The sequence below is a fragment of the Dryas octopetala genome, chromosome 9 (genome assembly GCF_963921425.1).
Source record: "Dryas octopetala chromosome 9, drDryOcto1.1, whole genome shotgun sequence".
In the NCBI taxonomy this organism is placed as follows: domain Eukaryota; kingdom Viridiplantae; phylum Streptophyta; class Magnoliopsida; order Rosales; family Rosaceae; genus Dryas; species Dryas octopetala.
Window position 1 is genome coordinate 14,092,082 of NC_141374.1, and position 68,953 is coordinate 14,161,034.

General features: G+C 36.8%; 8 protein-coding genes across 17 annotated transcripts in view; 5 read left to right on the forward strand and 3 right to left on the reverse strand.

Moving 5' to 3' along the window:
* Positions 1–882: 882 nt before the first annotated feature.
* On the forward strand, positions 883–11,380 carry LOC147274463 (ADP-ribosylation factor GTPase-activating protein AGD1-like). 2 transcript variants are annotated; one of them, XM_086256034.1, is made up of 20 exons: positions 883–1,215; positions 1,851–1,927; positions 2,420–2,520; positions 3,171–3,241; positions 3,716–3,778; positions 4,298–4,342; positions 5,163–5,228; positions 5,346–5,393; positions 5,488–5,583; positions 5,680–5,721; positions 6,461–6,676; positions 6,880–7,011; positions 7,098–7,322; positions 7,457–7,543; positions 7,630–7,962; positions 9,115–9,260; positions 9,342–9,435; positions 10,049–10,214; positions 10,292–10,541; positions 11,000–11,380. In XM_086256034.1, exons 1-20 carry the CDS (start codon positions 1,171–1,173, stop codon positions 11,136–11,138), a joined length of 2,442 nt encoding a protein of 813 aa, XP_086112160.1. In that variant the 5' UTR covers positions 883–1,170; the 3' UTR covers positions 11,139–11,380. The 2 variants fall into 2 exon arrangements, with proteins under 2 accessions (XP_086112160.1, XP_086112161.1); XM_086256035.1 differs by having other exon boundaries at positions 10,049–10,190.
* Positions 11,381–11,882: 502 nt separating this feature from the next.
* On the reverse strand, positions 11,883–16,255 carry LOC147274464 (Pentatricopeptide repeat (PPR) superfamily protein). Of its 4 annotated transcripts, XM_086257548.1 has the most exons (3): positions 12,900–16,255; positions 12,410–12,499; positions 11,883–12,309 (listed from the first exon to the last, which is right to left on the reverse strand). In XM_086257548.1, the coding sequence occupies exon 1, from the start codon at positions 16,177–16,179 to the stop codon at positions 13,093–13,095; it is 3,087 nt and encodes a 1,028-aa protein (XP_086113674.1). In that variant the 5' UTR covers positions 16,180–16,255; the 3' UTR covers positions 11,883–12,309; positions 12,410–12,499; positions 12,900–13,092. The 4 variants fall into 4 exon arrangements, with proteins under 4 accessions (XP_086113674.1, XP_086113671.1, XP_086113672.1 ...); XM_086257545.1 differs by lacking the exon at positions 12,410–12,499; XM_086257546.1 differs by having other exon boundaries at positions 11,883–12,499.
* Positions 16,256–18,332: 2,077 nt separating this feature from the next.
* On the forward strand, positions 18,333–22,037 carry LOC147274465 (cytoplasmic dynein 2 light intermediate chain). 4 transcript variants are annotated; one of them, XM_086227494.1, is made up of 4 exons: positions 18,333–18,714; positions 19,339–19,527; positions 20,637–20,760; positions 21,243–22,037. In XM_086227494.1, the coding sequence occupies exons 1-3, from the start codon at positions 18,466–18,468 to the stop codon at positions 20,718–20,720; spliced, it is 522 nt and encodes a 173-aa protein (XP_086083620.1). In that variant the 5' UTR covers positions 18,333–18,465; the 3' UTR covers positions 20,721–20,760; positions 21,243–22,037. The 4 variants fall into 4 exon arrangements, with proteins under 4 accessions (XP_086083620.1, XP_086083619.1, XP_086083618.1 ...); XM_086227493.1 differs by lacking the exon at positions 21,243–22,037 and adding an exon at positions 20,842–21,125; XM_086227492.1 differs by lacking the exon at positions 21,243–22,037 and adding an exon at positions 20,394–20,497 and having other exon boundaries at positions 20,635–20,688.
* A 12,473-nt stretch (positions 22,038–34,510) lies between these two features.
* On the forward strand, positions 34,511–40,013 carry ARF2 (auxin response factor 2). Of its 2 annotated transcripts, none has more exons than XM_086228118.1 (15): positions 34,511–35,129; positions 35,256–35,368; positions 35,664–35,759; positions 35,893–35,949; positions 36,044–36,199; positions 36,296–36,380; positions 36,571–36,661; positions 36,753–36,917; positions 37,157–37,276; positions 37,365–37,440; positions 37,517–37,688; positions 37,802–38,709; positions 38,822–39,012; positions 39,138–39,335; positions 39,568–40,013. In XM_086228118.1, the coding sequence occupies exons 1-14, from the start codon at positions 34,985–34,987 to the stop codon at positions 39,313–39,315; spliced, it is 2,553 nt and encodes an 850-aa protein (XP_086084244.1). In that variant the 5' UTR covers positions 34,511–34,984; the 3' UTR covers positions 39,316–39,335; positions 39,568–40,013. The 2 variants fall into 2 exon arrangements, with proteins under 2 accessions (XP_086084244.1, XP_086084245.1); XM_086228119.1 differs by having other exon boundaries at positions 37,805–38,709.
* An 864-nt stretch (positions 40,014–40,877) lies between these two features.
* Positions 40,878–44,068, reverse strand: LOC147274467 (transcription factor ICE1-like). The gene is made up of 4 exons (XM_086256828.1): positions 42,682–44,068; positions 41,952–42,179; positions 41,515–41,685; positions 40,878–41,242 (listed from the first exon to the last, which is right to left on the reverse strand). Exons 1-4 carry the CDS (start codon positions 43,840–43,842, stop codon positions 41,159–41,161), a joined length of 1,644 nt encoding a protein of 547 aa, XP_086112954.1. The 5' UTR covers positions 43,843–44,068; the 3' UTR covers positions 40,878–41,158.
* Positions 44,069–50,425: 6,357 nt separating this feature from the next.
* On the forward strand, positions 50,426–54,678 carry LOC147274468 (chaperone protein ClpC1, chloroplastic-like). The gene is made up of 9 exons (XM_086256414.1): positions 50,426–50,735; positions 51,151–51,266; positions 51,355–51,468; positions 51,585–51,770; positions 52,039–52,254; positions 52,497–52,714; positions 53,072–53,147; positions 53,238–53,327; positions 53,426–54,678. Exons 1-9 carry the CDS (start codon positions 50,441–50,443, stop codon positions 54,584–54,586), a joined length of 2,472 nt encoding a protein of 823 aa, XP_086112540.1. The 5' UTR covers positions 50,426–50,440; the 3' UTR covers positions 54,587–54,678.
* Positions 54,679–56,848: 2,170 nt separating this feature from the next.
* Positions 56,849–62,776, forward strand: LOC147274469 (chaperone protein ClpC, chloroplastic). The gene is made up of 10 exons (XM_086255953.1): positions 56,849–57,044; positions 57,719–58,298; positions 58,835–58,950; positions 59,039–59,161; positions 59,273–59,458; positions 59,614–59,829; positions 60,146–60,363; positions 60,811–60,886; positions 60,978–61,067; positions 61,391–62,776. The coding sequence occupies exons 2-10, from the start codon at positions 57,731–57,733 to the stop codon at positions 62,567–62,569; spliced, it is 2,772 nt and encodes a 923-aa protein (XP_086112079.1). The 5' UTR covers positions 56,849–57,044; positions 57,719–57,730; the 3' UTR covers positions 62,570–62,776.
* Positions 62,777–63,158: 382 nt separating this feature from the next.
* Positions 63,159–68,953, reverse strand: part of LOC147274470 (dual specificity protein phosphatase family protein) — a 6,496-nt gene continuing 701 nt past the window's right edge. Inside the window, exons 2-11 of one of the 2 annotated variants that reach the window (XM_086256719.1) lie at positions 68,903–68,953; positions 68,487–68,629; positions 67,879–68,083; positions 67,567–67,743; positions 67,303–67,463; positions 65,678–66,755; positions 64,924–65,070; positions 64,505–64,732; positions 64,013–64,170; positions 63,159–63,872 (exon numbers count right to left, since the gene is read on the reverse strand). The exon at positions 68,903–68,953 is cut by the window's right edge and continues 21 nt beyond it. In XM_086256719.1, coding sequence (XP_086112845.1) covers positions 63,515–63,872; positions 64,013–64,170; positions 64,505–64,732; positions 64,924–65,070; positions 65,678–66,755; positions 67,303–67,463; positions 67,567–67,743; positions 67,879–68,083; positions 68,487–68,629; positions 68,903–68,953 — 2,706 coding nt within the window. In that variant the 3' untranslated portion in view covers positions 63,159–63,514. The remainder of the gene's footprint in view (positions 63,873–64,012; positions 64,171–64,504; positions 64,733–64,923; positions 65,071–65,677; positions 66,756–67,302; positions 67,464–67,566; positions 67,744–67,878; positions 68,084–68,486; positions 68,630–68,902) is intronic. The other variant, XM_086256720.1, reaches the window with a different exon arrangement.

Sequence of the window (68,953 nt, forward strand, 5' to 3'; positions counted from 1 at the left end):
TTTTTGAAACATGTAAAAAGAGATTAAACCCATCACATTTGCTATCTACATAAGAAAATGAAGGTTTTGGAGGTCATTTCTCTCATCATATGACTATTTTCAGTTTATCATTGTTTCAAATATGATAAAACTTCAACAACCTTGTGTTCGCAATTTTCATAATCATTATGCTCTTCAAAAGAACATTGAGAGTAAGTCATTTTGTGAGATTTTTTTTTTTTTAATTTGAAGGGGCAAGGGGTTTTGGATGCAAAAGTAGAAGCAAGAAAATTATTTCAAAGTGGCAAAGTCCAAAAGCAAAAAGTTCTCATGTCCTGCCACTTGGGAACAAAAGCTATGGGGCTATGGGACCAAATAATTATGTTGGTCACTAACAAGCCGGTTTGTCAACTTTCACCTTTGAAAACAAAACGATACAGAGGCTTATGATTTCCTCACAATACAAACAAAAGGAAGATAGGTAGGAATTTTGTTGAATGCAAATCAACTTTATAAATAAAAGGAGGAACAATATCACGAAGAATCTTAGGAGACAAAAGATTAAAGAAGATTCCAAAATTTTCGATTATCCACTCTATCAATCCCATCATAAGGGAAAATTCATAAATACATTTTTTTTCATTTGAAAGAAAATTAAGATAAATTGAGGTAGATAACTAGTGTCTATTTATGGGTTTGCCATTTTAGACTTTTAGTTTATGCTATATCGAACTTTCACAACGTAACGTCAAACACTCACAAATTAATATAAAAAAATTCGCAAGAGAACACAAGCTCAAATTTTTCGTAAAAAAGGAAAAAAAAAAAAAAAGTAGATGAGTGAGTTTTAAACACTTGTAGAATTTGCAGATGCTAAAGCGTGTATGGTGGGAACTGGTCCAAAACACTTGTTATTAGTACACAGACAAACAAGGCAAAGCCACTTGTATAGGTGAGAGAGACGACGACAGTTAGAGAGTAAAAAGGAAAAAGGTGACATTCAATGACGGCCATGAAAAATCGCAGACACCTTCATCTTCAACTGCACAAACCTCCTTCACTTTCAAAATAATAATCATTTTTCAGATTCAAAAACTAACAAGCTTTTGCCTCCACATTACCGCCATAACTCTCTCTCTCTCTCTGCACCAATTCAAGACGAACAAGGCCGATCTCTGTATCGTTCCAAATATGCATTTCGCAAAGCTCGATGATTCGCCAATGTTCCGCCAGCAGGTTTTCATTTTTTTTGTTTTCGGAGAATTGTTATTGTTATTGTTATTATTTCTCTGAATTATCAGTTTTAAATGTCATAGATGGATCTAGTGTTCGATTCCGAAAAAAGAGGAGCTCAAAATTTTTTGTTTCGGTAGCTGGACGTATTGTCACAGTTTACAAATTTTACATATTTTTCTAAGTTTATGGTTAACATGGTGTGGCATTTAGATGCTATCATAGTTTTCGCATAATGTAAATCGAGGACGTTTTTGCGCCGAATTTATTGTGGTTTCTTAGAAGGAAGAGTCACCTAAATTTTGAAAAAAGATGGTTTTTGGTGGTGTGGTAACACCTGCAGCCGTGAATATCTGTTTAAGAATTGGTAGTTCATGAATCAGAGAGTTGGCAGTTTGAGTTGGTAATGCAATCTTTATATTCTAATTCTATTTGAACTCGTGTAGTTGATGGTTCGTTACTTAAGATGAAGAATGGCAATACTTTTCTTCTCGGCATTTCTAGTTTCTTTTTATTTATATATTTTTTAATTCTCAGACTGTTAATATGCATTCCATATGTGCCGCTGTGTGTGTTTGCACGCTTGGACACTTTAGACACTTGAAGTTAGCTGCTTGATGTATTCTTTTCTGAAACAGTTACAGGGAATGGAAGATAGTGCAGAGGCATTGAGGGGAAGATGCTATAAGTTTTACAAAGGATGTCGAAAGTACACGTATGTTCACCTCTCTATCTCCTTATGCTTTCCATCTGACGAGAATGCTTCTCATAGATCAGGTTTTTTTGGCATTGTGTCTTTCTTTGTGACTTGGATATATTAAATTACTATGCTTTTTAGTATTTGATTCCATTATCATTTTTGTGAATAAATGTACTTCATTAAGAATAGAGTAAAGCTAAAAAATGAACATGGAAAACTAAACCCTCTTCATCTTCTAAGTGGTCAGAGGCTCCAAGAAGTTAAAACAAAAGTTGCCCCCGCCCACTCTCCCCCTTCCAACCAAAGAATTCTGTGGAGAGTAAATGGATCTTGTGGCGGTTGTTTTTGTGTTTGTACATTAATAGCCACTGCACAAACATAAAAAAATGTGGCATGATTGACAAGTTTATTCACAGCTTTGATTATTCTACCAGAACTATCAAAAGTTTAATAATGGACCATATATTTTTGAAAGATAATATATTTTTAATCCAATTTAATTTTCAGAGAAGGGCTTGGAGAAGGGTATGATGGGGAAATTGCTTTCATAACTGCTCTTGAAACTTTTGGGGGAGGGCACAATGATCCTCTTTTTGCAGCTTCGGGAGGTATGTCTTTGTATCTCTTTTTATTCCTTGGTTGTAAAAATAATATTTTCTCCCCTATGTTCTGCTTACTTGCAAGAGAATAATACGTCAGGATACCTATTGGTTGTGATCAAACTCAGTCTTGTGCTCATTATATTTAGGAAGTGAATAACGTTATGATCTCTTTGTTAGACAACCATTAGACCCAAAAAGCTTAAGCTTTTAGAGAATGAGCCAACAATGTATTTCAAGTTAACACCAAGATGTAGAGAAATATATAGGTGCCGCCCCATTCCACACCCTGCAAATCAACAAAGTAGTAGGGAATGAGGGTTGGAGGTTTTCAAACCTAGAACTTCCTACAAACTGAGTTCTGATACCATGTTAGACAACCACTAGACCCCAAAAGCTTAACTTGTTAGGAAATAGGCTAATAATGTATATCAAGCTAACAATCTTAACTCGAGGAGCCAAAGTTGAAGGAATTGTTGAACAACGTGTAATGTGTATCTTATACCTTTTGTAGACTGCTGCTGCTTGTTTGACTTTAATTTTTTAAATTTAGAACTCTGAAAAGCATAATTTATGGTTTCATACTTGTGTGTGTGTGTGTGTGTTTGTGTTTGTGAATTTGCTGTCAATACTCATAAATTCCACAATAATTTTCTCAGGCCATGTTATGACCAAATTCACAATTGCTTTAAGAGAAATTGCAACATACAAGGAAGTTTTACGAACACAGGTAGTAATTTTTTTTGGTGTGCTGAACAAAATCATAAATTGAATGATATTTGTCTGTACCATTCTTTATTGCAATCTTATTATTTTGTACATTTGTCTTTACCAGGTTATGCTTACTGATTTTTTAAGTTTATTGAACATAAGCCATGTTGTTTTTCATTATGAGTCTTTTGTGTAAGGGTAGGTTCGTAAGAGACAAATAACTTGACAGTTGTGCCTCCATTATGTAGCTTTGAGTGAGAAATGGGTCCTATCTTTGTGGACTTCATGTCCACATGTATGCATGTTAAAATGTAAAGTGTGTTCATTATCTAAGAGATGTTTTGAGTGACCAGTCATAATTTACCACATTTATCTACCTTTAGGGTCAGGTTAGGGGTGGCAACTTTCATCACGACAGGATAACCATATATTGAGTTATAGGGAACTGTTCTGATTGATTTTTCTGTGCTGAAGTTTCTCAATTTGTTCTCAGGTAGAGCACATGCTAAATGATAGGCTGCTGCACCTTGTCAATGAAGACCTCCCTGATGTCAAGGTACAATATTGGTCTGGTGAAGCATTTAAGTGTGCTTGTTTTATATATGAAGGCAATGCCCAAATACTGTCCTTGGTAGTTGTGTTTCTGTTTCAACAGTGTACTTTGCAAATTCACGAAGCTTTTCCCTTTACTTTCTCAATTTATTGGTTGTTTGAAAGTTTTCCCATGACATCCATAATGTTTCTAGTTTTAGGAATCAATATCATTTACTATATGACATAACTAAGATAGAGGTGCTATTCTCCAGTTACACCTGTAATCTCATGGTGGATAACTACTGCTTGAGGTGTCACAACAGAAAAAATGGACTAAAATGGTGAATTCTAATCATGTGCTTGAAGTTTTTATTTGAGACTATAATGGGAGTATGTATATTTGTGTACGCACAACACTTGCAACTGTTGCTTGGTCTTCACTTTTACATGGCATTGGTTTAATATTAACAACTGTATTGCCTTTCTTCCCTCTCATTGTCTAACAAATTCCTTTTTTCGCTAAAGTATCTTATTGATGCAGGAAGCCCGAAAGCGGTTTGACAAGGCCTCACTTATATATGATCAGGTGGTTTTCAGTTCTGAAAAATTCATACATCACATTGAAGTTTGCACAATATATTATTTTTCTTCATTGACAGATATTTTCTTGGAAAAATTTTCTATTTTTTTCTTCATTCAAAATATGATTTCTTGCGCAGCAACTGTATGTATTTTTGTTAGACTTGAATATTATTTATGGTGCCTTCTTGTTCTTTCAGAGTAGCAATATCTGCACCTTTTAGACTTTTTAGTGTCAGCCACTATGTATGTGCCTTTCTCATGCTAAGTAGTTTCCTTAGAAAGATTATTCAACAACTGTAGGAATCATTTCTTTATTAATCTGTTATTGTGAGATTTAATCTAATTGATAATAAAACAAGAGTGAGAGACTGACAATACTTATATTACGGATTGCCTTGAGTATGTTAATTTATGTATTTAGTATATCAACTGACTAATTGATAGATCTATACGGATACCATTTGAAATTTGGTTATCATTTTAGCAGATATATTTGCATATCAATAGGTATTGGAGACCCTATTTGTGGAGAAAAATGAAAAGGAAGAGGGGAAAAAAGAGAGTAATACTTCTTGCGAAAAAATGGCCAAACAATGGTCCCCTTGGGGGATCAAAAGACGTAATTTCTAGGTCATTTTTACCTCAGTAAATACTGAATTCTCAATGGATGTCATACGGGGCACCTAGAAATCCTATTGAAGTTACCATTTCTAAATTAAATTAAGAGCTTACTGGTAAAGACACTTTTCTGAACTAAACACTATTAAGCTCCACCATTTCTTCTGATTGTCACTTATAAGGTTAATGCCTATTCTGGGCCACAGGCACGCGAGAAGTTTAAGTCATTGAGGAAGAGCACTAGGATGGATATAGCTGCTAGTATAGAGGAGGTATATCCAAAATGGTTTATCTCTGAATTGAAGTACTGTTGTATAAGTTGAATTAAGATAGTTTGCCATGGGTGACCATTATCCTTTTAAATCTAATTTGGTAGAGAGACATTCCAGGAATTTAACAATGCGAGGTCCTCATTTGAGCAAGCCCGCTTCAACCTGGTAAGATAAGTTTCACAAAGATATTTTGGTTCAAATAAAGATATAATACAGAAGCAATTAGGCTTTCAATAATATAGTGTACCTCTGTATCCAGGTTTCTGCTCTCTCCGAAATTGAGGCCAGAACGAGATATGAGTTTCTGGAAGCTGTTAGTGGGGTGATGGATGCTCATCTTCGTTATTTCAAACAGGTATTGACACAACCATATGTTGATTTCTGCAAAGCGAAACCATGGATATACACTGCTTCTGATATTCACCCCCCTCCCCCCCACCCCCTCTTGCAGGGATATGAGCTCCTGCACACAATGGAACCATATATTGTTCAGGTTTGTGAATATAAACTTTCTTTATAACTTGCAGTGAACGGTTCATTTCCTTGATTGTCTGGCGTTTGATTCAGTATATAATGTACTCCCATTCTTTTGACATAGTATGTAACTGGGAGACCAGTCCCCCACAATTTAGATCTAAGAAAAAAGACATGCGTTCAACCAGGCTTCTATTTGTATCTGCCATCCTCCTTTATTTAAGATATTTTTAAATTATGCCTTGCATTTTTTTCCTTCCGATGTGAATTCAAAATCAAAATCAAAATTTGAGGTGGTATGATGTTTACCTTTTTCTGGAAGAGCATTAGATATAGAATTTTCCCCTGGTCATGCAAACGAATGGAAAGTAACCGCTTGAGTTTTTGCTTAACCTGCACTGCCAATCAGCTGATTCTTATAGAATTTAACTATCAAATCATTTAACCTCTTCTTTTCTGAGACTAATTTTTCTTTCAGATATAGAAATTAAGTTTAACTTAAGAGTTGGTCTCTCAACAATGCTGTAAGCTACCTTCCTTAATGCTTGAGAGTTTGCTATTTTCTGGCCAAAGGTCGCCCTATCAAGGCTAGCAACTCTACTTGTCCTTTTCCCTTGATATTTTTCCATAAGAGGATGGGTATCATCACATATTTGGCAAGCAGCATCAATGATCTTGTTGGAGACTTTATGGTTTCCCTGTCAAATTAATCTCTCTTAAGTGTTAATTTGTAAGAGTTTAGTTCTTTTTTGTTACAGGTTTTGGATTATGCACAACAGACAAGAGAAAGTTCCAACCAGGAGCAGATATCTCTCAATGAAAGGATACTAGAGTACAGAAGGCAGGTTGATCAAGGAAGTAGGCAGTTCTTGAGTGGCGTCCATGATTCTCCTAATGGAGATGGTATGCAGCCTTTCACTAGGAAATCTCATAAAGTGATAGAGGAGGTGATGCAATCTGCTGCAAACGGGAAGGTACTTGCAATTGCAGATATGATCTTCCCTTTCCTTTTGCATGACTTTCTACTGAAACCAGGCTCTATATATTTCAGATTCTTTAGTTTTCATTGCAGTTACGAGAACGTGGAGTGTTGTTATAATTTTCCAATGTGGGACAACACTCCACATTCCCACAATAGTTTTAAGTTGCATCCCTATAAATATGAGTACATTTTCAGGTACAAACCATTCGGCAAGGATATCTCTCAAAGCGTTCCTCCAATTTGAGAGGTGACTGGAAAAGAAGGTATTTCATTCTTGATAGTCGAGGAATGCTGTACTACTATCGCAAACCGTGGAGTCGGCCATCTGTAAGTCATTAGCTGGAGGATAAGTTGTAAAGCTTATTCTATATGTCTCTCCCACTGCTTACTTGATGTTAATTATATTGTTTCAGTCTGGGTGTCAATCTTCTCCACAGAAGAATAATTCTTCTGAAAATGGCTCTGGGATTTTGAGCCGATGGCTTTCATCTCACTACCATGGTGGAGTACATGATGAAAAATCTGTTGCACGTCACACTGTGAACTTGCTGACATCAACAATAAAGGTTGATGCAGACCAGACAGACTTAAGATTCTGCTTCAGGATTATATCACCTACAAAAATCTACACTTTGCAGGTATTTTTCTCAAAATTTTGCTTGGATGTGATATGCGGGTTTATTAGTGAATTTAGTGATTGTAAGGCTAACCTTGCTTTTCTTGAACACACCAAACACAAAGCAGTAGATTCTTAACTTTGTTGGTGATGTAGGCAGAAAATGCAATCGACCAAATGGACTGGATTGAGAAAATCACTGGAGTGATTGCTTCATTATTGAGCTTCCAGGCACCTGAGAGGGTAATTGTTAAGTATGTGCATTCTTAAAAATATGCAACCTTTTATTTCCATAGTTGTTGTAATGGTTATAATCAATTATTTGGCAGCGTCTCTCTACTAGTCCTACGGGAAGCGACTATCATTTCTCTGGAAGCGAGAATAATTTATTAGAAAGTTCTGGTATTGATCAGACATCTATTCAGGAACGTTCACTTAAGAACCCTACTATTAATTATTGGCGAAACTCTAAAAGTTTGCAACCGCATAAGTCCAGTATGAAAAGTGAGAAGCCAATGGACATACTGAGAAGAGTATGTGGTAACGACAAATGTGCTGATTGTGGTGCACCTGAACCAGATTGGGCATCCTTGAACCTTGGCATTCTTATTTGCATTGAATGTTCTGGTGTTCATCGTAATCTTGGTGTACATGTATCAAAGGCAAGTTTCTAGTTTCAGATCTATATTATATAATGGTTATCGCTGTGTTAGTTTATTAACTGAAAGCTTGAGGCAGGAAATTTGGACCTTTTTATGTTTGATTGCGAGGCCAAACTACAAGCATAAAATTGTAATTGACCATCTTGTGAAATTTGTAGTCAGCAAGAAATGTTTCAATGTTCAAATTTCAGTTTTAAAAGATTTGTTCATAAGTCAGACCAAGAAAAAAAATACTCTGATCCCTTTGAGAGATGCTAGCAAATGTTTGTTTTCATGATAATGAGCTTTTTGAGAGACTTTGTTAATTAATCAACTGGTTTGTAAAGAGCTGAGCTGAACATTTTTTTTTTTTTCTCAAATTAACTAAATGATAGGATGATTTTGTTTTTTCTTCTTTTTGTGTATTAGTTACATGGATATTATGGAACTAATTCTTCCTCGCGTATTTGTATGGGGTGCATGTCTTAGACATGAGTCAGGATCTGACAATGTACTCACCTGTGAGTATGTGCCTTAGTTATATCAAGTCCCAATGCATTTTTCTTCAGCCAAATCAAGTTGCAAGCACTGCACAGTCACTTGGTTCTTTTGCATTCTACTTTCCTCCTGAGGCATTTTGGTTCATGCTGAAATTTAAGTGACCTACTAATTGAAGACAAATGGAACTTTAAGTGATAATTATAAAAAGAAAAATGCTTTCTTCATTTTAGTTCTCCTTGTGCATTTTTTATAATAATTTTGTTCTCCCATTGTGCCTTACCAAGTTTGTTTCAGTCATCTAAGGTTGAAAACGAAACCAACTTAAGAGCTATGCAACATTTTGTTTCAACTCAGAAAATCTGTATTCAAACAATTGGGCAATTGAGATGGTAATAATCGAATTTACATAATCTCTATACAAGCATTTGTATGCTTATTCTAATGAAATAGATAAGAGATAAGAGCAGGTGTATAAGCTTTTCCAATTCAGATTTGTAGGTGTGCTAGGTGCTAACCAAAAGCGTCCAGAGCAGGTATATTAAAAAGGTTGTCTTACTTTATAATTGTGTCAGGATTGTGTACTTTATGTCTATCTACAATAGTGCTAGCATAGTAGTATGCTTTCGTCAATTTTCTCATTGAGGCAATTCTTTTGTATAACCTTTAATGCAGGTTAGGTCACTGACACTTGATGTGAAAGTATGGGAACCTTCTGTCATAACCTTGTTTCAATCATTGGGCAATGCTTTTGTAAACTCAATTTGGGAGGAGATGTTGCATTCAAGAAGTACTTTGCAGGCTGATGACATGCCTAAGGGGTAACTAAGAGATGCATAATTTTATATGATTGAAATTAATACTCATGTTGTGCTAATAACTTGTCAGTTGGTGTGATGTAGCTTTTCCAAGTCTGATAGAAATGAACCACTTCTTATGATAAAGCCCTGTCAAGATGATCTTATTGCGGTAAAGGAGAGGTTTATTGTTGCAAAGGTATTCTTCCATATAATTTTCTTACTCCCTTTGGGCATTTCCTATTATAATTTCCCATTCTTAATGGAGTTGATGCTGATGGAGATAGGAGAGTGTTTTTTTCTTCTTGATTAGAAATAATAGCACAAATGGAAATGATATGCACAGGGAGAAAGAAATTTTGAGGGAAATTAAAAAAAAAAACCCTACTTACAAAGAGCCTTTACATCAAATTTCTTGGGACCTGAGGAAATAAAAATATGAAAAAGTACAGTAGCCAGCTCCCTTGAGCTGCTAGACCATCGGTGGTCCAATGCAAGGAATAGGCCCCATGGAGCCTGTACCTGGCTGCTTCCCGAGGCAAGGGCTCTGAGCCCCTGTAAAGGCTGTGCTGCTCTTTTGGCATCCATTTGAAAGGTTCTATGGGATAGTTTCGTAATTTATGCATTTCATACACGACCTTTATATGCATGTTCATCTGGCCTTCTATAATCTGCTCTGCTGTTAATGTGTTAATTTCATGATTATGTCACTCTATAGAATTTCTTTTATTGGTAGCAAAAATTTCAATGGTAATAAGCATGATAGGATTTGTTGTTTGGGACCTAGAACTGAGATGTCCCTCTAATTTCAGTATGCAGAAAAACTATTTGTTCGCCGTACAAAGAACAATTGGAAGCTCCGCTCAATGGAGCAACACTTGTGGCAAAGTGTCCGTGCTAATGACAAGAAAGGAGTTTACCGCTATATTATCAGCTTTGAAGCAGATGTCAATGGTATATGTGGGCAAGCATTACGTGGTATGCCCTTAAAATCTGGAAATGTAGTGCAGTTGGATGAGCGGAAATGAATTGATCAGAATTTGGTTGCTTTGCAGATAGTTCTATAGACAAGCCTTCATCAAGTCAATTAAATTCATCAAACAAAAGTGAAGATCAGCTCATAGAGGACATCCCCAAGGGCTGTTCCCATCTTCACCTAGCCTGCCAAACTGCTGATATTGGCATGGTAGAGCTACTTTTACAGTATGGTGCAAACATAAATGCCACAGATTTAAAAGGTCAAACACCACTGCATTATTGCGTTATCGGAGGGAAAACTGCTATTGCAAAGATGCTTCTTATGAGGTAACCTTTTGTTTGTGCATTTGGTCTACTTCCCCCATCCACCCACCCACACACACACACAAACATATTTATGTCAGTAGTATGTTTAATTTTTAGTGGAATTGGAAGCTTTTCAGTCGTTGTTGATTATTAGCATGTTTAATTTCTATGTACACGTTTGGCTTGCCATTCCATGACTGAAATTTCATCTTCCCTGCAATTGACTTTTTGAGACTAGCTTGTCCCTAGTAACAAGATCTTTAGACTAGCTTTTCCCACAGTATATATGTCAATAATATTGTTGATGGGCTATTAGAAAACCATGGCCTGGTGGGTTATCATGTTTGAAATCTGTTTTATATCATTTTAGTTTTTCACCCATTTGGTTGATATTCATTCACATCCTGTTTGTCTATGATGTTTATCTCTTTCCATAATTGTAAAAGGCCTCTCATGTTGTTCTATCTATTCAATTTCAGGGGAGCTGATCCTCAAGCCACTGACAGAGAAGGTAAAACACCATCTAAGCTTGTATCAGAATCAACCTCCAATGACAATGGGATGCTTGCTCTTTTAACAAACTCAACAGATGATGGTTTCAAATTGAAGGGGAGATAATTTTTTACCGTATTTAAGAATACAAGAACAGACTGAAAATATGGAAACTAATTTTCCTAAATGTACATCAGTATAGTTTTGTGGGTGGAGGTAAATATAGGCAATTTGATTTGCTTTGCTTTGTATCTTTCTATGTACTTTTTTCTTTCAATTTGATTTGTTTTCTTGTATAGAATTTTAGGCCATTAGCAAATTGTTTTGTTGGTGTATGTAGATCAGTTTAGTTTTGTGGGTTGAGGTAAATGGAGGCACTTTGACTTACTTTTTAACTATTAATTTACTTTTGACTTACTTTTTCGCGGTATCTGATTTCTTCTCCCTATAGAATTTTAGGTCATTAGCAAGTTATGTTGCTGGTGTATATAAGATTACAGATGCTTTCCTTGCGGAAAGAAGCTTCGTTTAAACCATGACGTGCAGATAAAATGCAAATGTAACATAAATCTGTCCATATGGCGAATCTAATTTAGTTTATTTTCTTGGTTCTTTTTAAGGGACTCACTATAACTTGCTTGTAAAAGTCATGAGGAAAGATGTGGATTGATTATTGAATTAGTAGTGATTAGGTCGTCTATGAACATAAAGGACATATTTTGAAATAATTTTAAAAAATTATTGAAAATTCTATTAATAAATCTTTCTGTAACATCTTATTTTCATTATTGAATTTAACATAAGCATTACAGGTTGAAAACTGTCACAAAATGTAGACCATGCGAAATCAGACAATTTTAACGGATGACTATTTCAATTTTACTAAACACCATCTGCCCTAGTCCGTAGTCAATTCCGCATACATTCTATAAAATACAAGATCGCTTGCTACATTATAACAGCAACTATTAGGACTTGGGAGGCATAACCTATGTCCTATGAGGTTCTAAGCAAATGAGCATTTCTTGCAGAGTTGTTGAACCATGGAAATATCAGCCAGCAAGCCAGCAAATTCACCCTAACCATGGAAAGGGCCTAAACCAAGAGGTTTCTCTCACAAGCAAAACTGCTACTGACTCAGCCACATTCGTTTAGATATGTTAACTGCACCATCACCTCTTGACATTGCTACCTGCTCTTGCTTTATCACCCATCTTCATCATTGGAATCACCGCATTCAATAAGACCACCTTGCATCCTCCCTGTTGTCCCTTCCCCATCCTCTTTGCATGGATGCCTGTTTCAAACCAAAAAGCAGTTGCATCAAATTTTCAGAAGAGGAAAACACTACATGAAAACAAACTTTTCCAAGCCAATCTGTAGTAAAATTCACAAACTTCCAGTTTATATATCACAGAAACATTCATCGGGAGCGAATTTTTGTAGATATGATATCATTTAGATCTCTTCAAACCATATCCCTCCATCTGCACCCAAGAAAAATCCCTCCATCAGGGCTAACCTTTCCTGGTGAATCAATTCAATCAGTTATACATTATAACTACTAAGAGATGTATACTAAGGGAATGACTTATTCAAATGATTCTCATTCTTGAGCATTCCACCAATGTTCTATTACAAGAAAGAAAAAAAGTTTAATATGGACATCTCATATAACTAGCAAAGTAACCATGTCCAACTAAATTATATTTAAATATACATTTTCTATGTAATGAGATTAATCTATCACTCTGTGAGTCTGTACAACACTGTATCTTAGGGCACATTATCATTTAGCAGAGACTAAAGTTATTCTTTTCTTTTTTCATGTAGCTTGGCAAATATTTAAAAAATGTTGTTTCTTAATGATATCAAGTGGAAGTTTACCTTTCTAAGCTCTGTATCAACCACTTATCTTAAGGAGTACACAATCACTGGTTCGAGATGGGGAAGCTGCACATTGCAAAAACAGAGCTTTTCCACCACCACAACTTGCTAAGCCCACCCTGCTTGGGCCAGCATTTGTATTTGGTTCATGGAGCCATAAATAGAAGAGAACCAGAAATTCCACCTTAATCAACTAGACTTGTGCCTGATAAGAAACTCCCAATGTTCCTTGCTTCAGGATATTCTCAGAGCAAGCCTCATTTTGGTCTTCATTAATTAAGTCACTTAAACTAGTGGACTCTGAAACCCATCCAAACCTGAGCATGCTCTCCAGAATCCTTTCTGCTTTCTCCGCATTCCCTGCTTTGTAAAATCCACGAACTAATGTGCTACATGTAGCAAGACTGAGCACAATACCTTGTTCTCCCATTTCATCAAGTGATTTCATCACTTCAGAAAATCCTTCCCTTTGGAATAGTGCATCTACCGCATTACTGTTCAAGATTGCACCATTGACCAAAATTTGATCCACCAGCTTTAAAGATTTTACCAAATCACCTTCTTTGCAATAAGCATCAACCATCATACCATAGGATACTTCATCAGGCTTTAGTCCCCTTGTCACCATCTCCTCAAAAAGAGCAAACATCTTACATCTGCTTCCTGTGCTGTTGTAGCCGTGTAAAAGTGAAGTGTAGGTTAAAATATTTGGCGACAGATTCCTTTTCTGCATTTCAAGAAAGAGCTCTTCTGATTCCCTCATCAATCCCCCTTTGCATAGAGAATCAATCAGAATTGTGTAGGTCACATGATTTGGTGTCACATGCTTATCGACCATATCTTCAACCAACTGGTTAGCTTCCATCACCCTCCCCAATTTGCAGAGTCCATCAATCAAGGCATTGAAAGAAGAAGTGGCAGCAAAGCCCTTCTCCACCATATCATGAAACAAAGACAGGGCCTTCTCCGAATCACCTGCCTTGCAACACCCATCAATGAGGATGCAGTAGATGAAACTATCAGTAGGAATCCTATGCAATCGCATCTCATCTAATAATTGAAATGCCTCAGTCAATTTTCCAGATTTGCTATATCCGTCCATCATTGTAGCACAAGTCACAGCGTTAGGAGTCAAACCCTTTCCTGAGATTCCATCAAACAGTTCTCTGGCTCTATCAATGTCACCTGACTTGCACAATCCATTAATCAAGGCATTATAAGTAACAATGTTTGGATCAATGCCTCTCTGACGCATCTGTTCAAGAAGTTGGAAAGCCTTCTCTACATTTCCCTGCTTACAAAAGCCAGATATGAGAGAGCTGTAAGTAAAAACATCTGGAACCAGATCCCTCTCAAGGAGCTCAGAGAAAACCTCCATTGCTTCTTCGATTTTTCCATTCCTGGAGAGACCATGAATGATGACACTGTAAGTTTTGATGTCTGGGAGCACCCCTCGTCCAAGCATACGTCTAAATGTTGAAAAGGCTTCCACTAAGTTACCCCCTTTGCAGTGTCCTTCAATCAGGGCTGTATAGATAACATCATTAGGAGCTATACCACAACCTAGCATCTCCTCAAAATACCTATTTGCAAGTTGCATTTCCCCCTCCTTACAGTATCCGTGAATAAAAGCCCCATAAGTATATGCATTAGGCCTTAATCCTCTCTCAACCATTTCCATGAAGTAAGTCCTAGCTTCGTCCATTTTTCTGGCTTTGCTCAGGCCAATTATAAGGGAATTGTAGCAAAAGACGTCAGGCGTGACCCCTTTTTCACTCATTCCTTTTAATAATTTTATTGCCTCTTCAAATTTTCTTTCCTGGACATGACCTCTAATTACATTCGTGTAGATAACAACACCTGGTTTCAAACCCACAGTAATCATTTCATTCAAAACATTATTAGCCCTTTGCAGATCACCACACCGGATTAGGCCATTGATTATCACTCCATAAGTGAAGTCATTGGGTGCCAAGTTCCCCTTCTTCATCTCATTAAGTAATTCACAAACCTTTACCATATTTTGCTTCCGACAATACGCATCAATCAAAAAGTTATATGTCTGAGTGTTAGGTTTAATGCCCATAGCATTCATCTCATTGAGGAGAGCTTCTGCCTTCTCCATTGCACCAATTCTACAGATCCCAGCAAGGATCACATTATACGTGGAATCACACAACTTAAATCCTCGAGCAACCACCTCGTCCTTGATCTTCAAGGCCTCTTCCATCTTACCTTCTTTCATGAGCCCATCAATCAAAGCAACATAGTAGCTGTGGTCAGGATTCAAACCTATATCATACATGTCTTTCAATATCAATTTTGCTTCTTCCGATCTCTTCTGTTTGCACAACCCATCAAGAAGTGCCGAATAAGTATACCTATCTGGGACCAATCCCTTCTCGACCATAGACTTCTTTACCTCAAAGGCTTGATCAACAGCCCCAGTTCTACACAACCCACCAATCACCACATTGTAGGTACTTACATTTGGACTGCAGCGCTTCTCCTCCATCTGAAAGAGGGCCCTCTTACCCAGCTCAGCATTCCCGGCCTTACAATGTGCATTGATCACATTGGTATAAGTGTAAAAATCAGGGTTTATCTTAGCCTCTAACATCCCATTATACACCTTCCAGAACAGCTCCATCCTATTACATTTCAACAAGTCGTTCAACAGAGAATTGCAGCAGTCCAATCTTGGCAAAATCCCAACACGCATAACAGTCAAAAACACATCAGCAGCCTCATTCAAGCAACCCACCATCTTAAAAACATTAATTAAAATCTCAAAAACCACTCCATCTGACTCATCACACTTTTTAAAACACCTGACAAGAGAATCCAAAACTTCCAAAGGCGGCTTACGGGTCTTAACCATTCTCTCTAATAGACCATGAACTTGCCCATACAGCTTGGAATTGCATAAAACAACAGCAAGAATCGAAAAAGAATGCAATTTTTGGGGAACACCCATCTGGGTATCAGACCAGTTAAAGAAACTGAGAAGGCGTTTGGGGTCACCAACCTGTTGGTTTTGTTGAAGAACAGCTCGGACCACATGAGGGTTTAGCTTCTTGAAAAGGTCAGAGGAGTCCAAAACGTAGTGCCAGTCGCTTTGTTTGAGAATGGTAGAGATTTCTCTCGCTGTGTCCTCGTCCTGTTTCCAGGTCTCTGACTGTGAGGTGCAATATTTCATGGAAATCACAAGTGCTTTTGCAATAGCAGTTCGATTGTTTAGCTGAAATGCAAGGAAGTTTCTATGTGAAACTAAACCCATTTTATTCTCGAATGCCTAATGGTGATTTTGGTGAGCTTACTAAGCTATGGAAGTGCAGGCATCAGAGAAATGCAAAGACAGAGGACGATGCAGCAATGGTGCTGATGTTGGGCTGGACTAGTTTGAACGTTAGCCCACAATTTTCTTAATTGAACCGGCTTCTAGATGTACCCGACCATTTTCTTTCCCTACCCATCAAATTTTTTCTCCTAAATATTCCATTTCTACCCTCAAATATAAAAAGAAGGCTCAATTACAATTTACTCCTACGAACTATAGGGGTGATTTCAAGATGGTCCATAAACAAAAAAATATTTCAAGCGCGTCCACCAGCTTTCATAAATTATGCAACGTTAGTGTTTCCGTCCAATTTTTCATTAAATGCTTACGTGTCTTTGCTGACTGGATTTTTTAATGACATGGAGTGCCATGTGGAAAACAAAATAATAAAAAATTACAAAACTTGAAAAAATCTGATTTCCTTTTCCTCTCTCCTCTTTCATCTCTCTCTCTCTCTCCCCTTCCCCCACCCAGCCCCGGCGACCCTCCCCTTCCCCCCACCCAGCCTCCCGCAGCCACCCTCTCCCCCTCAGCCCCAGCCTCACCCCGCCCTTCTCCTCTCTCTTTTCTTTCTCTATTCTCTCTCTCTTTACTCTCTTCGGCCACCCCACCCTCACCACAGCCCCTCTTGACCCACCACCCTCCCCTCCCTCTCACTGACCTTCTGCACCGGCCCACCACCACACCCGTCCACCGACCCACCTCCCCCCTCCACCCAGCCCCAGCCCCGGCGACCTTCCCCCTCCCGGTCGCAAATCTAGCTTCGTCTTCTTCCTTTGATTATGGTTGGTTTTTGAATTATCACAGTACGTTAGTTGAATTGGATCTGGAAATCTAACTTCACCATCAATTCATGGTCTGTTGGATTATGATGGGCTTTTTAGTTGGATTTTTTATTTTTTGTCTGCGGATCCAATACAATGGATTTTTTACTTGAATATTTTGTCTTTTTTCTTGCTAGGCTAGCTCGAAAGCAGGGGCTGCATAGGGGTGCGCGGCTACTATTGGCCTAGCTGGGTGGGATTGGGGGAGGGGGCTGGGTGGGGCTGGTTTGATGCAAGATGGGGGAGAGGGAAAGGGCTGGGTCGGGGAAGGGGCTGGGGGCTGGGTGGAGGGGGGAGGTGGGTCGGTGGGTCGGTGGACGGGTGTGGTGGTGGGCTGGTACAGAAGGTCAGTGAGAGGGAAGGGAGGGTGGTGGGTCAGGAGGGGCTGTGGTGAGGGTGGGGTGGCCGAAGAGAGTGAAGAGAGAAAGAAAAGAGAGAGGAGAGGGGCGGGGTGAGGCTGGGGCTGGGGGGGAGAGGGTGGCTGCGGGAGGCTGGGTGGGGGAAGGAGAGAGAGAGAGAGAGAGAGAGAGAGAGATGAAGGAGGAGAGAGGAAAAGGAAATCAGATTTTTTCAAGTTTTGTAATTTTTTATTATTTTGTTTTCCACATGGCATCCACATGGCACTCCATGTCATTAAAAAATCCAGTCAGCAAAGACACATAAGCATTTAACGAAAAATTTGACGGAAACACTAACGGTGCATAATTTATGAAAGCTGGTGGACGCGCTTGAAAGATTTTTTTGTTTGAGGACCATCTTGAAATCACCCCTATAGTTCGTAAGGGTAAATTGTAATTGAGCCTAAAAAGAACCCAAAAGGACCCACCCAATACCACCCTTCCCTCCTCCCTCCAATCCACTCACCCCGTCAGCCAGCCCCCACTACCAGATGACATATTTGATTTGGAAGTTGATAAGATCGTCAAACTCCCTTGCTTCGAGTTAGAGAGAAGAGAGAGAGTGTAAGAAAAAGAAGGGAAGAGAGAGGAAGGGGGCCGTCCAACAATGTGTGGGTGGGGAGGGAGCAGGGTAGTGTCAGGTGGGGGGGTCTATCTGGGTTTTTGATTTTTTTTTTTTTTTTCTACAATTGAGGGTAACATTGGAAGATTCAAGAAATAAAATTTTAGGGGTAGGGGAAGAAAATTGTGGGGGTACGCTTAGAAGCCCAAAGAATGAATGTGGGCTATATGGGCTATACCCATATGATATGGCCATACCCATTTTCTGCTTCAAACACTCACGTGCGATGCCCAATTGAGTTGGTTGCAGCTTTCTTCTCCCTCATTTCAACTGTACCTGAGGAAGGTGAGAGAGACCCATCTGTCCTTTATACCCTTCTGCATATTCCTCTGTCCTATAGCTCTCGTTAAGAGTTCAATTGCATTATTGTCCATTATAAGCCATGAATTGGGTGAGGCAGAGAGTGTTGGTTTCTATGGGGAGGAAGTTGCATACTTATGATGGGCCAAGTGAAAGCTTGAAGACACAGATGGCAGAGCTGGAAAAAATGAGGAAGGGAAAAAACACCAAGAAATTAAAACAACAAGTGTTCGTTGAGGTTCCAGAGCCTTTAACCTACCTAGACACAGCCACTATGCCCATGATTCTCGCTGCTGTTGGCATAGCCCTCTTCGCTAAGCTCCTCATGATGGTAAATTAACAAATTTTTTTTTTATTTTCAAAACCCCATTTGTTTATTTGCTCTCTATTTCCTAAATTTTGTTTCTTCTATCATAATCTCTGAAAATAATTTCATCTCATTAAATGTAATGATATTCATAGATGTGGTTTGGGCTAAGGACTTTAAGGTTCTCACATTATTACTTTTGGATTCTGCCTATTGGTGCTGTTTGTGTTTTGCACGAAACAATCGTTGCATGCCATGCTTGCAAAAGGGTCTCGGATTATCATGTTAACAATGGTTTTCTACTTCTTTGCACGTTATAATTGTTGTAGTTTTGAGAATGGTAATTCATTTGGTTGAATGGAGATGTAAGTGGCTCTGACTGATCGAAAATATCACATCTTTGATGTGGAGGTTCCATATGTTGTCTTCTTTAAGTAACCTGTCACTTGTCATGTTTGATTTTGGAATGGAAGGTGAAATAAATAATAGATTCCCTTGTTGAGAGGAAAGTAGAGCTTTTCATGCAAAGGTTTTATTTGATGTTTCCTGGCAATAAAGTGAATAGCTTGCCTCCTTTTATGTTAATGTTTTGGCTTCCATTGGTTTGCCTACTGAGTGAGTAATGTGACTGATCTATAATGCTGGCAGTATGATGACTCAAGATCTCAAGAATTGATTGAGCGCAAAATAAAGAATGCTCCTGCTGAGCAAGGCACTGTTAGGATGCTCAGTCGTGAGGAGTGGGAAGAAATTCGAGAAGTGAGGCCGAGGACTCCGTTTGAATCCAAGCTTGCTCGTCCAAATGCACGCCTAAGAACTGGAGAACAGTTGCGCATGGTGAGGCACAAATTAATTTATACTTGTTTCACATAGTCTTGCTGATGGTTGGATAATAGGCTAGGATCATCTTGTTTTCCCACATTACTTCATGGTGTCATTTTGGGAATATACATAGAAAATTGGTATAGCCTCTCAAGTTCTAAAACTAATTAAACCCCTTGAAACACCACACTTTTTTCCCCAAACAGCCATATACAGCATTTGAGCCATTCAGTTTTGGCAGGACATCTAGACATGCCTAAATTGTGCAGGAAAAAAAACCATGTCTTTGATTTGGTTTCTTTTCTGCTTTCCATTGGCCATTTACCATTTGGATATATACATATATAAACTTGTATTCTTGAATAATCTGCTGAATGTAGCATTACTGCTAATAATAACTAGCCTGCTGAGCTTTTGTCAAGTTTTTTTAGAACTATTTTTTTCCCCTCTTGTTCTTAGGAGTTATATCATGGTTTCCCAACCGTACTCTCTTGTTATAAATATGTAAATTATGATAGTTATTTACATGGAGTGATACATTTTTTATATGATAATCTGATCTGTCTCCCAACTATTTCTTCTCTCATTCATTTTATTGGGTTTACCATGTGTATGTTAATATGCAAATATTCCTATAAATATTGATAGCTTGGCTAATTCAGGTGCTCTATTCATAGTTTAAGGATGCATCAATTTGGTTTAATCATAATAATTTACTCTATCGGTAGTTTAAGCACCAAGCAGCTTCCAAACCGCTTAAAACTTTGTGTTATGAACTTGCTATGTGTGACTGCCGTGGCCAGTATCATGCAGTAGACGATCTCTACAATAATTTATTTTGATGCCTTCTTGTTTTCATAATTTTGTTTCATTACCTGCAGGGGAATGTCTTTACCTGGGCATCCGACAAGATAACAAATTATTCTAACTCACTAAAGCCTAATCCCCCAGTTATTAGTGGCTCTCATGCCACATATACTGTGCTAGGAAAGTTATATTCCATTGTCTTGAAAAATAAAGTTTTTGGTTTTTTCTTGTACATATGCTTTGTCCATATCTCTATGTTTCGCTTTCAAGAAGTGAAAGAAATGCTAAAGTTTATACTTGTTCACATGTTTTTGCAGGAGGATTTGAAAGATTGGACCATTGATGTGCTCACGGATGCACTTGCTCGGGTTGAAGAAAGTGTTAGACACAGTTCCAAGTGACTTGTTCGGTTGCTCCCCATCTTTTGAGTAATGCTACATGGTGAGAATTGATTTTTTTGAAATATTGATATCTATAATATCAGCAATCGTATACAATGATTGCTTAGGCAAAACTCTACAGATGGAATGCCATGGCATCAAACTACTTACCGACCAACTATGAGGAGCTTCTGAAAGAATATCTTTCAACCATGTGGTTTGATTTACTTTTATATTCTTGATACCATAGGTTTGTGATGGCTGCCACGAAAGGATGATCAAATTGCCGTAATATCTAAAACTTTGTGTATTTGCATATAATCTTGCTCTGTTTTAACATGGAATGTACTTTTAAAACCATCACAAAGCATTGGTTGCACATAATTCATTGAGTCCGGCTAATGTGAGGGACAACACATCCAAGGGTTGGATTTAACACGATTGTAAAACCAATACAAGATAGAAGTAAATCCAACCCTTAGATGTGTTGTCCTTCATATTTTGTCCCTCATATTAGTCCTGTACTGATAGTTCATTATGCAGATAGTAAAGTGCAGTCAGCTTGCATTGCATGTGATGCTAGCCAGACACCAGAGAGTGACAGAACCCGTGTACAAGTTTGTTCAATTGTTGGGCCTACACGATATTATGATGTTGGCTTTCCAATGGCAAACTGTGACATCTTGGGCTGCAGCTGGTGAAGTATTATTACCTCATTTGCTATCTTCTGGGTCAAAAAACCTTGTTCCACCCTTCAAGTTAGATCTGCTTCTGACCCTTTTTGAATTGTTGGCTACCACCAAGTTTTTATCATCAGGGTTATAATACAGCCTTCCTAACTTGCTATTTGCTAACCTGGATAATCGGACTGGTCCAATCTTGCCCGATTATTAAACAGGTCCAAAACTCAAATGGGTCGGTTTAAACCGGCTGAACCGTTCTGGATCGGTTTGAGCTTGGGTGATAATTGGGGCTAGATTTACATAACAAACAACTAAACCATGAAAGCTAAGGATTTCACAGCCAACACACAGCAAATCTCAAACTAATCCACAACCTTGAGCTTCTCCTATAGAAGACCCCACTAATATCCACCATGACCAGTAACTCAAAAAGCTCACTTCCCCATGAGGTTTTGGCCCATGCAAGAGGTGTTAAAAAGCCTGACTTTAAAACTTGATGTGTGCCAGCTTGATTTATTCAGCTGCCAATGGTGTGTAAGAAATAGGAGAAGGAGGTCTAGCCGGCGCCTAACTCCATTTTTAATGTGTAATCTGACATAACACAGCCGGTGGTGGATAATAATACTTTTTCATGTAACAAAATATGTGATGTTTCAGCGTGGCCGAAAAAAAATATATATATATATATATGTGTGTGATGTTTCTGGTACCATTTTCTTTGTGTTGTTGCTTACACAGACATTTACTTCTGCTGCCTCTGGCTTTAGCTCATAAGATAATTTGAGTACATTCGTAATACCATGTGATGTTATTATCACGCACAACAATTTTTCATCTATACATTGGATTAATTAATGACAAATGAGGGTGACCAAAAAAAAAATTCATAGGTAAGCATAAAAATACCTTGTTTCAAAAGAAATATGTCCTTGGTTCGTAATGCATACGGTTGAATGACGTTCAACTCATCTCTCTAAATACAAGAACATTATTTTGCGGTATTGGGTGCAATTAATAACTCTAATTGAATCTTAAATTCTTAATCATTGGTGTGTATACTCGAAATATTAAATTAAATTATATGTCTCTCAAAGTATTGCAAATAAATTATGATAGAATAGCTAGGACGGTTGCCTTTGAGAATGTCATTCCAACTCTTGTGGAATGCAATTTTTCATACAAAATTATCATTATTGGCAGTATTTAAGCTTTTAATAATCAAAATTTATTATAATGAATATATTAGGCTGGCATAATGAAACCATTACATAAGGACAATATATTAAAAATGTACTGATATAGAAATTAATGTGACTAGTTGGACAAACACGAACACGACTATAATATTTAATTTGTGTTTCTTAATGGCAAATTTAATTCAATGTCGGCAGAAACGGTGCCGTATGAGCTCACTGGTGACTGCAAATAAGCAATCTCATCACAAAATTTCAGACACCTAGCCTGGATGTGGTCTCTGGGGTTTTTGTTTTTTTTTAAATAAAAAATGGGATGACATATGGGATTGTGTTCCATATTCTTAAAACTTATCCTGCGCCAAAAATATTGATATTTTTTGCTTGCCCATGATTCCATTGATGAATATAATCTCGTATATCTGATTTGTGGCCTTTTGTGTAAACTACAAGGAAGCATGACATGACTGAGTAAAATTATATATATTTGGTTAAGTGATGCGATTCTTTGTTCTTTCATTATCATTCAATATTCAAGTCTAAAGGGTGAAGTTATTCAACCACCAGGCCTAGCTAATAAGTAATTAACATGTGGGAGAAAATATATAAATAGATAATAAACACATGAAAAATGTGACTGTATGTGTTGGTTGGGTTGGAATGGTTCATGAACTTGCCAAATGAAAAATAGTTGATTGTACAAACTTTTTTACACAAAAATTTTGACACCATGGAACCTTAATTTTGCTTATTTATAATTGGTACGGTTTATAAAATGAATTTGAATTCTTAAATGTCAAACAAAAACAAGCAGATCATTGATTTAATTAGACGTATGGTAACCGCTCAAAATTTGTAGCTAAATTCTTGTTAGAATAAGATAGCTTTAAATCACTAGGACAACCAGAAAGTTGATCCATAAATGGTGGCATTGATTCAAAGTTAGGAAGCCTTTATTATTTAATGTATGGAGTATCAAATTCAATGCAGTATGCCCCCATGTAGTAAGAAAGGTCAGGCACGTAAAACACACTTCAAATATGAACAAACAAAAGCCTGCAATACAATTAATTTATGCTTTCTTTGACTTGCAGGCCCCCATGTTCAACTATGAATGGAGCTTAATATTGTGAAGAATAATTCTCAGTTATTATATTTGTTTTCTTTTTAATTAATTTATTCTCGATCGATCAGGAATGCTTATGTGCAAAAATAAGAAAAAAATAGTTTAATTACTTGCCCAGCATATATATGCATGCATCTAGCTAGCTAGCTAGTATATACATTGTTAATGTTGTTTTTTAATGGGTCCAAGTTCAGTATATACATATGTGTGCACGTAACATATATATAAAATCTTATTATTTTTTTTTATCATTTGAATGACGGAACAAATTTTTAAACCACGCACTCAATGATGGAAAATTTTTAGAGTGAATCGTCCTTAATTATACGTCTTCTTCTTTCTAATAATGTATTAGGGTCTATCTTAGAATTGGCAAATAATACAATTGTCTTGGAACTCTAAATGTTTATAATTTTAAATTTTAAATTGCTTATATATTAGGATGACTTTTATGAGTACTTATTAAAAAATAAAATTACATAAATGTATATGAATGGTCGAGAGCTTCAATTTTATAGTTTGTTTTGAATCCCAGAATCTCAAGCCCGACCTTACAACTTACACGTATTTATGTTCTTATGTTCTATTGCTCGCATACATACGATGAGTATTTTGCTGTACAGGGAATATGTTCATCAACAGTTAAGGACTCAGACCAAATAAAATTACAGTTAAGGACTTAATAAAACATTGGGTATCAAAAATTTGCATGTCTGCAGCCATACGTGCAGCCAAAGAAATATGATGCTTCAAGTGTAAGTGAGCAGCAGCTAGCAAACGTGCTATACGTCAAGGATTATTGGACCTCTTGCAACCTTATTTTGTATTAGATTATTAATTTCTAATTAATTATGTTAATCCCAAAGTTGACTGTTCAAATATCTATTTCCACAATATACGTACTCTCGTAATTTTAAATTACTTGCTTCAAGTTTATAACGTACTGGATAATGATGGTTTGTTACAATAAGTACAATCGTGTAGGTGGTCCAGGAGGACCAAGACACCTTAATTATGAAAGTTATAACATGCTTTCTTTTTTTTGTTTTTTTATGTGTGTATTTAATTACTGGGGGTCTTGTGCCACTAATCACAGACCATTTATTTAATAATAGGGTTTAAAGACTAATAATAATAATAAATAATAATAAAACTAAACTAATAATGCCGAGACAAAACCAGCACCTCAGTTTCCCTTGCTAGGAGGTAGCATGGATGCCCCCTTAGCTACCTGCTTTCATGGCCGGTGATATTTTTATTGCATTTGTCCAAAACCTCAAAAGTTAGCTTCATTTTGTTTTAATTAATCATTTAATTCCCCAAACTCAACATTATGTGTGATGAACAAATGACTGAATTTCATAGAGTATTTTTCTCTATTTGACCATTTCTCTAATTTGACAATCACCCATAACGATAGTTTATGAATTAATTAGTAAATAAAATTATTTGAACTACATCTACAAATGTAAAGTCTTATAATTTTATCTTTCACCGAAATATAATTAATTTATTTGTAATTCACTCATTTATACATAGAATATGAATAAATAGGTATGATTGTTACATACAAGAGATAAAATTTGTAAATATAATACGTGTATTATCTTGGACTAATGATATTAAGCCATCCTAACACTTACTTGATGGTGACCCAAGACAAAACTGAGTCACAATTACAACATACATAGTGTAAAAGATGGAATATGAACATCATAAAGTTGAATTCATCTTTGTTTTAAGCTTAGGCCTCAGGGGTCCATGGCATGTAGAATTTTCTCAATCTTTATGACATGGTCTTTGTTTCCCCACTAGTCCACCCACTAAAAGAGAAAGGATATGCATCAGGTCGGTTTCATTTTATTAACCTAAAACTTAAACTAGACTAGTGGACGTGCAAGTTTCCATTTTTAATTAGTTAATTAATTCTATGTTGGTTAATGCTTATCTGGTGATTAATCAGAAGAACCCATATAATAAAATTAGGATCATTATCAAACCCCTATCGAGAGAAATCCCATATTGAAAATGTGAAGGTCTTACTAGTGGCTTATAAGGGTTTGGGCTACTTTTCCTATTACCAGTTGGTTTTGGGATGAATGGCTGGATTTCTTCATGCTATCAGAGCAGGTTATTCACGTGATGCGTCTAACGGCCACATGTTCTCTCACGTCACTCAATTAAATTGTTCACATGTTAAGCTTAAATGATGTCATACGTGCGGGGCGTGTTGAGAAAAATCTCACATTGAAAATGTGAGAGCCTTGCTAGTGGCTTATAAGGGTTTGGTCTACTCCTTCCATTGCCAATTAGTTTTGAGATAGATGCCTACATTTCTTCACCCCCACCATGGCACCTCCCTCTAGGCATCTTCTTTATTTTTGTTAATTTTCATCGCACCAATAAGGATTGAGTCGATTTGTCTACATTCTAAACTTACTCCTATCAATTTGTTTGAATCTAGTAAGTATCTAGTAAATTTTAAACTTAAATAGTCCTTAACAGCTTTAATATAAACAATGTGTATATAAATCAATGGCTACCATGACAATACATAATTAATATTTAACAAATAAGTAGATCTCTGAAATAATATGGATGAGCCGGTCAAAACTTATGAAAGAAGATTTTCCAAATGTATTGGTTGAGACCCGTCGATCTATAACATATGATTAGGTTGGTCATGACTCATGACCTACAAATATGGTTGGGAATCGATTGCGGCCATATTCACAAAACAAAAAATTTATATGATTATAGCACCAAGTAATATATTGATACAATGTTATTAATATACTCAAATTATAATACGAATACATTCATTATAAAATAAAACCTTAAACCTCATGTACTATATTTATAAATTTAAATGTTTATTATAATTTGAGTCGACTGTTATACTACATCAGCAATTCAGCATGGTAACACACTAATTTTTTTTCTTCATATTTACTGTTTACAATTTAGAAATAAGTTTTAAATTTTTAATGCAAATAAAAAAACAAAAAGTCGCATTGAAATTTGAAACTTTATTTATAATGCGTTTTGCATTTGATTTATGCCGTCATCCCGTAACGTTCCATCCCCCACCTAACCATAGTCACGCAACCCCCGTGGTGGGATTAGGACGCGACCAAATTTCTGAGAAATCGTGGAAAAACACTCGCGACTTGTGGCATTTATCTTCGAGATCCACGTGTCCCCAGAAACTGATTTCTCCGCCACGTGGCGATACGCTACTGGCAACTCAAAAGGGATCAGTTTTCCCCATAAAGTTCCTCAACTGAAATGCAATACCCATTTGAAGTCTGCAAAACCACAATTTAATCCCGTTTCAAGTCCGTAACCGTTATTGGGTTCGTGATCCGTAATGGTGACGTTGGCGGTGATAAAGCCGGTGGGCCCCCCCGGTGAGATTAGCATGCTAATCAAAAGAAAAGGAATAATAAAGAAAATGTTCAAGGTTAAGTTGGGATGAGAGAGAAAGACATGACGGGGTTCGGTCTGTGGGTTAGGTGTCAGGGAAGAGGGATTAGGGATTAGGGGATTGTCCAAATTGCTGAGGGGAGAGGAGGCAGAGGACGCCCGGCCCACAACTCGGGTTAATTGTAAGCTAATTAGGGGACACCCTGTGGAGCGGGACCCACCCGATTTACAGAGAGAAAAGAGAGGCGGATTCGGGTCTTTATTTTCTCCAGCTTCACCCGCCAGTCAGACTATCTTTCCCTCTCTTTTTGGTGAAGGACCATCTCGTGAAATACTCGTTTTGCGGGATATGTATCATCTCTCCAAATTAGCTTATGACACATTTACCTTAATAGGAAATTTGAGAAGCATTGTGTAGAGTCTGTAGACCCTTGAGTTTCGAAGTAATTTCAATATCATTTCATTACTTTTGAAAACCATCGAACCTTCCCTTTTAATTGCTTTGGCTACAAGTTTCAACTACCCAATTTACCTTAGGATCTTGATTTTTCATAGTTTCTATAATTATTTTTTAGACCTTTTTTTCTTTGTTTTCCTAACATCCAAATTTTTACTTAAAACTGTTACTGAAAGTCAATAATTAATTAAACTAAATGCCATTGATTTGCTTTTTTGTTTTTTAGACGAACATTTTTTTCCAAAAAATATAGTGGATCAGGAAAGAATCTGAATCCTTTTTTTTTCTAGTGTTCTCACTCGTCATTTAATTTAATTTAATTTTTTTAAGAAGAATCTATAAATAATTTAAGAATTATTTTAACTAATCATCTTATATCATCTCTTAAGTAAACGTGGAGATTATTTGAGTGAGTCCTACATAAATACCTCTATATGAAAAATAGTACATAAAATAATTAATTAAGATAATTTAAATAGCAGTACTAGTACTCATTTAATAATTACATTTCACATATGTGAGTATGTGACCACACAACGACATATTAACATACTCAATAAAAGTTTTTTGTTTTATTTACTTTAAAAAAATTTATTTTCTCTTATCAAATTTTCATGTTGGAGTGTCGACTTGTGAAACTTAAATCATCGAAGATTCACTCTTATTTTTTTATTGACAAATTTCATCTCTATGATTCATAATGATAACACATCGGACAGTATGAAAATTGTGTAGACCCAATTATACGGTGTACCCTACATAATTTTTGATTGAAGACTCAGATCATCAAGGGTTAGGTAATGGATAGAAACTTTGAAAACTCATTGTACTATGGTGGTGAGTGGTGACGGTAGGGAAATAATATTACATCAATTAGCAAAACTGTACCACTTCACTTTAATATGTTTGCCTGAAAATAGTTGCAGTGTTGCACTGCTTGTTAGCTAGAAGACGAAAGCTTGTTTGGTTTGGGCGTGTGACCAAATTACGCACGTTTTATTTAATCTTCTTGCTTCGTATTTATATTGATGTGTTGTTAAAGTTCTCGGTCTTCTCACCACATTAATAAAAGGTTTTCTATAAAATATATATATAATAATAATAATAAAAGGTACATTGATTTTAATTACTAAATTTTAATAAATTTTTAATTTAGATACTAAAATTAAATAGTATTTTAAATTAGCTACTAATTGAAAAGTTAAACAAAATAATAAAATAAAAGGTATTAGAATTTACAAATATTACATTATATATTACTATAATAAAAAAAATTACATCACAAAAATTACATTAATTTATATTATATTATATTAAAAAAAAAATCAATCCAGTCACAACTTAACTGTCTTGGTAAATTGAAAGAGACAACTCACACCACTATACTATGTATTATTTTGAGTAAAAATATTGTTTTGACCTCCATTTATATTATATTGTAGTATAATTTCTCTAAAAAAAATTTAATTAAGTTACAACTTAAGTGTGATTGTTTCACAACTTAGATGTGATTGTCGTTCAGTCATAACTAAATTTGATGTGAAGTTGAGACTACATTAGCAAATTTTCAAGATAATATAAAAGTCTCAAGGACAATTTTGTCAAAACCTTATAAATTTTAACTAACACCCATCATATGTGTGCCAAAAGACACAAATCTCAAATGAAAAAAGCTCAAATCAAAGGGGTTAACATATTTGTGACCTAATCTAAAAAATTATATTTAAATTTAGTAATTCAATTGAAATATTATATGGTTTTCATGCTGTATCAAAAACTTATTAAAATTTAGTATTTAATCATAATTTTATAAATAATAAAATATAATTAGGCTTAAATCCTAAAAAAAAACAGTTTTTAAATGAAAAGTAGAAGTGTTTTAAAATTTATAAAAAAATACTTTTAATTCATAATAATTTATAAGAAAATCATTTTAATTTATAATAAAGTCCTTTTAATTTATAAGAAAAAATCTTTTTAATTCATAATAAAGTCATTCCCCTATTTGAAAAGTATTTTTCCTCCTAGGGTGTAAAGTGAGCTTTGCAGAGGCTACATATTAGGTTTTAACTCCGAGATTTTGGATTTCAAAATCTTGGTTAAAACCTAACATAAAGTCGTCAAATAAGAAAAATAAAATGACTTAATTAAAAACCCTAAATCACTACTGGTTTTAGCCTAAAAAATACTTATAAAATGGACTAAATTCTAAGTTTCGTTAATAATAATAATACAAGGTTCGATCTAAGATACGGACGTTGGTGTCCAATATTTTGGTGGTATCTACATGCATAATGCAATTGCAATATAGGGAAATGTTAACAAATACCCCTCCTTTTTTTTTTTTTTAAATGCTCCCCGTTTTCAATTTTTTTGTTTTCAAGTTAGTGAATACTAATTTTGTTTTTGGTCATTGTAATTAAGTGGCTCTTATTTTAGCCAAGAACAATATTAGAGGAATTCTTCTAATTCCCTCTCACATAAAAAATTAATCCATATATTAATGAAAAAAATAAAAAAGAACATGCTTTTGTGAATGAGGGTTGGAAGAGCTCCTCCAACAAGGGTATTGATAACATATCTTGTCCATATTATTGTTTGAATGGAAGAGAGCCTACAATGGCTCTCTTGTGTTCTTGAAGCCGATACAACTTTTGGTTGAGTCTTTTAATCATAAGATATATATGTATATGACTTAATTTCATTTTTGGTCTTAGTAGTTTGGCCAAGTTTCACTTTTGTTTCTATGGTTTTATTCAATTATTTTAATATTGGTTATGTATTTTATAAATCGTTGCAATTTAATGATATATTAGCATTTTCATCCATTAATTCGTTCATTTTATTATTGAATCGCTAACATTATAAATCAAATGACTAAAATTATAATGTTTTATAATGTACATGACCAAAATCGTAACGATTTAGAATGTATATGACCCATAAAGCAATAAATTTGATTATTTGCTAAACAGAAATGTTAACGTGTACTTTAAATTTCAACGGTTTGTAAAGTACATGTCAAAATCATAACAATAGAAACTATACGAACCAAAGTTTACTTTATCTACACAACATGAACCAACAGTGAAATGTGACATATATATAGAGAGCTTACATTTATGAATTATTTGAATATACTTAAGAGATTTCTTGTAGGTTAATAATTTGAATCGTTTTTTTTTAATCAATTTTCATTCAATGATCATCAATTAAAAAAAACAAATCTAAAGATAAACACAATATTTTTAATAAACAATAAAATAATCACTATTTAATCAAATGATTAACTGAGAGTCTGAGATACAATTGTATATTATTTTTCCATCGAACAATACGGAGAAAATGAGGATTCGCGAAAACACACGGACCACACCTATGGAAACGCCTAAATAGCCCAAAATATCCGACCCATAAAAAGGTGAAGGGAGCGTGAAGAATATATAACACTATAACCTTTGCTGCTGATGCGGTGACCCGCTTCCCTTTGCCCCTTTGCTTTGTGAGTTTGTGTAGGATGGAAACGAACAGTTTGAAAAGGAAGAGTCAAGAGACTGTTAAGCAAGATGTTTTTTTTTTTTTTTAATTATTATTTTATTATTACCATGTGGAATATCACCTTTTTTCCGGACAAAGATTCCTCCATTTGTTGCTTTAGACCATACACACCTGCTATTGGACAATACACGTGGGCCCCCACTCACTTTCTTTACCTATGCTACGCCCTCCACTGCAACCTTCCGCCAGCACGTGACTTGCCTCTTCTTATCTCGCGAGATATTCAGTCATTTTGGATATATCGATAAAAGAAATTTTAATGAATTAAAATTGACTTGTATTACTAATTTTAACTTTTAAAATGGTTTAGCAACTATAAATTTATTTTTATTCTTAAATGGATAATAGAATTATAAATTAATCAGATGATTTTAATATTTTTGTTTAATTATTAGTACAATAAAAATTCACACTCAAAATGGAATAAGCACGTTTAAAGAAGGTGGCTCGTAGCCCTTTCATTTTCTTTTTCTTTTTTTGGTTCCAATCAAAATATCTTTTAGGCGTTCTCATTGAGAGCAACATGGTTTGCATGAATTTATTGCAACAATAACTTAGAAGATTGTGCCATTAAAAAAAGTTAAATGCATATAAAAGTAAAAACTATAAATTTAAGAGGACCTTGGCTTGAAAGCAACATGGTTTGCATGAATTTATTGCAACAAGCAAATATAGATGAATGTATAGTAAACTTCGTGTTGTAGATAGTATATACATTATGGGAATGTTAGTAGCACATGATGTGACAACAATAAGGGTTACCTCTAAATTAAGGTGGCCGGCCATTTTGAAATGCAACTTGTAGAGTTGTAAGTGAGGGTTGTGTTATGCAAACCAAGTATATAATAATTTAATTGTTCATTTTTTTTTTCTTATTTTACTATGCAAATTTAAGAAAAATTAAGGGGTTTGTAAATTGTTAAGTCGAGAATTTAACTTGAAATTTTGCAAGTTAACTCAAATTATACATGAACAATTTGATGAAAATTATAGCATACAACCCAAAACTAATTGGTTATGAGAAGAGAAGTCCAAAACCATTATAATCACTTATACAATATTATTATTTTTTAATGTGAAACAACACACTTTTGAATAAAATTAAAACATCTAACCCAAACCCATTACATCACTCGCCCTCAGCTCTTGAACTAACCCCAAGAACTATATAACTCACTCATTTTCATTTGCAATACATCTCAACAATTTGTATTTAATAACAACTTTTATGCAAATTCTCAATTTGAGTTTTTAACTTATAAAACAAAAAATTGAGTTTTTAACTTATAAAACAAAAAATTGAGCTTTTAACTTTTAAAACAAAAAATTGAGTTTTTACCTTGGTACGCCATCTAATATATATTACGCCTAATATGTTTAAAAGTTTACATTCATCATTAATAATCTCGAGCGCACCAAGTTTTTTATCCCACATGACAGAGTCCACAATAAATGTGGAGATCCTAATCCATATGTTCTAACCTAAAGGATAGGTCCCTTAAACAAGGAAACGACCATAAATCTTATACCAAGGCAATGTAGGAAGGGTAATTCCATTAACTAACCAAATTAATTTTATTGCACAAGACTAATTCAGGGTGTAATTTTCTTAAATATTGATAAAATACACAAGGTTTTTATGCCAAATATACTAGTGGTCGTCTTATATTAAGGAAAGAAGAGACGAAAGTCAAACTATTGCCGTGTAATAACAAATTCCTAATTAAATATTGAAGTCTTAGGATCATTAAACGTAATAGTTATTCATGATAATAAACAATTATCATCAGCTACATACAACCAAATTATGATATCATCTTCTAAACTATTGATAAAACGACTAAGGTTTTTATGCTAATTGTATATTAAGGAAAGAATAGGACGAGAGTCAAACTCTTGCCATTTAAGAACAAATTCGTAATTATATATTGAAGTCTTAGGAATCGGTGAAAGTGGGAGTTATTCATGATAATGGACAATTGTCATAAGTTGCATACGACCAAACTATGATATCATCTTCTTAATTATTGATAAAATGCGTAAGGTTTTTATGCCAAATGTACTAGTGATCGTCTTATATTAAGGAAATATGACCTAGAGAGGCAAACTCTTGATGTGTAAGAACATATTCCTATTTAAATATTAAAGTATTAAAAATTAGTTGAAGTAATTGTTTTTTGATGATAATAAATAATTGTTGTTAGAAAATAAAAAGTGAATAATTGTCATGATAATAATTTAACATGGTAAGACTCATACATTAATAATGAATTTATCCTTACTACAAAACATCATTCGAGTAAAAAATAAAAATTCTTAGTTAATTACATATATATTTGCCAATTCTATGTGTATATAAAATATAGAAGTCCATTTACTAACTAAAACATTTTTCTCAACCATTCATTTTACGGGGAAAAAGAAGAATTCATTTTTCCTAACATTTTTTGTAGGCTCGGCAACAAGTCGTTTTTTGGGTTCAGTGTGAAAAATGGTACAATTTGAACATGACCTGTTAAGGTAACAAGTGAAAAAAATTCAAACATAAACACAATACTAAAAATAATTGGTGAACACAATATGACTCGTTTTACCTATTAAGACTATTACTTATAGGAATTTACATATTGAATGTTGATTGACTCATTTTAACCCATTATACGATTCATACCCTTATTCTCAATAGATCTAAATAAAGCTAACGAGTTCATACAATTTTAACATGACATAATAAATATAAACCCGAACACTAAATTTTTTGTGCGAAATCATATTGTATTAACGGGTTGTTTATAATTTTGAGAAGAAAAAAGTTTTTATAACCGATTAGCATAGGATACAAAGCAAAAAAGAAAAAAAGAAAAAAAGAAAAAAAGAAAAAAAGAAAAAAAGAAAAAAAGAAAAAAAGAAAAAAATAAAAAAAGAAAAAAAGAAAAAAAGAAAAAGAAGTCATGCGCACACTCGAAAAGGGTGTGTATTAAGTACGCTCACTCCTCCCTCCATCCACATCCATCCAAGCCTGCCCGTTAATAGCACGACAATGCCATTTCCCAATAAAAACACAACAACTTTTCCCACTAAACGCCGTTACCTGCCGCTCACTCCAATGCCCAATGAAGCTCCGACACCTGGGAACGGCGAGGTTAAACGCCGTTTGTACTGTCCCCAAGCCGCCTTTATTAATGAACACCTAATAAGGTGTCGCTGTATGGGGCTTGGTGACCCGGTCCACGGGCTATAGCCGGTTGCAAAGGGCTCGGTCACCGGTGATTTCGGGTTGCTTGCTCAGACCACTGGGTTAGAAATTGACTGCGGTTGAAATCATTGCACGCTGTTTTGACCCACCCAGGTTAAGTCCCCATTTTCAGACACTCGGAGACTCACACAGAGAGAGAGAGAGAGAGAGAGAGAGAGAGAGAGTTTGGAGCTACTTTGGTGCATGAAGAGCTGTGGTGAAGAGAGAGAACGAGAGGCCGTGAGTTGCAGAGCGAGATAGAGAAGAGGGAGAGGCAGCCATTGACGGTTGAATCGAGGGAATTGGTTGAGAATTGAGAGAAAGCTTTGCTTTGAGTTCTGAAACTAGGGGGTATTTAACTATTCATCGAGCTACGGGTTTGATAGGTGAGAACTGTGAGGTTTTTTATAGAGACAACTTCTGGTTCGAGCTCTGAGCTAGGGTTTCGATTGAGGTCTGAGAGAGAGAGATAGAGGTGGATATACAGATGCCTATGGTGGATTAAGGACTATAAAGACTAGTTTGGATCATAGGCTGTTTCCGAGAGCCGAGAAATTGCTGTGTTTTAGAGTTTCAGATGAGAGATCTGTGCTGAGCTCTTGAAGAAATGACGTCATCGGAGGTTTCGATAAAGGACAATTGCGGAAACCAGAGGGGAGAGAGCTTCTCTTCGGGTTTCAGCGACCACAACGATGCTAGGAATACTGCTGAGGGGCATAAAGGTCAATTCAAAGCTTCCGCCGCCGGCAGAGGTAAATTCCGGTGAATTTGGTTTCGTTTCCGGGGACATATTGTGGTTTTTGGAGTATTATTACATGTGATACGGTCTCTGATTGTTGTGGTTTTTTTCTCTGATTTTGATGTTTTCTTTTTTGTAGATGCTGAAACTGCACTCTACACGGAGCTTTGGCACGCATGCGCTGGGCCGCTAGTGACTGTGCCCCGTGAACGGGAACGTGTCTTTTATTTCCCTCAGGGACACATCGAGCAGGTTTGGCTTTTCAAAAGTCATTCTGCTACTGTGCTATCTACCCATATTTGGGCTTGACTTGAATTGTTTCAATTGCCTTCATTTTCTTTCATTTTTGACGAAATTGAAGGGCATTCAATTATTGTGTTTTTGGGTCAATACATGTCAATTGATTTTGATGGTTGATTGGTGTGAATTTGAGGGGTTTGAGTTGTACTTCATTTATTTGTTTGTTAACATCCTTGGGTGTGTGCGTTTTTGGGTTTTTGTTCATTTACTAATTATCAATGGTTTTGTTTTCTGGGCATTCAATTAGGTGGAGGCTTCGACTAATCAGGTGGCTGACCAACAGATGCCGGTGTATAATCTTCCGTCAAAGATCCTTTGTCGGGTGATCAATGTACAATTGAAGGTAGTGGTTGTTCAATCTTGTGAAGAAATTAAGGAATTAGGTTTCGGGGTTTATTAGCAGTAATTAATTTGCAGCTTCTATGTACTTAAGGACCTATTACATTGGAAATGAATTAATTAATTTCTTTTTGTAGGCTGAACCTGACACTGATGAGGTGTTTGCACAAGTCACTTTACTTCCTGAGCCAAGTGTAAGTTCTCTCTCTCATATTCTGGGTTATTAAGATTTGAGTGCAATTGATGAGGGTTGAGATTTTGACACTTTGATGTTCTTTGGTATTCCAGCAAGATGAGAAAGCGGTGGAGAAGGAACCTCCCCCACCTCTGCCACCAAGATTTCAAGTACATTCATTTTGTAAGACCTTAACTGCCTCGGATACAAGCACTCATGGTGGATTTTCAGTGCTAAGGCGGCATGCAGATGAATGCCTTCCACCACTGGTTGGTTTCTGTTACCTTATAGTTTGTTGCGTTCCTTTAATTTTGTCTGGGAAATTGGATTTGATGTGGGCTGTTTTTTGGCTTGTTCTTTTGCAGGACATGTCTCGCCAGCCTCCGACCCAGGAGTTGGTTGCCAAAGATTTGCATGGAAATGAGTGGCGCTTTCGCCATATCTTCCGAGGTAATTGCTATGTATCTAACATTAATTGCATGCCGGTGGACTTGTGTTATCCAGTCCTTCTCTTGGGACCATTGTTACTGATGCTAGTGAAATAAGGTTGATGGTTGACTTTTGGTAATGTAATTGTAGAATTTACATCTTGTTTAGCTTTCTATTGTTTAATTAACATGACGAATGATGGTAATGACAGGTCAACCACGGAGGCATTTGCTTCAAAGTGGTTGGAGTGTTTTTGTTAGCTCCAAGAGGCTTGTTGCAGGGGATGCGTTTATATTTCTAAGGTTAGTTGATTTCTTACATATCTGAGATTCCATATGCTTGCTTGCTTGGTTTATTTTTTTTTTATTAATGGGACTATCTTCTGACTTATAGGGGTGAAAATGGGGAGCTTCGTGTTGGTGTTAGACGTGCAATGAGGCAGCAGGGCAGTGTTCCATCTTCAGTGATATCTAGTCACAGCATGCATCTTGGTGTCCTTGCAACTGCATGGCATGCCATATTAACAGGAACCATGTTCACTGTCTACTACAAGCCAAGGTGTGGTTTATTTATTTATATTTCTCAAAAATTAGTATAAACTTGCTCAAATTATTTGTCTCAGCTTTTGACTTAATCTCGTCGATGCTAAGTATGCAACTGTTAGTTTTGGTTTTCTATTTTCTTAATATTTTTTTATGTTGTAATTGCATCTTTATGACGGCGATAGTCGCGAAAGGGAATATGGCTTTCAAATAGATTTAAATTTTTTGAAATGCTCTTGTAAATGTTTGTTACAGGACAAGCCCTGCTGAGTTCATTGTTCCATTTGATCAATACATGGAGTCTTTTAAAAACAACTATTCTATAGGGATGAGGTTCAAGATGAGGTTTGAAGGTGAAGAAGCTCCAGAGCAGAGGTATGTTTGATGGATGCTTATTTTTATTCTGTGCTTCTTCTTTGTTCTGTCTAAACTGCCAGAAAATGTATAATATATTTTATTGTAGGTTTACTGGTACAATAATTGGAATCGAAGATGCTGACCCCAAAAGATGGCGGGATTCCAAATGGAGATGCCTTAAGGTAATATAAATTCCTTGAGAAAACATGTGATTCTTTTTTTCTCATGCTAAAACTAACATTCTTATGTTTCTTGTAGGTGAGATGGGACGAAACTTCTACCATACCTCGTCCAGAGAGAGTTTCACCTTGGAAAATAGAGCCTGCTCTTGCTCCTCCTGCATTGAATCCCCTTCCAATGCCCAGGCAGAAAAGGCCTCGGTCAAACATGGTACCCTCATCCCCAGACTCCTCTGTTCTCACAAGAGAAGGTACAGAATTACCGACTTTGTTATTCTTTTAGATACCTTAAATATCGTTATCCAGAAGATTTGTAGTTTTCTTGCTACTCAAAAGGATATATAATTTTTCTTTGTTAATTTAGTAGGTTCATCGAAAGTGACTGTAGACCCTGCACAACCAAGTGGGTTTTCAAGGGTCTTGCAAGGTCAAGAATTCTCGACCTTGAGAGGCCATTTTGTGGAGAGCGAGTCTGATACTGCTGAAAAGTCTGTTGTGTGGCCACCTTCACTGGATGATGAGAAGTTGGGTGCGGGTTCTGCTTCAAGAAGATATGGTTCAGAGAACTGGATGCCCACAGGGAGGCATGAACCAACTTACACAGATTTGCTATCAGGCTTTGGTGCTAACGTTGATTCCTCGCATGGTATTTGTCCACCCTTTGTTGATCAAGCTGCAGTATCTGCTAATTTGATGAGAAAACATTCACTGGATCAGGAAGGCAAGTTTAACTTGCATCCATGGTCCATGCTGCCATCATCTCTGTCACTTAGCTTAGACTCTAATCTGAAGGGTCCTGTTGGCAATATATCTTACCAAGCACAAGGGAATGTTAGATTTGGTGGGTTTAGTGACTATTCTATTCTGCATGGTCATAGAGTTGAGCAACCACATGGAAATTGGTTGATGCCTCCACCACCCCCATCTCATTATGAGAATCATGCAAATGCAAGGGAGGTCATGCCAAAACATTTATCACCACAGAAACATGAGGTTGTGAAACCTAAAGATGGGAACCACAAGCTCTTTGGCATTCCGCTCATAACACCAGAGCCCACATTGTTTCACACAAGTTTGATGACTGAGTCAGCCCGTCATAACCAAGCTCATACATTTGAGTCTGACCAGAAGTCTGAAAAATCAAGGGGATCAAAACCAGCGGATAATCCCTTAGCTGTTAGTGAGCCAGAGAAACTGCTACAAACTTCTCAGCAACATGGCAGAGACGTTCAGGGTAAAGCACAGGGTGGTTCAACTAGGAGTTGTACGAAGGTATTGTATATCTTCTTCCTGACTTTGTATATTTTTAGACTTCCTTTAGATCTCTGTAGACAATATGACGGCCTATCTGAAGCAGGACTTAATAAATTGCTATTGGTTCCAGGTTCACAAGCAAGGTATTGCACTCGGTAGGTCTGTTGATCTTACCAAGTTCAACGACTACAAAGAACTGATTACTGAATTGGACCAATTGTTTGAATTTGGTGGTGAACTTATGGACCCGAAAAAGAATTGGCTGATTGTATATACTGATGATGAGGGTGATATGATGCTTGTTGGTGATGATCCCTGGCAGTAAGTATTTATCTTGCATCGATCTGAAAGTACATCATTTGTTGCTTTTTAAGTCAATTAATTGTATCTGTTATATCTTTCTTTGTGACGTTATTGAGGAGTGCTTTTATATGTGTGTGATGTAGGGAATTTTGTGGCATAGTCCGGAAGATTTTCATCTACACCAGAGAGGAGGTCCAAAAGATGAACCCTGGGACCCTAAATTCACAGGGGGAGGAGAATCCATCCTTGGCTGCTGAGGGTGTGGACACAAGAGAGGGAAAGTATCAGCCACCTTCAGCATCTACTCCTGAGAACTGTTAGGCCTACCTCAAGATTTGTAGGTAATATGACTTTGCACATCATCATTATTCAATTAGAGATGCTCTTGTTTTGACTGTTGGCTACACCTCCACCCCAAAGGAAAAAGGCAGTGGCTACACCCCCACTCCAAAAGAGTTGAATGTGTTGGGATGGCTTTTTATTTTGTAGTCTAGTTTCTCTGCCAAGTTGCTTTGTTTGAGCATTTTATGTCCTGTGCCATTTTTCTCATAGTTTCTTACTGATGTTTTGTAGATTTGGGGGAAAGATGATATTCACCGTTCGTTGGTGAGAGTGCTATTAAACTATTCGGATATATGAACTACTCGAGATGGATGTTAGCCCGTTTCTCTATTGGACTTCAAATTCATACGATAAGTCCCAGATAGATGTGCATGTGATTTATCCAGTTTTGGACATATGTTCTGGAGGTAGTTTATTTTGAAGTGCACGGTTATGTAGATATAGATAAATATGTATACCTGGGTTTGAGTAAAGGTGATGTGGCCTTCCTTTGTCAAACAATTCCACCTTGTACATATAGCTGTTTTACCTCTTTTTCCCAACCTTGTAATGTAAGTAAAGTAAGTGCACAGATTGTCTAATGTTATGCTTTTTGGGTTAAGGAAGAAATTACCTAATGTAGTCAGTTTTGCTGGTTTCTTATCTTAAAATACTGTGCTTTTCTGCCATTGTTGAAATTCTGTTTAGGGGTTATATTATGCAAGATATTTGGCTATTTGCACTGTACAGCTGTAATTTGTAAGTAACCAGGGCAGGGGTGGAACGTAGAAGGGACTAAGAAGGGCCATGACCCTTGCGAAGTTTTGAAAAAAAAAAAAAAGTCGATATAAGTTTAGAATACCGTTTTATTCTTCTAAAAATTGTGTGTTGTTGTTGAGCATACGTGCCCCTTGTTTTTTGTTGTATTCAAGTGATTAATATTGCTTTTGTTTTATTGTTAAGAGCGGGTTTGCTTGAATTGTTAATTTATGTGATGTCTAACACAGTACCATTATCATGGTTTTTCCCTCGTGCTTTTATTTTACTTTTTAAAATTTCATTAGGTCATACTGTTTTAAGGCATGAAATTAAATTATTTATTTTTTCTGGTCCAAAAATTGAAAAAGTTGAACTGAACACATTGTTCAAGCCACCGACACCCATATAAAAAGGGGACGGTCCAGTGTACGAAATTCTTATCAAAAGAGAGTAAAGGATAAGATGTAAAGCCATAGGATACGTGAAATAGAAGTCATATAATTGGTTGGAATATTCAGGATGCGATATTGAGATGAGATGAGAGGCCAAAATCCGAAAGTATATGCCAACACAAAACACCACCTCATACCCCCTCAATTTTATGATCTGGAGATTTGGGACCATTCTCATTCTGCTTTCATGATCTCATCCTCATCATCACAACCGCATTACGTCACAGGTCACTTCTTGGATTAGACCGAACCCCAATATTGACCAAGCCCAAGTGAAGCCCAATTATTTTTGGAGTACGTTCATAGATAATTTCAAGTTTCAGCCCCCACAAGAGTAAAACACAAACACAATGGTCCTAAAGAGACAATTTATTTAACAACTTAAAAAGGAAAATGCTGAGAATTACAACTTTTCAGTCAATTCAGGTCTGACCAGCGCTGAACTTTCTGCTAAAACAAAGCTTAAGAACTTGAAAAGGAAAAAGGCTGAGAACTACAGAGTTTCTTCAAAAGCTGCTAATTAAAACTTTGATGGATGGGACAATTGAGCTTATGGCAAAGCAAAACATATACAGATTGCATGACTCCTATCATGGTAAAGCAACTTCTTAAGTCAGTTGTTTTGCTGCAACCTATATCATGCCATGGAACCCAGCTGAGTCCAAAAGTACTGCTTTCACATGATCAGGGTGGACGTCTTGACCTTCCTTGCATTGCTGAAAATAGAGAGAAGTTATCTATTGCACTAGCATTTAGTAATAGTATAAGAAAAATGTTCTTTTGGCGGACTGGCATGTTATGTAATTGTCAATCTAAATCATTAGTTAAATGAATTCTTGTTTGAATGTGTAGTCCGAATTGACAGTTTGATGATATAACATGTCAGATTGTTGATAAGAGAACATTGTCTGCCTCAACCATATTGTGCAGTGGTAATATTAGTGGTGCGGTGTGTATATAAAGAACTCACAACTGGAAGAAATAATACCTCAGCACGGAAAATATCCATGGCAAAACCATTGAAACAGCTAATCACAGCTTGCTGGATGTCTAACCCAAGGTTATCTAAAGCTCTCATAGTGGAGAGCAAGAGACCAGGCCTTCGGCCGCAAAACATGTGGATGTTCACTGCTCTTCCTTCTCGGACCCTAACTTCAACCTATATAATCATCAACATCAGAACACCATAATGATATATTTTCTATGATAGTGGCACCATGTTCTAGGATAAATAAAGATCTTAATGAAAAGAGTGGCTCATTCCTTTTGGATTTTTGTCAAAAAGTAAAATCACCTGAAGTGGAAGAGTAGAATGCACCAACCATTTATTCCTCACCAGAAAAGTTTGAGATTAAAAGAGGAAAATCTAATTATACTATTGGGTTGAAGAAATTCAAAAGGACTTTTCAAGCATAGAGGGTTTACCCTTGTAGGTTGGCCATTTGGGCTAGGCAATGAGCTAGGGCAAAGTTCTTCCTTAATACGACTTGGCAGAGTAGACGGAGTGGGTGTCAAAGGGTGGAAAGTACTTGCAGTTGGTGCCAATGAAGACCCAGGAGGGATTGACTCCAATTCGTTATGGAGGTTGTTGATCCTCTGCAGAAGTTCATTCAAGTACTCAATTGCATCTCCAAGGATTGAAGCCCTATCCATCTGATAGAACAATACAGAATATGTCATTTGGATCATACAATAGTCATGAAGCACAAGAAAAAAACTTTAAAAGCCTCTTTTGTAGCCTCTTTAAATAGTGACTTACTGACTTATCTTTCATTTAAGTTGGCCTAAAAGTTTGAATAAGTATTCATTGAAGGTTTGCACTACAGGCACCTTCATGGAGTCTGTTTAGAACAACAAATATGACTTGTGTTTCACTCTGCATTTTTACTTTCTGGACGTGTTAAACAACACAATTGTAATTTGAAAAATTCTGTTGAAAATTTAAGAACTTCTGCCAGAGGCCATGTGAGAGAAATTAATGCTATCATAAACTGAACTGAAGCATTTTGGAACCTTGTAAAAGATGCTACTTGTTCAACAATGCAAAGGCTAAAAACAAATTGCTTGTGAATCTTGAGGACCTAATCACCTAAAACAAAATATTAGTGCATACTCAAATTCACGAGAAAACTGTAAATGGAAAATAAATTCTTACTTTGCTGATCTTTGGAACAACAGATCTCAGCATGTACAGCCTATCATTGAGCTTCTTCCGGCGGCGCCTCTCAGCCATCAAATTCTTAGCAGGCAACCCTTTCTTCTTCCCCTTAGGATCCCCACCAGCAGTAACAGTACTATTCGCATTCGAGCTATTCCCACCATTCTTGGCACTCTCATCCACCTTAGTGTTCTCAGTAAACTCATCTGAATCATAGTTCAAACCCGAACCATCGATACTCACATCTTCAAGATCATCTCCACCACTCATTTTCCTCTTCTTCTCATTATCTTCACCCATTTCCCTCCTTCCCTTATCCCCTTCAAGAGTACTCAAAACCAGGCCGCCTTCCGAGCCCAAAACCCCCAAATTGCCTCCATTATCAGCCAAATTTTTCTGAAGTCTTTTCTGAAAAAGAGTGGGCTGTCCTCCCTGTGGGAAGGAATCAAGGGGTCTCAATAATTTAGACCTGTTGGGAAACAAAGCATTGGCTGGATTCTCGTCAAAACCCCGAAAACCCGAAAAATTTGAAGTGTTTTCAAGCAATTGAGGCAGACGGGTGGCTGAAAACTGTAAATTTGAACACAAATTTTGAGCATTCATCTGGTTGTTTGAGCTCATATCATTGAGCCCAGTTACAACCCCACCTCCCCTGTTCATCAAACTTGAGCCACCTGAGGCTTGAGCGTCAAGAAACCCAATTTCACAGCCCAAATCGAAGCCATGATCTAAAGGGTTGTTATTTGGAACAACATTAAGGAGTGAAGACAAGGAGGGGTTTGGAGGCGGCAAATAGTAGTGAACCTGAGATGGGTCAAGATTGTTGAAAACGGAGGAAGATGGTGAGCAAGAAGAGGAAGAGTCCACCTGGTGGAGCAACAAGCTTTCTGGGTCAACGAAGCTCGGCGAGAAGGTTAAGTCTCTGACATCAGAGTGGTTTTGAATGCCATTATTCGGCATGTACCAGTCGTCTTCAACCTCGAGCATGGATTTGAAGGTAGACAGCGAACCCATCTCGTCTTTGTTCTCCACAACACCGCAATTGTTGTTGTTGTTGCCGTTGTTAGCGGCGGTGTTGGTGGTGGTTCGAGCCCATGAACCAGAGTCACCCCCTTCCCTATCCTCCATCCAAACGACGCCGTTCATTCTGGGCAGCATTCTGAGACCGGAGAACCTTTTCTCTTGCTGGGTTTTCTCGGGAAACTCAAGAGGAAAGTGACAGACTCAGAAAGAACTGAAATTGCTCATCGAGAAATGAGGGAAAAGTGAGTGAGAGAGAGAGAGAGAGGGAGACTGAGTTTTTAAGGAAGGAGGAAATGGACGTTGCAGAGGGAAAAGGGCATTGGCTTTATGGCCAATGTTTGACACGCTAGCCTTTGGAACGTTACACTAATCACTACACCTTATCAGCAATTTGTACTTATATGATGATGATTACGGTTAGCAACTCAGGATAAGCATCATAACACCACTCAGCCTTTCACACTACCACAGCCAATCTGCATTTCTGTAATTGCAGAAATCCCAACTGCTAGTTTTTTTTTTTTTTTTTTTCTTTCAATGTGAGTTCTTCTTCCTATAATTAACCCATGAAGTATGAAGTAAGTATGAAGTATGAACAGAGGAAAGGAGTTCTCTTTATTACAGAAATTAGTGAATCCTAATTACAAATTACTGGTAATAGGTTTGCCCCACCCACTGTATCGATACCGTGCGCTGCGGGTTAAGTTTAAAAGTTAAGGGTAATATGGTAATTTTGTATCATCCGCTTTTAACTAATTCGTTTGTTTCACTTACTTTTTTTAGCAAGTCGTTACGCGCAGATTACTTTCTTTCTTTTTACGTAACTTTTATTGGATTTTGCGCCGGTCACATGTAAAGTATTTGTAATAATTATTAGAAAAGCGTTTAGTATATCTCACCATTTTTTAAGTAATTTTAATAATAATTTAAAAACCTAAGAATTATGCACGGTATCCCACTAGTTTAGTGAATTCGTTTTTTGCATTTCGCGTTCACGTGTATGGTGTTTGTAATCATTATTAGAGAAATGTTTAGTATATTTCATCATTTTTTAAGTAATCTTAATAATAGTTTAAAAACCTAAGAATTATACATTGTGTCCTACTAGTTTAGTGAATTCTTTTTTTAATGTGTCTTTTATCTTTCAACGAATTCACTATACCCTTGTCTCACTTGCTATATTGATACCGTGCTACGGGTTGGGTTTAAAAGTTAAGGATAACATGGTAATTTCGTATTACACACTTTGAAATTATTCATTTGTTTTACTTACTTCTTTTGGATCTTTGATAATTCGTTACGCTCAGATTACTTTCCTTATTTCTACATAATCTCTATTGCAGTGTGCATATTGATACCGTACTGCGGGTTGAGTTTAAAAGTTAATGATAACATGGTAATTTCGTATTACACACTTTGAAATTATTCGTTCGTTTTACTTACTTCTTTTGGATCTTTGGTAAGTCGTTACGCTCAGATTACTTTCATTCTTTCTACATAATCTCTATTGCAGTGTGCGTTGGTCACGTGTATGGTGTTTGTAATCATTGTTAGAGCAACGTTTAGTATACTTCACCGTTTTAAAAGTAATTTACTAATACTTTTAAAACCTAAGAATTATACATTGTCCCACTAGTCTAGTGAATTCGTTTTTTCAAAAAAAAACCTTTTTATCTTTCAAAAAAAACCTTTTATCTTTCAACCAATGCACAATGCACTATACTCTTGTGTACATAACTCACCATATTGCACATGTTTCCCGTGTGCGAAAGTAGGAAAAAAACATTATTTCATGATTCAATAGGACAATATGCAAATATCATTTTCGTAATCCAAAGATAATGATACTTTCCGTCTGTTATTACATCTATGGGTCATGGTCATTAGTGCATTTGGTTAATTAACTCTTAGGGTTACTAACATATTCACTTTTTCTTTTTTGATGGTGGGAGTGAAAATTCAAACTTGAATCCTCTTTAAGAGAAAAAAACCAATTTGACCAAATACTAATTATTTGAATATATGTAGACTTAAATGCTATGAAGGTAACAACACTATTATCCTTCACTCCTTTGGTTTCCTTATCTCGAAGCCTCTTTTTATTAATCCCAAGAGTTCATAAGTTTCACATGTTAAACTTGACCAACATAGATGTCAAAACCATTTTGGAATCGACTATTTCAAATTTTCAAAACTAGAGTTTTACAAGCATTTTGTTTTTATATATAAATATTGTAAGCATGCAAAATATGAAGGGCGTTAATGTTATTGCAGTCAATTAATTAAGGAAAATAGTGATAGCTAGTTTCATCTCTTTACTTCAAATTTTGTGTCAATAAAACCAATGTCCTGTTATGAGAAATGAGAAGGATAGACTGAAGGGTATTTAAGGCGTGGTCAGTGTGGTCCCAGATAGTACTTGTCCTATTCACAACATGATAAGCTATTTGCTGCATTTGAACATGTTATTTGCTGCAACATATTTTCTTTTCTTTTTTTTGCTGGGCTTATTTGCTGAATTTGAACATGTTATATATTTTCCCTTTTCCTTTAAGCAGTGAACAACTATACATGTTATTTGCAGCTACGTGCCCCAATACTTGTCAACATTACATGTTAGAAGAAATGTGCTTTGAAGTGTTTGAGATGTTAAACCTTAAGGCACAAAATGAATGTTGCAGATTTGGGAAATTTTGTAGTGTCTGCAAGCCAGTTTAATAGGCTAATCTAATCACTTTGCAAGCTCATTTTCTGATCTTATTGGATACGACTATAATTACAGGTTATGCTAATTAATAAAGATGATGCCCGTTTCAACAACTATTTGTTTGTTTTAACTTTTAATGACATGGTCAATGGGCGCGATTCTCAGGAGTCTAGCATAATAAATACTGTAACACCCTTTACCATCAATTGTGAACAGTTTTAGATTTGTGAGGGTTGAAATTTAGAATGAATAAGTTTACTACTCGTCTCATATTCATTATTTTATTAAAACTTAAACTATGAGAAATGGTAAAATAATGTACATCTAACTAACACTCTTTTTCACTTATATTCCCGATTGAAGAAAAAAAAAATGAAGACATAGAAAAACATGCAACCCCACCTTGTACCTTACAAACTAACAAACAAGTGGGGATTTGGGGATTCTAGAATTTGAACTCAAGACTTTAATACTATATTAAACAACTATTGAATCTCAAAAACCAGTTATGTAATGAACCAATAATATATATATATATATCCAAGTTAATATTGATATCTTTGCTAAAAGGTCCAAAAGCCAACTTTAAGGTGTTGTAAGAGTTGGTTTGGAGATGTAGCTATAAACCCATGCACCCGAGTTCAAGTTTTCATTTCGACCCTTGGAGTCGGGTAGCAAGGGAGATAAAATTTCTTGTGAATTCCCAGGCCCAGTGTGGACTGTCTGCCTTTGATTGACCAAAAAAATTAGTCTGGTGCACGAAATCTGGCCTAAGATACCATCGGTTAAAAAAAAAAAAAAAAAAAAAAAAAGGGTCCAAAAGCCAATTTGTAATTGTAGCCTTTATTTGACCTTTGAATTTAGAGATTCAAATATATGGTTGAGACACGATTAAATAGCAAGAGTTGTGCAGAGAGATGGGGATGAGATTAGAGCAGCCAGGAGGTAGTTCCTTGTAGCTCCAGAGGGAATAATTTTCAGAGGATGATATGGTTGATGTAAAAGGAAACCCAAGCATCTCGTGATGTCTTTCTGTTCACCGCCACCTACTACCCAATCGAACCTCTCTTTCTCATTCACTTTTCTTTTTCTCTTTCCAGTATCTGTGGTTGCTCAACGGTTACTTCCCCCATCTCTTTGCCCTTGCCCCTTGGTCTGTCTAGTGCCATTTCATCTTTCCCAAGTAGTAATCAAACTCTCAGCTGGGTGGCTCAAATTTTATCAACATTTTTTCGGACAATCTTACATATATCTACAAAGATTTTTATAAAAATTGTCTTGTAAACTAATATAGCAATCGAGATGATATGTCACATACATTACATTGTCCTATTAATGTACATGTTCTCTATGAAATTTTCAGTGATTGATGTGACATGATTGCATTTAGCTCAACTCTTTTACTTGTTTTTCCTTTCATTATGTCAAGCCAAGTTGGAAAAGGACAGCAGCAATTGGATGCGTTAATCCTAATTTGCCTTGAAATTTAAACTTGGGTGAGTTCGTACAAATTTAAAAATTACTAATCCAAACAAATTATGATTGAGTTGAGTTTGAAAGCTCAACTGTCTCAATTCAACTTGAATTTACTCAAATTCTCTATTTAAATTCTAATTCATATTCTCAACTTGAATTTACAACTAGTTAAGTTAAGGTCAAATTTGAATCGACTCTTCAACTCACCCGACTTGCAATCCAAAACTCATCCATTCAAATTACATCTCGTACGCTTCTTATTTGGTAACTGACACATAGGGTGACAAAGGTTAACCTCAATTTTTTTTAAAATCTTAGATCCAAATGCTTATCAAACAACATAGCATAAGAGATTCATTTCCTTCGGTCCCAATATACTGAGGAGTATTACATGTAAATAAGTGTATTGAAAGTAGCTAGAAAACCTCATTTATATCATATGGACCCACTAAATCTATAATATATAACATATCTCAAGTGGAAATATGGACCACAATGAAAGTGTAATCAATGTTAAATGGAAGAGATGCCAAGGAGCAAAGAGAGTGAGACAAGAATTTTAATTAAGTTGCAGCTGGGAGTGGCTCTGCTTTGGCTAGGGAAGGAAAGCTGCCTTTAATATTCCTTGAGCATCCTCGTGAGTTTGGGACATTGGCATAAAAGACTGCCCTTAATTTGTGGGGTTACCCTACCCCATATTACTTGCAAGGGAAACGTTCTTTTTACTCTCATACATATCACAACTGCGATGGCTATCAACTTTTGTACGCCTTGGCTTAATTACATTTACACGGACACCGCATGCACTATGTCCCTAAAAACATATACGCTCATGCACTTTGAGTTTCAACACAAACACTCCTTTTACCAATATAGGAACAATAACCATGCCCTTTTTCTGTCATGAAACATGTAGTCATGATAAAACCACAATAAGAGAAATATCTGAACTCTAACATGTCATGACGTCATGTTGTTGATTTTTCTTTTTGGGTACAAAATAGACCAAATAAAGAAGGGAAGGTTCAAATTTTGACCTTGAATGTGAGGTAAATGCTATATGCTATTGGAGTTATGATTCCCATTTATTGGACCGTTAATTTGAATATGTGGTCCGAATTTAGAGTTGGCAAGACAATGATAATGAGTCAAATTATCTAGTAAGAGAAGATTATGTCCTACATCAATACTAAAGCCCACTTTTATGAATTAGCATTGGAAGTGGAACATTTTCTTGTCAAAATTAAATCACAATAATCTTTTAATTGCCAATTTACTTACCGGTAACCTTAGACATCTACGAAACCTTATTTATTGGGGTAACCCACTTGGAAGAATTATAGAATTTGCCCCTGTATTCAAGTTCAATCCTCCTTCCCCAAATAAGGAAAAAAGAATTTTCATCCTACATAATCTTAGGGCTTGTTTGAAAGTGCTTATGTAGGAAGCGCTTTTGCTAGAACATAAGCAAAAACGCTTTTAAGAAAGCACTGCCAAACAAGCATTTAGTCTATGAATCACAACAGAAGAAAGCCTTGCCAATCTGGGCCGGAGGAGACCAACATAACTTTCATTGGATTAAGGTTGAAATACAATAGAAAGGCCCAATAAGCTAAGGATGGAAGAGGACACAGCCCACGCTTACTAGGCCTTCCCAAAATACAACAAAAGGCCCAAAGAAAATGAACTGAGACAGAGACCAAAAGAGGCCCAACAAACAATAACTTGAGTGCCAAGTTATTGGCGCAATATGATTTCCTTATTTTTTCTGTCTCTATGAATGTGAGTTTGAAGCGTACTATCCCACTCTATTCCACTCTATTTTCAACAAGGAGTGGAGCTGGAGAATCTCCCTCCGGCTACTAGTCTTCTTGTTTGAAATTCCAGGTCTGGTCTTCACTGGTATTTGCCATTTACTCACCCACTACGTTCTTTATTTTGGTATCATGGCTAGGGTTCGGGTTCAGTCAACTAAGGGGGGTGTCCCCAACTTAGATTTCATTGGATTTTAAAAGTCTAATGAAATTTAGGTGTCCCCAATTTAGATTTTAATGGATTCCAATGAAGTTTAGGTGTCCCCAATTCAGATTTTAATGGATTCCAATGAAATCCAGGTGTCCTCAAAAAGTCATGGATTTCATTAAGTGAAGGATTTTAATGGATTTGGATGGATTTGGTTGGATTTGAATGCATTTTTTACACATAACAAATTCCATAAGAATTCCACCCAATTCCTTTGGATTTTGATAGATTCTATGGATTTTAAAATCCATTAAACTCCTTTAAAATCTGAGTTGGGGACACCCCCCTAAGGTTCCTTGTGTCGTTCCTGGCCAAAGGCTTGGCCAATCTAAAGGGTATGGAAATGCCAAAAGCACAGCCAGGATGATGTCGAATTTTCGAGCACCTGTGTTGAGAATGACAGGACTCCGAAGTGTTAATGCTTTAGACTTTATGGCTAGTAGACCTGCTCATGACTTGTATTCTAAGGTGGGAATTGCAATCTCCTCACGGCCGGGTCGAAGGGCTAGCAGATGTGTGCCTAAGGCCATGTTTGAGCGCTTCACAGGAAAAGCAATTCAAGCAATTATGCTTGCACAAGAGGAAGCAAAGCGACTCGGGCACAATCATGTGGGAACGGAACAATTTCTTTTGGGTCTTATTGGTGAAGGAACTGGCATTTCTGCCAAGGTTCTTAAATCTTTTGGAATTAGTCTTAAATATGCACGGGTTGAAGTGGAGAAGATCATTGGAAGGGGTAGTGGATTTGTTGGTGGTGAAATTCCATTCACTCCTAGTGGAAAGCAAGTTTTGGAGCTGTCACTGGAAGAAGCTCGCCAACTTGGTAGCCCTTCTTTCTCCTTCTCCTGTTATCTAAATTCCTTTGAAAACAATGATAGAAACTAATAAGAAGTCGACCAAATAAAAAAACTAGTATCCAACATAATCCTACTTGGGTCGACCAACATTTTAATTGAAGAACACTGTGGGGGATTCCATCCAAAAAATTGAAGACAAATTAGTAGCATGGACTCTGTTGACTGTTTTCGTGTGAATCAATTCAACCTCTGTTAAATTCGTGGTCTATTTATGTTTGTTTCCTATATAATCCTAGTTTCTTTGTCATCCATTTGATATTTATGCAAATTGGTAAGTGTGTGTTTTCTTATTCTTATAAAGAATAACGGTTTTTGCTTCTCAGAGATGATTTATATTCATTTTTGGGGTTAACTAAAGAGACCATAAATGATGAATTTTAGGCCATAATTATATTGGAACTGAGCACTTGCTTCTGGGACTGCTTCGGGAGGGCAAGGGTGTAGCAGCTCTTGTTCTTGAGAATTTAGGTGTCGACCCTAGTAACATTCGCAAACAGGCAAGCATAGCATCCTTAATTAGTTATATTTCTTTATAGAAATTCATTATAAGAAAGTAACCATGAAAAACTTTCTTGGTACGAGCAGGTTATTCGTATGATGGGTGAGAATGTTGTTCCTGTTGTTGGAGGAGAAAGCAATGACAATAAGATGCCAACTCTAGAGAAGTATGGCACAAATTTGACTAAGCTAGCAGAGGAGGTAAGTTGAAATTCTTTCTTGTCTTTTATACCATGTTGCAGAATGTGCTGCTTTTTAAATTTTTTATTTATGTGTGCAAATACCAATTTCTTAAGATATTTTTCTTGCATTCCCAGGGTAAATTGGATCCTGTTGTTGGAAGACAACAACAAATAGAACGTGTTGTCCAAATTTTGGGTAGGCGGAGTAAGAATAATCCCTGCCTCATTGGAGAACCTGGTGTTGGGAAGACTGCAATTGCAGAAGGTCTTGCTCAACGTATTGCAAGTGACGACGTTCCTGAAACACTAGAGGGAAAAAACGTGTGTGAGAGTTTATTTACAATCTAACATGTTCAACTATTTCGATACTCTAGTTATATTATCATTATCTTAGGATTGTTTTGAATCTGTCTTCTCTATAAGTTAGATAGGATTTTGTCTTCTATGTATTATACTTCTAATTTCTACATGCTGTGTGTTGATGTTCCTCTAGTCTTGCTATGACTTTCTCAAATATCTTCCTTAAACTCTTGGAAATTAATGTAATGTAATAAAACATGTAATTCTTTTTCCCCTTGCCATTTTTTAGGTCATAACTTTGGATATGGGTCTCCTTGTTGCTGGTACAAAGTACCGTGGAGAGTTTGAGGAAAGATTAAAGAAGCTAATGGAGGAAATCAAACAAAGTGATAAGATAATTTTATTTATTGATGAGGTGCACACTTTAATTGGAGCAGGAGCAGCAGAAGGGGCAATTGATGCTGCAAATATATTAAAACCAGCTCTTGCAAGAGGTGAATTGCAGGTAAAATCAAGTTGAATGATTTATTAAATATATACATATATATATATATATATACATATTTGTTAACTGGAGGAAGCAGCTATAGATTTTGATGTCTGGGGGCTTAGCTTTACATTTATGTTCTGGTTTTGGGATCTTGGAATTCATGATGATTCAGGATTGCTGTGCTTGCTACATTATAATAGCTTACTGCTGTTTACATATTGGATCCAAATAGGTAAGTTTTATCTCTATTGGTGCAGTGCATTGGAGACACAACACTAGATGAATACAGAAAGCACATTGAAAAAGACCCAGCCTTGGAACGACGATTCCAACCAGTCAAAGTTCCTGAACCAACTGTGGACGAAAGCATACAGGTTTTGAGAGGGCTTCGAGAGCGATATGAAATTCACCACAAGGTCCACTTTACTGATAAATCCCTGATATCTGCTGCACAGCTATCACACCAGTATATCAGGTAGGCAGCCTTTTATATGTATTATTTTTGCATCCCTACTACTATGCAAAGTTGCTTTTCATTTTACTGGAAAAGTTGATTTTCAGGTTTGCATGAAATGCATATTTTTTACTGATTTGAAGAATAGACCAATGGAAATATATTGATTTGAAGAGTAAGTAAGGTGTGCATCTTGTTAAGTGTTATGTGCATGAATATCCAAATTTCAGTGTTAAGTGCACTTTTGATTTGCATAAACATTGTTGTTTAACTGAAATTTTAGCATCCATGATTAGTGGTGGGCATCTTAAGTACTCATTTAGAATCCTTTTGGCAATTATCACGGGCATGTACAATTAAATAATTGTGTTACTTCAGTGATCGCTTTCTGCCTGATAAAGCAATTGACTTGCTGGACGAAGCTGGTTCTCTAGTTAGGCTACGTCATGCACAGGTATGACCTCAATTTCTAGTTCAGACAGCCAGTCTTTTTAATACCTGGGCTTCTTTGAGTTAATAGGGCCATATTATATGTTGTGTGCAGCTACCTGAACAAGCTAGAGAGCTTGAGAAAGTACTGAGGCAGATCATTAAGGAGAAGAATGAAGCTGTTCGATGCCAAGACTTTGAAAAGGTAAAATTTTGTTGTTGGTGAATGTGGTTTGCATGTTAATCTGTGGCTTAATTTAGCTATATTCATCGGTTAAGCTGACAACACAAGATCTTGGACAGGCTGGGGCATTGCGTGACAGAGAAATGGACCTTGAGGCACAGATCTCAGCTGTTGTTAACAAAGACAAGGAGAAGAATAAGGCAGAGAGTGAGGCAGGGGAAGTAGGTCCTATAGTGACTGAAGTGGATATTCAACATATTGTGTCCTCCTGGACTGGCATTCCAGTTGACAAGGTGTCCATTGATGAATCAAATCGCCTCCTCAAGATGGAAGCTACCCTCCATAAACGGGTTATTGGTCAGGATGAAGCAGTCAAGGCTATTAGTCGTGCTATTCGCCGAGCTCGTGTAGGACTGAAGAATCCTAATCGTCCAATTGCCAGTTTCATCTTTTCTGGTCCAACCGGGGTTGGAAAATCTGAGCTTGCAAAGACTTTGGCTGCTTACTACTTTGGCTCTGAAGAAGCCATGGTTCGGCTTGATATGAGTGAGTTCATGGAAAGGCACACCGTTTCCAAGCTCACTGGTTCTCCCCCTGGTTATGTTGGTTACACTGAGGAAGGTCAGCTGACTGAAGCTGTTCGACGTCGTCCTTACACATTGGTGCTTTTTGATGAGATTGAGAAGGCTCATCCTGATGTCTTCAACATGATGCTTCAAATACTTGAGGATGGGAGATTGACTGACAACAAAGGCAGAACTGTGGATTTCAAGAATACACTTCTGATCATGACATCTAATGTTGGAAGCAGTGTAATTGAGAAAGGTGGCAGAAGAATAGGATTTGACCTTGATTATGATGAGGAGGACAGCAGTTACAATCAAATTAAGAGCTTGGTGACAGAGGAACTGAAACACTACTTTAGACCAGAGTTCTTAAATAGGTTGGATGAAATGATTGTTTTCCGGCAGCTCACTAAGATGGAGGTAAAGGAAATAGCAGATATAATGCTAAAGGAGGTTTTCAATAGGCTGAGGTCTAAAGAGGTAGAGATTCGAGTGACAGAGAACTTTAGAGATAGAATGGTTGAGGAAGGATATGACCCAAGCTATGGGGCAAGGCCTCTAAGAAGAGCCATAATGAGACTTTTGGAGGACTGCATGGCTGAGAAGATGCTTGCAAGGGAGATCAAAGAGGGTGACTCAGTTATCGTGGATGTCAATTCTGATGGCAATGTGATTGTGCTCAATGGTAGCAGTGGTTTTCGAAAGTTAAAATAGCTGCTAAATGTTTTTTGAGAAAATCTTAATTGAACAGCAACTGTGTTAAAGAATATACCAAACACAGCAACTGTTTTGAATTGTTGAAGTCATCAAGGGTATAATGCTGTTAAGCAGGTTCAGCCCGTTCAAAAAAGAAAAAAACTGAATACAAGTTTAATAAGCTTTAAATGCTTTATGCTTTCAAAAGACAGCTCTGCATGTCCTGCTTTGACAAAGAACATTGGATTTCCTGGTATGCTCTAGACTATGCCACATATGTTGCTCATACATTCTCCTTGTCTTCTTTGATTGGCTCTCCACACTAATCTAAGGATGAAGGCTGAATCTCATGACAAGAAAAAAACTGGGACATCAAATTTGCCATATCTCTTTGGTATTTGTGATGGAAATATGGAGATGCTCTTATGTGTTTGATCAGAATTTCAAACTGCCTCTCACCCTTTGCATAATCTTATTTGGAGTTGCAGAGCATTTTTATGCAAAGACTGGAGTTTAACTGTAAAGCACATCTACAGGGAACAAAACCTTGTGGCTGATAGATTGGTTGGTTTGAGCTTTGACCTTCCTTTGGGCTGTATGTCTTTGAGGCCCAGAGTATAGATTTTATAAATGCAGACCTTTCTGGTGTGCTTGGTTCAGAGTAGTGTTGGGCTAGTTTGTTCTTTTGGGCTTTTTAATCTCAATCAAAGAATTTTTCTCCGATGCGGGATTCAAATGTGGGATGTGTGCGAACATTCGAACACTCTCTCACATCTCATGCATCCGCACTACAGAAAACATGAACAGCATGAACCCTAAATGGACTAACTTTCAGTTTTCTCATTTTTACAAGTCCTTTAACAAAGCTTTGCCAATCTGGGCTGGAGGGTACCCGAAAGCCCAATAGCCCAAATCCGCCATCCCATAAGCCTACAAAACAATGTACTGATAATAAAAGTTTCTGTCCATAGAACAAATACAAAGGTTTGAAAAACAAAAAGAAGAATAAAATGGAAAAAATCATAATTATGGTCGTTGGACTTACAACAAGGCCAAAATTAAGGCTGCCGACCCAATAGGCCTACTACTGTTTGATATTTTTAGATATACAAAGTTACAAACCGTCAAACACATCCTAATCATTGGAATTTGTCAAACAGGCCTCAAACTCCTCCATTTAATTTATAATTTTTCCATTACAATATTAGTAATATTCACCCTATCTATTTTTCAAATATAAACTTATAACACAGAAGAAAATTGTCAAATTTAGTTCCAAGGACTAAAAATTATAGTGGTTTATGAGTGATTTATGAGTGGTCGTATATTTAGAGGTTACTTGAAAATTAGCAACCAATGGAAAAATGGGTACATATAACTATATTATAAGTTTAGTATAAAAAGTTAAAATTGGAATGTAAATTACACTAAAATAAAAAATAAAATAAAAAAGGAAAAAACTTAAGCAACTGGTCTCGTGTACGGCTGTGCTACAAGGCTTAAAGCGACGTATGGCGTATTGATATTCTTGCAACTGATTGGTTTTGGCGAATGAGGCGTAGCACTTTAAGTGCAAAACAGTCATCCAGCGAAATATCTCCGGGCAAGATAGGGACTGTGCCAACATTGACTTACAGATAAGCCCGGTGGGCCCACTGGGAGCTATAATCTCACACTTACGACGACGTGGCGCGATCTGGTGGCGTTGATGAATCAGGGACGTAGGTAGCAAGTGTGTCGTGTAGCTTATTCGGTACGCGACGGTGCACGAAGGTTCATGCAGTTTCAAAGAGAAAAGGCAAAAGAGATTAGATAGATAGATTGATTTAGATCAATATTTGGGTCACTTAGGGGTCACCTCAAGTCACCCACCCCTCAAATTATAATTTCGACAATATTAAAATATAATCAGAATCGTTCATTTTTTAGATAACATATTAAAGATCATTTTTGTAAAAAATTAAATTAATTAAAAATCGTTTGATTATATAACTGTTATCAATTAAATAAAAAAAATAAATAATTTTTAATTAAAAAATAATTTTTTATTAAATTGTTAATTTCTTTTATTTAATTAATAATAATTATATAATTAAATAATTTATAATTAATTTAATTTTTTATAAAGATAATTTTTAACATATTTTCTAAAAATTGAATGGTTCTACACACCGATATTACCGAAATCATAATTTGAAAAGTGGGGTGACAGCCAAGTGACCCAAATATTGTTAATTCATTTATCAATTTATAGAGAAGAAGCAAGAGAGAGAGAGCGAGCTTCTTAAGACCACACCTATCTCTTCCTCTTCGGCCGACCATAGAATACTAAGAATAGGGTCTCTCTCTTCTCTCTGAAGAAAGACCCTCTCTTCCTCTATCTCCTCTCTCTCTCTCTCTCTTTATCTCTCTGCAATTTTCATTGACATTTGTTTTATTGGAAGCTCATCTGAAGATTTCATTTACATTTGTTTAGGTAAGCTTTCATTTCAGTTTGTTTTTACCTGTCTGATTTGCAGCTTCTGTGTATGAAAATTAGGGTTTTTGGGTTTTCTTCTGTTCTTTGAATTTAGTGTTCTATCCCCCTTTTAATCGATGATTCTTATCTATGCCAAAAAGAAAGTGTCTTTTGATGCTCAGGTTTTGAATTTGTTGGTATTGTGGTGATGGGTTATGTTCATAAAATTGATACGTTGCTTTGACTTTGAGCTCTTGCTCAAGTATTTGTTCACTATAATCTGGGTATTTAATATTAAAGGTTGTGCCTTTGAGCTTTTATGGTTGGATTTCTTTGATTTGTGGTTGCGAACTCCCTTGGTGTATATATCGCTGATAGTGTATCCTTCGTTAGTCTTACGATTGCTTTGTTTCTGAACTTTTTCCAAGGGAGTTCGCAACTTAAGCTCCTGGGTAACCGCTCCTAACTGTTATTAGATTTGTTGTTGAACTTGCTTAATCACTTCTATGCTGGTTTTGGTAGACCATGATGTTTAAAAAAACAGATTTTTCTGTTTTTTATTTTATTTTTTGCCCATATGAATGTGGAACATAAGTGTTAAGTTATTGGTGCAATCTGTTTTCTTTATTTTCTGTCTCTATGAATGTGTCAAATTGTCAAGTAAATTTAATACTGGTCGTTGCCAAATGCAGACGGTTGGCATCATGGCTAGGGTTCTGGTTCAGTCAACTAATATCCCTGGTGTTGTTGCTGGGCGAAGGCTTGGCCAATCTAAAGGATCTGGAAATGCCAAAAGGGCAGCCAAGATGATGTGTACTTTACGAGCACCTGGATTGAGAATGTCCAGTTTCTCTGGACTTCGAAGCGTTAATGCTGTAGATATTATGGCCAAGCCCGGGCAAGTGAACTTCTTATCTAAGGTGCGAGTTGCAATCTCCTCCAGGCGTCAAAGAGCTAGCAGATGTGTGCCTAAAGCCATGTTTGAACGCTTCACCGAAAAAGCAATTAAAGTAATTATGCTTGCTCAAGAGGAAGCAAGGCGACTAGGCCACAATTTCGTGGGAACCGAACAGATTCTATTGGGTCTTATTGGTGAAGGAACTGGTATTGCTGCGAAGGTTCTAAAATCAATGGGAATCAATCTCAAAGATGCACGGGTTGAAGTGGAAAAGATAATTGGAAGGGGTAGTGGATTTGTTGCCGTTGAAATTCCATTCACTCCTCGTGCAAAGCGAGTTTTGGAGCTGTCACTGGAGGAAGCTCGCCAACTTGGTACATTTCTTTCTCTTTCTCCTGCTCTCGAATAAGAAGCATCCATTTTTTAATTTAAGGGAATCCTACTTATATTCTCTGGGTCTTTCTGGTAATTTTGATGTGTAAGCCCTCACTTAAAGTAGGTACAGCAAGGTAAATGGACTGTATGGTATCCAACATAATCCTTGTGGAGTCGACCAACATTTTAATTGCACCACCTTGTGGGGTCCTTACATGAAATTGAAGACAAAAGTAGGTCATTAAAGGAAATATTGATGTATTTGAATTAAAATTAGTAGCATGGATTTGGTTGACTGCGGCAGAACTAATTCAATCCCTGTTAAATCAATTGTCTATTCGTGTTTCTTTCCTATATAAATCTGAGTTTCTTGATCACCCCTTTTTATCTTTATGCAAATTGGTAAGCATTTGCTTATTCCTATAAAGAAAAAAAAGTGGTTGCTTCTCTGGGTGAACTGAATAGACCATAAATGATTTATATTCATGTTTTTGGGTTAACTGAATAGACCATAAATGATTTATTTTCATTTTAGGCCATAACTATATTGGATCTGAGCACTTGCTTCTGGGACTGCTTCGGGAGGGCGAGGGAGTAGCAGCTCGTGTTCTTGAGAATTTAGGTGCCGACCCTAGTAACATTCGCACACAGGCAAGATAGCATCCTTATTTAGTTATATTTCTTTTAAAGAAATTCATTATAAGAAAGTAACCATGAAAAACTTTCGTGGTACATGCAGGTTATTCGTATGGTGGGTGAGAGCACAGAAGCTGTTGGTGCTGGTGTTGGAGGAAGCAGCAGTGGCAATAAGATGCCGACTCTAGAGGAGTATGGTACCAATTTGACTAAGCTAGCAGAAGAGGTAGGTTGACACTTCATTTTTTTATTTTTTGAATCTTTTATGCCAGTTGTAGAATGTGCTGCTTTTTTGTGTAAAGGCTTCTTACTTAAGATATTTTTCTTGCATTCTCAGGGTAAGTTGGATCCTGTTGTTGGAAGACAACCGCAAATAGAACGTGTTGTCCAAATTTTGGGTAGGCGGACTAAGAACAATCCCTGCCTCATTGGAGAACCTGGTGTTGGGAAGACTGCAATTGCGGAAGGACTTGCTCAACGGATTTCAACTGGTGATGTCCCTGAAACAATAGAGGGAAAGAAGGTGTGTGTGAGTTTATTTATAATGTAACATTGTGTGTGTGGGCGCAAAGGCTAGGCGCAATATGTTCAACTCTTGGGTTTTCTTTGATTCTGTTTATATTATCCTTTAATACCTTGGAAAGCAATGTAATGAATTATGTCACTTTTTATTTTTAGGTTATTACTCTCGATATGGGTCTCCTTGTTGCTGGTACAAAGTACCGTGGAGAGTTTGAGGAAAGATTAAAGAAGCTAATGGAGGAAATCAAACAAAGTGATGAGATCATTTTATTTATTGATGAAGTGCACACTTTAATTGGAGCAGGAGCAGCAGAAGGGGCAATTGATGCCGCAAATATATTAAAACCAGCTCTTGCAAGAGGTGAACTGCAGGTAATTTTTTCAGTATGATGTATGGACAGAAAGAACATAACCATTGTTTCTTTTTTTGTTATGTACTGAATCAAGTGTGCTGTTTTATTATATATATGAATCTCTTTGTTAACTAGATGTCTGGGGGTTGAGATTATGTTCTTGTCATGGGCTCTTTGTTTTCCTGATTTTGAGAAGATCATGGAATTCCTGATGATCCTTTTTTTGGGTCATAGAATTCCTGATGGTTTAGGAATTATGTGCTTGTTACATTATAGTAGTTTACTGAGGCTTGCATATTGCTTTCAAATAGTAAGTTTTATCTCTATTGCTGCAGTGCATTGGGGCCACAACACTAGATGAATACAGAAAGCACATTGAGAAAGACCCAGCCTTGGAAAGACGATTTCAACCAGTCAAAGTTCCTGAACCAACTGTGGACGAAACCATACAGATTTTGAGAGGGCTTCGAGAGCGGTATGAGATTCACCACAAGCTCCGCTATACTGATGAAGCCCTGGTATCGGCTGCACAGCTATCATACCAGTACATCAGGTAGGTTGCCCTCTATATGCCTCAATTTTGCATCCCTACTTCTATGTAAAGTTGCTTTTCATTGCTTTACATCGAGTATGCATGGCATGCCTATTTTGTACTGATTTGAAGAATAAATCAGTGGAAATTTATTGATCGAAAGAATAATTACAGTGTGCATCCTGTTGTGGATGAATTGTGTAGCTAAAGTGAAGAACTTTATGTGTATGAATGCCAAATTCAGTGATAAGTGCACTTTTGATTGTATAAACATTGTTGTCTAACAGGAAGTTTAGCTTCCTTGAATAGTGATCGGCATCTTAAGTATTCATTTAGTATCTTTATGGCGATTTTTTTACTCCCATTTTTTGGTTTGTTTGTTTTTACTGGTGCTAGCTACTTCTTCCTTTCCCTATGGATATACAATTGAATTGTTTTGTTCTAATTGATAATTGTGTATACTTACAGTGATCGCTTTCTGCCTGATAAAGCAATTGACTTGATTGATGAAGCTGGTTCTCGTGTTCGGCTTCGTCATGCACAGGTATGACCTCACTTTTTCATTCAGACAGCCAGTTTTTTTTATTGTTGGGCTTTTTTGAGTTGATGGGGAGCATGTTATATGTTCTTTGCAGCTACCTGAAGAAGCAAGAGAGCTTGAGAAAGAACTGAGGCAGATCACTAAGGAGAAGAATGAAGCTGTTCGAAGCCAAGACTTTGAGAAGGTACAAATTTATGCTGCTAACTGTGCTTTGCATTACTATGCATGCTGGAATTCTAAATGACATGTTTCCATTATTTCCATGATGATGAACCAGATAGAGCCATTGTGAAAAAACAAAATCATTTTAGGGATTTTAAACATACTGAATCAATAGAAGTTGCTACTAGCAATATCTATAAGCTTTCAAGTGGTTTTTAGAGTAAAATCATATCAGAATTTTTGAGTTTCTAATTGTAAATTTATAATGTCAAATATTGTTACCTGTTAATCTGTGGCTTGAAAAAGCTTTCATCGGTTAAGCTGATAATATAAGTTCTTGGACAGGCTGGCGAATTACGTGACAGAGAAATGGACCTTAAGGCTCAGATCTCAGCTGTTGTTGACAAAGGCAAGGAGATGAGCAAGGCGGAGAGTGAGGCAGGGGATGTAGGTCCTCTTGTGACTGAAGTCGATATTCAACATATTGTGTCCTCCTGGACTGGAATTCCAGTTGAGAAGGTGTCAACTGATGAATCGGATCGCCTCCTCAAGATGGAAGAGTCCCTTCATAAGCGGGTTATTGGTCAGGATGAAGCAGTCAAGGCTATTAGTCGTGCTATTCGCCGAGCTCGTGTTGGACTGAAGAATCCTAATCGTCCAATTGCCAGTTTCATCTTTTCTGGTCCAACTGGTGTTGGAAAATCTGAGCTGGCAAAAGCTTTGGCTGCTTACTACTTTGGCTCTGAAGAAGCCATGATTCGGCTTGATATGAGTGAGTTCATGGAAAGGCACACAGTTTCCAAGCTCATTGGTTCTCCCCCTGGTTATGTTGGTTACACTGAGGGAGGTCAGCTGACTGAAGCTGTTCGACGTCGTCCTTACACTGTGGTGCTTTTTGATGAGATTGAGAAGGCTCATCCTGATGTCTTCAACATGATGCTTCAAATACTTGAGGATGGAAGATTGACCGACAGCAAAGGTAGAACTGTGGATTTCAAGAATACACTTCTGATCATGACATCTAATGTTGGAAGCAGTGTTATTGAGAAAGGAGGCCGGAGAATAGGATTTGACCTTGATTATGATGAGAAGGATAGCAGTTACAACCGAATAAAGAGCTTGGTGACAGAGGAACTGAAACAGTACTTTAGACCAGAGTTCTTAAATAGGTTGGATGAAATGATTGTTTTCCGGCAGCTCACTAAGCTGGAGGTCAAGGATATAGCAGATATAATGCTGAAGGAGGTTTTCGAGAGGCTGAAGACTAAAGAGATAGAGCTTCAAGTGACAGAGAGGTTTAGGGATAGAGTGGTTGACGAAGGATATAACCCAAGCTATGGAGCAAGGCCTCTAAGAAGAGCCATAATGAGACTTTTGGAGGACAGCATGGCTGAGAAGATGCTTGCAAGGGAGATCAAAGAGGGCGACTCAGTTATCGTGGATGTTGATTCTGATGGCAATGTGACCGTGCTCAATGGTAGCAGTGGTTCTCCCGAGTCTTTGCCAGAGGCAATTCCCGTTTGAATCTTAACAATATAGCCACTTTTGTTAACCTTTTGCCAATATGTCTGTATTTTTTATTTTTTTTTCGTTTGAACTTTTTTATTATTGGTAGTCTGTTGTTTTCTTAAAGTAATAGTTGGTAGCGGTAATTGAAAGCTGCTTTTTTAATGGTTGACTTGATTATTCAAGGCTGTACCAGTTATATAGAAGAATAGCATGCATTTTTCATTCGCAAAATACTAGGTTCAGTTTTTTCTTTTACATAGCTTGTCTGGTAAAACTGGTTTTGGGAATTCTGGTTTTTTATAATAAAAGAATTGTCTTGCTTCACTCCTCAATTCTATCCGTTGTGATGTTGAGTTATAATGTTCTATGACTGTGATGTTAAATAATGATAGCAGGTCATATTTCACGTGAATTATTAACAGGTGACTGAAGTCTTTATATTATAAGGTAAAAGTTGTTGATATTCATTTCTTAAGGTAGCAATCCTCTTAACGAGTTTGTTGAATCAGACCAGCCTACACTCAAAGTTCAGTCAATGATTGAGCCTACACTCAAAATTCAGTTAAAAATTGCGTATTCAAGCATGTACCAACTATTAGTTTAGTGTTATTTCTTCACAATACGGAAGTATGTACACATGAAAAGCAGGGTATGGGCCGTATGGCCGATAACTTACATTGGGAATTCATCCCATAATTCACTGGGACTATACATACAGTACCTTTGGATATGCTAGCCGCTGGGTCGAATTCGATGATACAAATACTACTTCTATGGAACTTGAAACCCAGATATATATAAACCCCACCACCACTCCCAAATACTGAGCTAAAGCTCCATTACAAGAGTCTTCAACAATGTTTCTGTAGATATCTACAAGAACGACTGCTATATTATGCAACCAAGGGTCCTTACTTTCCAAAAACACCTTATGGAAATTAATAAGAAGCTTGAGAATCCTTAATCTTCCACATCTGAATGAGACCTCTGTGTAGGGCTGACGCTTCCACCTCGACTAATTTTTAGTGCTGTCAAAACCTTTTGTATTTCCATTGTCATTGCACTATCTACACTACCTGATGATAGTTTCTTGTGTGATTTCTGCAAATGAAGCTTAAGCGAGCTGCTACTCAAACCTGCATTCACCCCACAGATTGGGCAAACTTTCATCATTGGCTTCCTCTGTTGCCACTCCATGGAAACTTTCCCACGCAGTTTCTTATCCAGATCTAATAGGATCTTTGCAAACCCATCATTGGGTTGTGCACGGCGATGAACTCGCTTTAGAGCATTCCAAGCTTCTAATAGAGTGGAATTCCTGCACCACAAGAAGAAGATTATTTAACAAAGCATTTCTCAAAGTAATCTTGTTGAAATCACAATTCACGGACACAGGTCTATGAGGATGTTCCATATCAGTATATACGTTCAACAATGTATATTGCAGTTTTTACTTACTTTCTGAGCATTAGGTATGCAAGCACTAGCGTGGCACTTCTACTTCTCCCCTCAAAGCAATGAACCAGAACCTTCCCTCCTATTTGTTCAACATGATCAATAAAATGGAAAGCTTCATCAAAGATACTGCTGATGTTTGAATCTTCATTGTCACATATCTGTTCAAAGGGGGCAGATAGCATATAATCAGGACAATGCAGGTGCCAGAAATCCAACGAAGACAAAAAATACATGCAGATTTGGTGATCCAAATCCAACAAAGCCTTTCATCTTACTAAAGATACTTGGAGATAGCATATATATTTACACACACACACACAGAGACAGAGAGAGAGAGAGAGATTTCAGTATGTGCACATGTTTCCGGGAGCAAAGATATTATGAGATAACCTTCACATGGGCTTATTTGGATGTGGATGTGGACATAAGCAAAATAATTCCCTACATGAAGTGAACCAACAATGGGAATAACAGTTGAGAAAGAGAACTTACTGAGAAATTTTTATACTCAAATAGATCAGGAAACTGAGAATCTGCCTGTCCAATTTCATTGGAACACAAACACAATATGTGAGTAATTCCTAAGCGTTGCAGTGTGAATACAGATCGTGCAGCCAGGGCCCCGCCAATGAACAGGATACTTGTGATGGAAGATGGCCTCTCTGTACTTGCAGCCTCAGATATCAAGGCAATCCTCTCAAGAATATGTTCAAGTCTGACCTGTCATAGAGAAAATGTTTAAAAAAGAAGAAAGGAAAGTAAAAAAAAAAAAAAAGGTGGGGCAAGCTTTTCTCAGAAATATGTCCCCCTAAATAGTGGAATAGAATTATAATATATTTTAAATTTGTAGAGAGAGAGAGAGAGAGAGAGAGAGAGAGAGAGAGAGAGAGAGAGTTCAATAAAAATATTACCTTTAATTCATAGGCATCAACAACACTGTTATTGTCACTACCCTCAAAAAACCCAGCATTAAAATTGTTCTCGTTGCAGAGTTTGACAGCTTCGGTCTTTAGCATTTCATTCCACTGTTCCAATTCTTTGCTTGATTCAGCATCGACCTGAGCATTACAATATTGAAGTTTTTTTTTATTTTTTTTTTCTTATAAAAACATTGTATTAACAAAGGACTTTCTGTTCCACATAGCATGAACTTTATTCCCCAACTCATCATGATTATCTAAATATTCATCTCCTACATGTTTGACTGATATACATGCAACTAGAATATCTAGTACAGTATCATGAGAAGAAAGCAGCTCCAGAATCAACATATAATTTCCCTTGTTTGAAACAAATGTTAGGAAAATTAATCACGTCACCTATCATAACAGATAATATATGCCCACAGATCAACATCACAAAGCATAGCATGTATTTTTGAGACAGAAGACACTGCTTAGTCAATTTCATTCGTGATTCTACGCTACACCATAGAAATTATCTGCATTTTATAATATCCGAACCATTACACAATTTGGTTAATATTCAAAACATATCCCAGAATGAAAAGTAGTCCCAGTTTCTCTGACAACACGCAATATGAATAGCATACCATTGACTATTAATCATATCGGTAGATGAATTCAATGATGAAAACTTCCCAACTCATTTTAGACATCATGAAGTAATAAGAAAGTTCAGTTTTCCTTGAGTAAACTTCCAAACCTTGGCATATTTATGGAAGTCCCGGAGCTTTGCTGTCAAACGCAGACCCACACTCCCTTTATAGCACTTCCCCGGCCAACTATCCCGTGACATGGGAGAGCTGGAGTCTGAGCTTTCTTTATTTCCTGAAGATGAAGCCCTTATAGCAGTTCTCTGCAATTCAGAATCACTAAAATCTGGATGGTTCTCATTAACAAGCTGTTCCTTACTTGGTGGAGGAGAAGAACAACGAATACTTACACCAGCATGTAAGGGCGACTCAGGAACTACCAAATCCTCTTTGTCGGACTCCCCTGAGTATATTTTATCTATAATATTAAAAAATGCTCGTAATAAGTTATCCAGTTTTTGGTGAAGTGTGAGTAAGAATATATGAAATCCCTGCAGATCCCTAAGAGCAGCTTTGAATCCACTACGGAATTCTTGAACAACCGAAGTCATTTCAATCACCCGTGTATCAGAAGCATTGGCAACTTGTAAGGGAAGACGTCCTAATTTTCCTCCTGTTATGTCATGTAACAGATTAGAGGAGTATTCAGAACTGTTGAGTAGTAACTCAACCAACTTAGGATAAAATTCCTGGTCATTTGCACGTTTTCCAGCAGGAGGTCGACGAGGAACACCGGAATCAATAGCCACAATCTGAAAATCAGAAAACATTGATTCATCTGATAGTTGACTCTTTAAACTCATCTGACTAGATCTTGGCGACTCCATAATATCTGAAAGATCAGAGGTCTGAGATACCAATCCTGAATTATGAGCACCCAATCTGCTATCTACTGAAGTTGCCCTTCTATCCTTTTGAAGAGCTTTGATCACTCTTGGTCTGTATCGCTTGATAGCAGAGTCATAGGCTTCCTCAAATCTGTCCATATTTGCAAAGGCCATTTTGTCAGCCAACAACAAATTTGCAGAATTTCCCCGCCATCTGAGCTCACGGCAAGGAAGCCTATCTTCATTTCTGATAACAAGGTCCAACATCAAGATCCTACCAAGAGCAGCTGCTATTTTTTCTGCAGTTTCCCTTGACTCAAATGCAGTTGAGTTTTCTAGTAAAGGAGACCCGTGAACATAGCTGCAAAAATGAAATCTTTGGTCTTCATACCATATAAAAGATCTAGTTATCTACTGGGAATCATTTTCTAGTGCTCACATCATGGAACATCATGCATCCTTATTTAATTGCTATTATAAATATACAGGAATGGGGACCAGAGAGTATGATCTAGAAAACCAAGGGCATATGTTAACTGTATGTGTAATGGCCCCAGAAAACAACACAAAGTCACAAACATTTTTCCATGGCTCTAACTAGTCATGTGCATGCTAGGTAACAGTCTCATGGAATCTATGGAAAATTGGAAATGCTTGATCAAATGACCCTGAACTCTTCAACAACAGTGCATTGGGTAAATAAGCTCAGGCAAAATACGTTATCATCTATGCAGACCAATATATAGTAGAATAAAGTTAAAAAGCTATTATATTACTTGACTTGTCTATCCCTTTATCAACAAAAAGTTGCACTAGATGGTGAATGAAGCACAAATATTTCATACTGCAGCATTAACACCTCAGTTACGTAAAAAAATAGAAACATTAAGGTTGTAGTTAGACCTCACCTCATGAGCAAAAGGCATCGGCTAAGTTCAAGAGCTTCCAAAAGTTCTGAACATGTCATTTCCCCACCTTCATCTCCTTCTGAACATGCTGCCTCTCTTGCTTTCTCTGCAGCTTCCTTCATCTGAAGCCACTCCGGACTAGGATTATGAATGACTCTGGCCTGCAATATCCAACAGAATAAATCAGTAAAAGAAAACACAAATTACACAGAGAATACTGATTATGGTGAATATAATATGATTGCAGGAGTGACAAGGAACAACCTGTGGAGTTCGAATTCCAAGCCACTTTGCAAATTCATAACCAAGACGTTCAGATTGTGTGGCCATCCTTGAAGATGATATCTTTATGACAGCTGCTGCTTCCTTAGGAAAAGCATCATCATTCCCCGGCTGGTTGAATAGGGCAAAGAAGACAACTCCCCCTGAATTCACAGTGACCTATATGCACACAACGAAAGAGAAGATGAGGCAGCAGATAAGAATATAAATAATAATGCACATATTTCTTCTCTGATTCAATCCAGTAAACGGAACATGATGTTCTATATACTATAGTTAAAAGAGATTACACACCTCAAGAGCCTTATTCATTTCATCCTCAGAATTTTCATTGCTACTACTATGTTCAGTGTGGTGAAGTGAAGAAAGCCAATCCCAGGAAAAAGAACTTGACTCAATGTCCAATATAGCAGCTTTACCAAGTCTCTCCCAGAGATTGACTTCTGTGGTTTGCTCAGAAGGCAGAGGACCTTTCCAGTCATCAATAGATTCTCCTGCACTGAATGGCAACCAAGATGACTACCACGCAAAATCAGAAATTTCATTCTATAGAGGTTGTTACTATGCATTTCAATGCATGTAAACACAAATTATTATGTCATGGTTTTTTATCTCACTATTACATGTAGCACTTCATAGTCCATACTCATACATAGTATTCCAAGAGTTTGTGAGTAGAAGGTTACTTATTGAGGGCAGAAATAATGGACACAGGTACTTCTATCCTCAAGTGATACGTAAAAAATCCAAAATCACCTTTTAATGATGCACTCACTTAGACAAAATACTCACAAGACTTGCAAATCTATGTCCATTATCAAATTATCACACAAAAGTTGACCAACAACAAAATTCTAATGATAAAGAAGGGAAACACATAAGATAACAAAATTGAAACAAACCTAGAAGGCATGGTGTCAAGCCTTGTAGGGCGGTAAGGGAAGCCAGATGAGTGATATTTGGCACTACGTTTACGGACCAACTCCAGCCATTGCGTGATCCTATACGCCGGCCCTGATGCAATGTCGCCCAACATATACAAGACCTGCATTCCCAATACAACCCCAACTAAATTTAATTTCATCTTTGTTTCTCTAAACTTCAGTCACTATCTTTGTTTCATCTATGGAAAATTTATATTACAACACCAGCATTCCAAGAATGCTAACTATACAAATATGATTCCCATTTGCTCTTTCCTCTTTCTAGTTTTTTTTTTTTTTTTTTTTTTTTTTTTTTTTTTTTTTTTTTTTTTTTTTAAACAAACAAAAGCGTTATCATTACCTGCTTCTGGTAAATGCATATAAAAGTTACTAACCCGGGAAGTAACAGTGAGAGGCAAAGGAGCCTCAAGCTCGTCAGATCCGGG

Bases quoted from the DNA above. Each gene is read 5' to 3' on its own strand.
- LOC147274463 (XM_086256034.1), top strand. From the start codon at position 1,171: ATGCATTTCGCAAAGCTCGATGATTCGCCAATGTTCCGCCAGCAG. The intron at 1,216-1,850 runs GTTTTCATTTTT...TTTCTGAAACAG, and splicing joins CGCCAATGTTCCGCCAGCAG to TTACAGGGAATGGAAGATAG. The intron at 7,323-7,456 runs GTATTTTTCTCA...TTGGTGATGTAG, and splicing joins CAAAAATCTACACTTTGCAG to GCAGAAAATGCAATCGACCA.
- LOC147274464 (XM_086257545.1), bottom strand. From the start codon at position 16,179: ATGGGTTTAGTTTCACATAGAAACTTCCTTGCATTTCAGCTAAACAAT.
- LOC147274465 (XM_086227492.1), top strand. From the start codon at position 18,466: ATGAATTGGGTGAGGCAGAGAGTGTTGGTTTCTATGGGGAGGAAGTTG. The intron at 18,715-19,338 runs GTAAATTAACAA...TAATGCTGGCAG, and splicing joins TCGCTAAGCTCCTCATGATG to TATGATGACTCAAGATCTCA. The intron at 19,528-20,393 runs GTGAGGCACAAA...CATTACCTGCAG, and splicing joins CTGGAGAACAGTTGCGCATG to GGGAATGTCTTTACCTGGGC.
- ARF2 (XM_086228118.1), top strand. From the start codon at position 34,985: ATGACGTCATCGGAGGTTTCGATAAAGGACAATTGCGGAAACCAGAGG. The intron at 35,950-36,043 runs GTAAGTTCTCTC...TTGGTATTCCAG, and splicing joins CTTTACTTCCTGAGCCAAGT to CAAGATGAGAAAGCGGTGGA. The intron at 36,918-37,156 runs GTGTGGTTTATT...TGTTTGTTACAG, and splicing joins ACTGTCTACTACAAGCCAAG to GACAAGCCCTGCTGAGTTCA.
- LOC147274467 (XM_086256828.1), bottom strand. From the start codon at position 43,842: ATGCTGCCCAGAATGAACGGCGTCGTTTGGATGGAGGATAGGGAAGGG. The intron at 42,180-42,681 runs GTAAGAATTTAT...TTGTTCTATCAG, and splicing joins TTGTTCCAAAGATCAGCAAA to ATGGATAGGGCTTCAATCCT. The intron at 41,686-41,951 runs GTAAACCCTCTA...ATGATTATATAG, and splicing joins CAAATGGCCAACCTACAAGG to GTTGAAGTTAGGGTCCGAGA.
- LOC147274468 (XM_086256414.1), top strand. From the start codon at position 50,441: ATGTTTGAGCGCTTCACAGGAAAAGCAATTCAAGCAATTATGCTTGCA. The intron at 51,771-52,038 runs GTGTGTGAGAGT...GCCATTTTTTAG, and splicing joins AAACACTAGAGGGAAAAAAC to GTCATAACTTTGGATATGGG. The intron at 53,148-53,237 runs GTATGACCTCAA...TGTTGTGTGCAG, and splicing joins TTAGGCTACGTCATGCACAG to CTACCTGAACAAGCTAGAGA.
- LOC147274469 (XM_086255953.1), top strand. From the start codon at position 57,731: ATGGCTAGGGTTCTGGTTCAGTCAACTAATATCCCTGGTGTTGTTGCT. The intron at 58,951-59,038 runs GCAAGATAGCAT...TGGTACATGCAG, and splicing joins CTAGTAACATTCGCACACAG to GTTATTCGTATGGTGGGTGA. The intron at 61,068-61,390 runs GTACAAATTTAT...GTTCTTGGACAG, and splicing joins GAAGCCAAGACTTTGAGAAG to GCTGGCGAATTACGTGACAG.